Source organism: Gadus morhua, chromosome 11, assembly GCF_902167405.1.
Source record: "Gadus morhua chromosome 11, gadMor3.0, whole genome shotgun sequence".
Taxonomy (NCBI): domain Eukaryota; kingdom Metazoa; phylum Chordata; class Actinopteri; order Gadiformes; family Gadidae; genus Gadus; species Gadus morhua.
In genome coordinates, this window is record NC_044058.1 from 4,561,246 (window position 1) to 4,630,439 (window position 69,194).

The window sequence follows — 69,194 nt, forward strand, 5'->3', positions numbered from 1 at the left end:
AACTTCCTCATGTGTGGAGAGCAGCCAAGGCCAAAGAGCTGATGTCCATGGGCGACCCTGAGCCAAGCCACCTACCCAGCCTATCTACTCTGAGAAAGGCAAAGTCAGACAGGGGAAGTAAGGAGTTGCAGCACACAGATCCGGTCTTGTCACTGCAGCTTCTAAAGTACAGTGCCAGTTTGAGTGGGAGCATTTTTGACATTGGGCTGGACAAGTTCTTTTGCCACTACTGGACCCCTTCGCAGATGGAGGTGTACAAGTCCCTTTCAAAGCTCCATGGGTCCTGTGTTAGCTTTGATGCCACTGGTGGTGTGGTAAGACGACTGAGCAGACCAACAGATAAATCTGGCCACATATTCCTATATCAAGGAGTCCTGTCTGCTCACACTGGTATACACACACCGGTAGTACAGATGCTGTCTGAAAAGCACAACATTGACAGCATTGCAAACTGGCTAATTGAGTGGCATAGAGCAGGGGCACCAATTCCAAAAGAGGCTGTGTCAGATTTCTCACTGGCATTATTAGGGGCTCTTGTCAAGGCCTTCACACCTCAGCCCGACCTAAGGGCTTACATTAATACCTGCTTTGGTGTACTACTGGGTCACGCAGACTCACATCAGTTACCTCCCTGCTTCATACGAGTAGATGTTGCCCATTGCATCAAACTCATCACTCGATGGGAATGTCTACGAAAAAAGGGACGCAGAGTGAAGGACTTTTATGTGAGGGCATTTGCACAGCTTTTGCAATGCCACTCAATTGAAGATGCAAGACACCTCATCCAGTCAATTGCAGTTGTGGCCCTTAGCGAGTCAGAGGGAAATGATGAACATGGCAGACCAGTCAACTCCGAAATCTGTAAAACAGGTCTCAAAAAAAGAATTGCAGAGGGCTACAACCCTGACATATGCCTGGATGATGATATGGACCAAAGCGGAGTGACTGAAACATCCAGCCATTCAGTGACTGAATGCAACACGGATGCAAGATCCTGGGTTGCCGAAATCTGTGTTGAGAGCAGAACACTTGCATCACATGGGGGTGACCGGGATAATCTGCATTTCCTTCCTGAGATGCTTCCTCACTTAATCAGGATGTGCTCATACCTGCCAATATGGACTGGTGTGATGGTCAAATATTTTGCAGGCAGCACGGCCACCGGCAGTTCTGCTCATGTAGAGGCGGAATTCAAAAATCTGAAACGTGGCTTATTTAAACATGAAAACCTGCCCATACGCCTGGACCGTTTCATTAGAACACACCTTGGTTACATCGAAGGACAGATGCGGCTTTCCTCTGCAGCGCTCTCAGTCCATTCAAAGGACACAGAGCCAAATAAAATGGACACACCTCCAGTTGAAGGGGAGGCAGAAGACAACCCCATGGAAAACTGGAGAGGCCTTGCTGTACCACCCAAAAAAAGAAAAAGCTATCTAACCCCATGCCCAGAGTGGCTTCATGTTGACACAGCTCCTAAAAAACAAAAAATGCAAATTGGCCTTCTACCAAACGGCAATCTGACCAAACCTGTTAAGATAGGCAAGGCACAGGTCAGTCTTCAAAACACATGTGCATTTGACTCATTCTGTCAGTGTCTCTGCTCTGCATTCTGTGACAGTGAAAATTTCAGAATATACATACAAAGTCACCAGGAAAACAGTGAAATGTTCAAGTTAGTCACAAGCATTGTGACAAAGGGAATCAACAATGATGCCTACAGACAGAGGGCAGAAATCCTCCTGAACATTTTTGACCACAAAGTACTGCATTCAGGAGCAAAGCAGGTTAATTCCGTGTGTAACATTGCCCATATCATCACAAGGTTGATGAACCATGCTCCTAGTCTGGTGACAGAGACCCAGTGCTCAAATTCAGACTGCAGGAGGGGTTTGCCTGTCAGGAGGCCAGTTCCCCTAGTACCTGTTGATGGGGGCATTATAGAAAGAGAGGGCATTCAAGGTCTCCAGGCAGCACTTGTGGAGGGAGTCGAACTGCAACCCTCAATATGCCTAAGACCTCTAAACACAGAAGCAGCTAAGCCATCAATGGAAGTGGACCCTTTCATGCCAGCGCCCCTTTGCATTGGTATGGTTGACCATGGTTACTCCACAGGTGCAGCACTGTGGGTCGAAATTGCTGCAGAGTGCACCTACAGACTCCAAGACTTTCCCATGGACATCACCATTGGAAATGAGCAGTTCCTCCTTAGGGGCGTTGTTCATTTTACTCCAGGGCATGACTGGCAAGCTATGGGACACTATGTGGCATTCTGCAGGAGGACGTTCTCGGCATGGGAGCGGTATGATGACCTGACCAAGGGGGTTTCCACAGTACAGGAAACACATAGCGTGCAACCTCATGTTTTGTTCTACACAAAAGAGCAGTAAAAACATTCCATTCATGTTCTGCTTCATGTTCAGCAAGAGATGCTATTTTTATAAAATCTGATTTGTTGCTATTTTTGCACTTTGTTGATTAATAAATGGCACACGCAGTTGCATTGCCAACCTGAGAAATTGCCTCTTTACTCCTCTTATCACATTTCCGAATACCTTTAATCCTTTGGGTTCATACAAATGAGATGGGTGTGTAACATGCTTGGCTCTGGCATGAACATCAACTGGGGAGGCCACACGCAGGGTAAAGGAATAACAATGGTTTATTAAATAAGATTGAACAGAAACTAAGGTAAAGTTAATGGGATGTGGTGTAAGTCAGTAATATGTGATGTAACCAAAAGTGTGGTGTGAGATCAGTCATGGAAACAACCAAACAAAAGCCTAAAGCCAGCAGAGGAGAGGAGAGCAGAGACCCCGGATGTTGGCACGGCAGGTCCTTTCTACCCTCCCCAATCAGCAGGGTCATTGCACACACCTGAGACCTGCAGACAAGAAAGGGAGGTGACAGAACAGGCAAGCAGCACAAATGGGCGGAGTCTTGAGAGACCCACCTGGGTCGTTACAGGTGACTTAAATTTGTATTTGGTAAAGCCTTGATTGGAATAGACCTATTAAGAATTGATGCGTCGATGTCATGAGGTTGTATTTTAATTGTTCAAACACTGTCTCACAAGGTCTTACCTATACAAAAAAAAAAAAAAATCCTGTGGCGAGTGAAAAGTGGTAAAAATAGATACCTAGGCAGTTTCTTCTGCTTTGCCGGTCAAGTGGTACAGTGGTATGGTTGCCTGCTGCTCTGGCTGAGTGCACATTCTGTGCATCTATTTGTTTGTGTTTCATCTCATGACCCTGCTACTTACAGCAGATACCGTGACAAGTGGCTAATAAAGAATATTACATCTAAATCAAAACCAGACTGAAGTGAACCAAACTCAAATGTAGGCCTATTTGAAAATAACACACAAATAACAAGCAAACACCTCATATAAACAGGACACACAAATGTGATGATTGGGGAACAATCAATTATTTTGACGGCACAAACGATAGAGCCTATTTTGAGATTTCAAAGTGGACTGTGGGCTGGTGAGGTCAAGCGTGGGCATAATAAAGCTTTAACATTAACTTAAAAACTATAGTTGTTAAGAATTGAAGGTGATGTGCAGAACTTAAATGCACGACTCAGAACTCAGTAGTTGAATAAAGAACAAACGTTTACTGGCAGGATACGGTACACAGGTAAGCAAACATAATCCAAATAGGGCACACAGGTTCAGTCCGAGGTCAGAAACACGAGTAAACAATGAACATACGTAGCACGGAGAAATACAATGAACACAACCTGAAATGACGAGAACGCAACGAGTAACAAGAATACAAGACAGCACAAACCTGGCACAAACGATAGAGACCATTTTGCCGCGATTTGAAGGTTGACGGTGGGCTGTGTTGCATAACAAGAGGGCAAAATAAAGTTGTATTAATTACTTAAAAAGTAAAGTATCAAAAACATTTATTTTAACAGCACAAACCAGCACTAACGTAGCACTAAACATAGAGACAATTTTGACGCGATTTGAAGATGGAGGGGGGGCTGAGTGACGTCACGTGAGAAAAATCAAACGGGAACAACTAAGAAACCATAATAGCAAAACAATTTCTTTTGACTGCACAAACCAGCACAAACGTAGCACTAACGATTGGGACTATTTTGATGAGATTTGAGCGTTCTAGGGGTGATGGTTGCATAACAAGTGGACTGTTTACATAACAAGAAGGGAAAATAAAGTTGTATTAATTACTTAAAATGTAAAGTATCAAAAACATTTCTTTTAACAGCACAAACCAGCACTAACGTAGCACTAAACATAGAGACCATTTTGACGCGATTTGAAGATGGAGGGGGGGCTGAGTGACGTCACGTGAGAAACCTCAAACTGGAATACCTTTTTAAACTATAGTTGCACAAATATTTCTTTTGACTGCACAAACCAGCACAAACGTAGCACTAACGATAGAGACCACTTTGACGCGATTTGAAGGAGGACGGGGGGCTGAGTGACGTCATGTGTGAAAAATCAAACGGGAACAACTAAGAAACCATAATAGCAAAACAATTTCTTTTGACTGCACAAACCAGCACAAACGTAGCACTAACGATTGGGACTATTTTGATGAGATTTGGGCGTGAACGGGGGGCTGGGTGACGTCACATGCCAGAAAATGCAATTTTGAATTACTCAAAATCCTTACCAGCACAAACGATACTTTTTACGGCACAAACCAGCACAAACCTAGCACAAACGAACAGCAGTGTTATTTTAATATTTTGAATGAGACGGGGGGCCAACTTCACACAGGTCTTTCACCTCCATGCTGCAGTTCACCCCGGACTGCACTGCACTGAGTTGGCCGGTTGAACGCTGATTGGCTGTTACGTTACACATGTCACTCAGTGGCCACGCTGTTGAACGCCGATTGGCTGTCATCACGCGAATGTCGCGTCAAAGTTTAAATACTTTTAAAGATTGATAGATTGCGGGGAACATAGGACCCTTTTCCCAGAAAAGGGTCCTATGTTCCCCGCTTTTCTCAAAAAGGGTCCTATCTTCCCCTGTATGGCTACAGGGGAACATAGGACCCTTTTTGGGAAAGATGGGGAACATAGGACCCGGGGAACATAGGACCCGGGGAACATAGGACCCGGGGAACATAGGACCCGGGGAACATAGGACCCGGGGAACATAGGACCCGGGGAACATAGGGATGACCCCGCCCACAGCTAGCAATTAGCTTTAGCTCAACATGCGGTCGGGAGTACTACAATAATCCCGACCGCATGTTGAGCTAATATAATCATCGTCATTCCTGCACATAAATGTGCAGGAATTACTTACTTTCCTATTACTATTATTATTATTTACATTCAAAATACACAACACTGGTCGGTACAGAACGAGCCAAAAACCATTAAACATATTAATATGGTTGGCCACATCGCTCACGCGCACTCACCTCCAGCTTAGATATTGTGGCGAGCAGTGCGGGAACGACGAAACGGGAGCCCAGGTTAAGCGATGAAGCAACTCTCGTGCCCCATACACCGCACAACGAGAGCTGCCTTTATTTAACACGACACACAACACACAGCGCACCGCCCACTGTGGCATCCCGCCCCGTAAATCTTGGCCCGGACCAGCTTGAGGGTTAAGAGACGCCGTAAGAGACGCCGCCGCCGCCGCCGCAAGAGACGCTGCCGCAAGGGACGCCGCCGCCGACGCAAGGGACGCCGCTGCCACCGGCGCCGCAGCGCGAGACGAGGCCGCAGCGCGAGACCGGGACGTGACAGTGCCGTCGGCCTACGCGGACGTGGGGACGGGCCGGCCCTGCATGCTGGCGACCTGTTGGGCAAAGGAAGCGTCCGGGTGCCCAACCGTACCTGCGAGGGTGATGTCCAAACAGACGCAGGCCATAGTGGACACTGGCAGCATTGTCACCCTCCTCCGGCCCGACCTGGCGGGGGGAAGGGAAGGGTCACCCATGGAGGTGACATGCGTACACGGGGACACACGAACATACGAGACCTGCCACGTGGTCGTCCGGACACCACAGGGGGTGTTCACGGCTAGGGCAGGGGTCGTGTCACACGACCCTCCCGGTGCCGTTCCTAATCGGGAGGAATTGCCCGATATTTCGCCGGTTTTTGGACCTGGCAGGAGAGATGCCGCCGCCGACGCAGCCACCGCCGACGCAGCCACCGCCGGCGCAGCGGGAGACAAAGCAGCGGGAGACGAAGCAGCGGGAAACGAAGCAGCGGGAGACGAAGCAGCGGGAGACGACGCAGCCGGAGACGACGCAGCCGGAGACGACGCAGCCGGAGACGACGCAGCCGGAGACGATGCAGTCGATGCCTTGCCATGCCAACGAGACACCGGCCTGGGCGGGTCCCCTGTCTACCCGGGGCTTGGACAAAGGGTGGAGGAGTGTGGCATCCCGCCCCGTAAACCTCGGCCCGGACCAGCCCGAGGGTTGGGATGGCCGTTACCACCGTCACCCACCAGCCGGCGACGGAGAGCACCGACCGAACCCCAATCAGCGTGATTGGGGGACACCTGGCCGAAAGCCGAGGAGCCACTATAAGAGGACTGACATTTGAGCAGGCCAGAGACGGGAGCGAGGAAGGAGGAAGCGCTCGTGGCCGCGAGAGGCTAGAGGCCCAAGGAGGCCCTAGAGACCGCGTTTACTTCGTTTGATATAAGTTGTCTGCAATAAATGACTTTAATGGCTTAACCCACACTGCCAAGCGTGATTTATACCTGGAACCCGGCAACAACAAGGACCGGGTTGCCACAACACCCAACCAACAGACATGCAACTCTCGGTAACGGTTGCCGGCAACACTACACACAACAAGCAGCACTCCACAACACACAACTACATTCTAGCGAGCACACACCCCAAACCCGTTAACCCCAACACGAAAAAACAATAAAAACCCTTTTCCCAAACCAGCATCTCGGATCCCCAGAATCCCCGGCGCGACCCATGTAGGATTCGCCACACAGCTCCCAACTTAGGGGTCAGACGTCCCGACGACCCCAACACCCAATGCACAGTCCCGAGTGTTCAGGGGGCTGGCGCCGCCGCCTTGGCCCCTGCCAGTGGCGGCCCCTTTGCGGTGCAGCTGTCACGCCAAATTTGTACCGGGTGCCAAATTTGTACCGGGCACGTCATCAGTTGTCCGTTGCCTGTCAACGGACAACTGATTACGTAAGGGTTGTCCGTTGCCGGGCAGGTTTAAAAAAACATTCGCGCTCATGTTGCCAAAGACGAAATAACATAATACAGATAACGGATCGCTAGATAACACTTGTTTGTACTTTATATTTGTATTGTATTTAATTGTTTAATCAAATTTAGCAAGTAAACTGAGTGTTTAAAGCAGGTCAAGGACGAAATAGCACAATACAGATAACGGATCGCTAGATAAGGTTCGCGAATGTTCGTGAACCTTTCATGTCATTCGGCGCGATCATCTGTTGCCAGGCAGGTTTGGAATGGATTACGTATGGATGACGTGCCCGGTACAAATTTGGCACCCGGTACAAATTTGGCGTTACACAGCCTTCCTCCCTGATTGGGACAGCGTCTCCAGCTGTCCGCAGAGGACCTGGGGATGTGGTCGGGGACCACCTCTATTGGAGCCCCCACCAGTTTCTGCCGTAGGGGGGCACTGGGGGGGCGTTCGGGGATCCCATCCTCCGCCCTCCGCCGTCTGGCCCGTCGCCGGCCACGCCGGCGGTTGGGATGGACTGGACGCTGTCCAGTCCACCCGCAGTCCTTGACCTGCCGACACTGCTCCGGCACGAGGTCCGGTGGCCTGGGTTTCCGGACCCGTTCCTCATCCTGCCCGGACTGGGAAGCCACTGTCGTTTAAAAATAATACACTTGAGGTGGCATTTTGAAAAGCGAAAAACTTACTTTTTATTAGTACATGGTATAAAGATAATTATGAGCCTTTGATTGATATCCAGACATTTTTTGCGGAGACACATTCCTGTTCCCCACTTGTATTGGAGTGAACGGAGATATCTACTTCTGGGCCCCTTGAATCTCTCCCGCTTAAACAACTGCAATACCAGGCTTGGCCGCTGAGCACTGGTGGATGGCGGAAGTATGCACTTTTCATGGGGGCTTGCCCCACCCTCCACCTTGACCCGCCTCTCTCATCCTCATTTGCAGCTACAGACACCGAAACGGCGCGATTGGTGAAAGCTCAATGTGCGACTGGCTCGTATGGCTGTAATTCCGCACCACGGCTGAATTTCGTGAACGTCTTAAAATACTGTGTTATGAGCCCACTAATATTATTTATATTAAAGATTAACTGAACTGAAATAATCACATCTATAACGTGTTAGTAATGACCATTATAAAAAATTACACTAAAATAAATATTTTAAAAATCAATATATAGCTTTATTTAGCAACGAAAGAATTATTTTTTATTTTTTTTGTAAACAATTCTGCAATTTCAATAAACAAAACAATTATGCAATACAATCTCCGAGAGCAGTACAGTATTTAACATTCAATAAACATACACATACATACTAAATACATTAATTGATGTATTTAGCTAAAAAGTTATGAATTTATTAGAAGTATACATTTGACCTGTTGTCAAGGAGACTCCTGAAATAAATTTAGATTACAAACAATAAATCTAATGCTTTTTTTTATTTTTTAACAGGGAAAGGAACTTAAAAAGTGATTTAAACTCTGCAAAAAACACCTGGAAAGAGGGATGAGATTCTAAGATTTTTTGTTTGTGAATAAAGAACTTCCCAAGTAAAATAAAAAAATGAACCATATAAATAAGGGACTTATCTTTACCATCGTCAAAGTAACATATCACATCTTTAAGAATAAAGTCGTGAATGACCATGGGTGGATGGAAAATGAAAGAACTTAAATCAGACCAAAATCTCTTGGTAAATTCACATTCAAAAAAAAGATGGACAAATGTTTCATCAGCGAGTCTACAAAAGGAGCAGGAGCTATCAACATCCATATATTTTGATATTATAGAATTGAGTGGATAGATTTTATGTAAAATTTTAAAATGAATTTCTTTTACCTTGTTGGAAATACAAAATTGATGAGGTAAAAGGGGTCTAAAAGGCTGATGTAGTGGAAAAAAAGAGGGAAGTATTTTTAATAGTTATATTATTATTATTCCATAGGAAAGTTCTGCGAGGAGAAAAGTTGTGGGTGTAGCATAACTTCCAGGCAAGAAGAGACTGCTGATGAAACTTAGACAATGCAACAGGAAGTCTGTTTGGTGCGTAATTACATATCAAAACAAAAGAGAGACCACCAATTTTATCAAAAATGTGATTAGGGATGAAAAACCATAAAGAATTTGGGTTAGCTAAGCATCTTTTAAGCCAGTTAACTTTAAAAGTATTAACAGTATCGATGAAATTTAAAACTTCAAGACCTCCGTCCGCTCTACTGTTAGATAATACTGCTTTTTTAAAGTTTGTGGGGTTTATTTTTCCAAATAGAATCAAGGAATAACTTATTAATGACATTGGCTGTGGAGTCATTAACAAAAAGAGAAAGTGACGGATAAACAAAACGAGACAGCCCCTCAGCTTTAGATAATAGTACTCTACCATACAATGTTAAGTCCCTTTGAAGCCAGAGATTGAATATATTTCTAGTTTTCTTAATTCTCTCGTTAAAGTTCAAATGTTGTCTAACTAAAAGATTTCTTGTCATATGAATACCTAAATATTTCACTACATTCTTTATAGGAACGTTGTCTATTGATGTGTAATCACACTCATGCAAAGGCAATAATTCACCTTTAGATACATTAAGCTTCAAGCCTGAGGCTGAAGAAAACTGTTCAACTAGCTCAATAGCCTTTGGTAATTGATCTCTATCTCTTTGAGAAGTTGAGAAATTCTTATTTCTCTATCAAATACAGATATGCCTTTAAGGTCTGGATTTTGGGAAATATTTATGGATAACAACTAAAATAAATAAAAATGGCGAAATAGGGCAACCTTGTCTAACACCTCGCTTTATATCAAATCTTAGAGACGTGTTGAAGTCTAATATAACAGTACTATTAATTCCTTTATAAAACATATCAATTATTTCTACAAATGTTGTCCCAAAACCAAAGAGCTTGAGACATTCTATAAGAAAGCCATGTTCAATGGTGTCGAAGGCTTTATAAAAATCTAAAAATAGAATGAAAGCTTTTGAATGTACTTGGTCTGCTTAGTCAAGTAGGTCTAATACAAGTCTAATATTGTTACTAATATGTCTACCCTTCATAAAGCCTGACTGGGTTTCAGCCACAATATTATCAAGTCCTGTCTTTAATCTGTTTGCAAAGGCTAAAGACATTATTTTATAATCGATAGTTAACAAAGTAATGGGTCGCCAATTGTCTATTAATAAATTATCTTTATCTGGCTTTGGTATTAATGAGATAATACCTTGTTTCATAGTTGTACTCATTTCTTTCTGACTGATACACTCCTCATACATGCAAAATAAAGGCTTTTGAATAATTTCCCAAAAATTGATATAAAATTCAACCGAAAGACCATCAATACCTGGTGATTTTTCCTTTTTCATTGAAAAAAGAGCTGTTTTAATTTCATTTATTGTAATGCAATTTATTGTAACCTTTGAGTCACAAAGTATTTTAAGGTCCTCCTCGACAGCAGGAACAACCTCCTTTAGTTTAGAAATGTAAGTCTCACATAAGAGGTCATTGAATTTGGATGTGTAAAGGTTACTGTAGAATGAGGAGACAAAGTTGGAGTTCTCTTTTGAATCTGTACAGTGAATTCCGTTAATATTAAGAGTCTGCAGGGATTTTCTCTTGCCGTTTCTTTTTTCAAGAGCAAAGAAATAACCAGAGTTGGTTTTCCCATCCTCCAACTACTCTCTCGATCTTATAAATGCACCCTTAGCTAAATCTTTGTAATTTTGATCTATTTTGAGTTGTATCTCCTTTAATTCTATTTCTTCCTCAGAAGTTAAGTTAGTTTTAGATAAAAGGGTGTTTATTCTATCTAATAATTCAGATTCGTTTTGATTTTTAATGACCTTTAGTTCTTTACTTCTCCTTATAGCAGCACACCGAGACATATATTCAAAATCTTCCCATCTTTTTTTAGAATCACCCTTATTGTTTTCAGTATATATTTCTTCAATTATTTCTTTAATTCTATCATTAAACTGGTTATCCTGAAGAAGAGAATTATTGAATTTCCAGTAACCTCTTAAATTTGTAGTATCCTGTGAACCACATAACTTAAGGCTAATTTGTTTATGGTCCGATAAAGGAGCAGAAGAGTGAGACACATCTTTAACAAGATGTAGAGCATTTGTGGAGATCAAAAAGAGATCAATTCTTGATCTACAAGATAAGTTCCTATTTGACCAAGTAAAGTCTTGCATATCGGGATATAAGAAGCGCCATGCATCAGTCAGAGACAAATCAAAACATAGTTTTAAAATCAGATTGTTACTTTGCGAAGTTTGGCAATTTTTTGGCGGATACCTGCAATTTGCATCATCAGCACATTCATTAAAGTCACCACTTAAAATTAAAAATGAATCTGAATATTTCTGTAATAGTTCTTTTAGTTTCAAAATTATTTGGGAGAAAAGCCCTTTGTTTAGAGAGCGAGAATTGTGACCATAAACATTGCACACAATAAAAATGCATTATCCTATATGAGAATAATAGTCAACCATCTACCATCATCTGAAGAGACAACCTCTAAAATATCACCCCTAAATGTATGTAGAAAAACAGAGACCCCCGCTGAGTGATTGGTGCCATGACTACAGTAAATTCCGTTTCCCCATTGCCCTTTCCAAAACTTAATGGGCCCTATTTTAACGGTCTGAAACGCAAGTGGGAAAGCGCAAAGCGCAAGTAGCTTTGTGGGCGGTTCTACGGCGCTATCGCTATTTTACAGGCGGATAAATGACACTTCCGCCGCGGCGCAAGTGTCAAAAGGGTTGGTCTGAAGCAGCCTAATTACCCGTAGGTGTGGTTTGGGCGTAACGTGCAATGAACCAATCAGAGCGTTTTCTCGCATGCCCTTTAAAAACGATCGGCGCATGTTCCATGGCGGATTGCTATTATGATGGCGGGTTTGCCAGGTGCACGCAATGAAAGGTTCACCACAGAAGATACCGATGTGCTTGTCAGAGCAGTCAAAGAACGCGAGTTGGCTTTATATGGGGATGGGAGAAACCCACCCAAAATTGCTTCCGTGAAAGCAGCTTGGGAGGAAATCGCCGTAATTGTTTCAGCAGCTGGACAAAATAGGACATCTCTCCATTGCCGTAAGCGATACAACGACGTCAGGAGAAGAGGAAAGGCCAAGCTTGCGGCCAACTTGAAAGCACGTCAAAAGACTGGAGGAGGATCTGGCAGTTACCAGGACCTCACGCCAGCAGAGGATATCGCTGCGTCAACACTGACCGCTGAAAGTGTTGAGGGTTTTGGGGGCTTAGAGGTCGGCACCCAACCCGATGCACCAGCTGTCCAACCCCAAGGTACATAAATAAAGTTCACATAAATAGAGATGTCTTGTGAAAATCTTTTTAATCATTTTTGACATTTAATAAATGTAACACAGCCATAAAATAAATCAAAACAATGTCACGTAGCTTCTCAGGAAGAAGACCCTGGCCTCGGGACCAGCGCGCACGGGGCAGCTGAGGGAGCCGCGCGGCGCCCTCAAGCAAGACGCCGTGGCAGCAGCAGCAGCATGAGACCGCAGGACCACCCGTTCCTGCAGCTCCAGCAAACCGGGTTCGACATGCTGGAGCGGGAGCTGGCCGGGATGCGGCGAAACACCAACACCCGTCTGGACCGGGTGGCGATGTTGCTGCGGCCTCTCGGGCGCATCGCCTCAAGTTTGGACCGGATTGCGACAGCAATGGAACGTGCATGGCCCCCAAACGACCCACCTCCTCCCCCTGTTGTGCCCCTTCCTCCCCCTGTTGTAAATAGAATAGAGCGAAGATGTCATTAGTTTGCTTACCTCACTATATACGATGCAGCTCCTCTGACAGATGAGCTCTCCTCTCCCGTGCTGCTGCTGGGGAATTTGGACGTAATGGCATCGGCACATGCAGTTCAGCATCACGTCTCATTAAGTCCTCTAATCTATCCTTATTAATGTCATCGACACATCCATGATTCATGGCAATGTTGTGTATAACACAACATGCCACAAAGAATGCTGCGACTTTTTGAGGACCATACTGTAAAGTACCACCTGACCTATCCAAACACCTGAACCGCATTTTCAGAATCCCGAAAGTATGTTCAATTACACTGCGTGATTGTGTGTGTTTCCTGTTGAATGCCATTTCGCGCACTGTTGCTGGCATAAGAAATGGGGTCATGAGCCATGTCTTCAACGGATAGCCGTTGTTCCCCAACAGCCACCCATCCAAGGGAGGATTCCCCTCGAATATGGCAGGAATGGTCGAGTTTGCCAATATGAAGGAGTCATGGCTTGAGCCAGGGTAATTGGCAAAGACATGATTTATTCAACAATTAGCATCGGAAATTACTTGGATGTTAATTGAATGAGTTCCCTTCCGGTTTATGTATGTGAGTGCGTTTAGTGATGGGGCACGTAGCTGCACATGGGTGCAGTCTATAGCACCAAGGACGCCAGGGAACCCATACTTGGTCCAAAACTCCTGCTTAGTTCTTTCCTGGCTGTCAGGTGTAACGGGGAATTTGATGTATTCCCCAGCATGTTGGATTTGACCTGACGTAACTGCATGTATAGCCGAACTTACTGCCGATTGTGAAATGCGTCCAATACAACTAAGGGGATGCTGGAACGACCCAGATGCATAGAAATGCAGTGCCGCTGTAATTTTCACTGCAACGGGGAGGGCATAGGGACAGCGTGCATCAGTCCCCAGCTCATCTGCCAGGAGATGACAGATGTCGGTGACAGCCTGACGGGTCAGGCGTAGCTTACGCCTGCATTCCTCCTCACTCAGGGAGAGATAGGTGTGTCTGGGCCGGTAGACCCTCTCCCTTTGGCGTCTGATCCTCTGTCCCAAGACGTATTCCATTCCACTGTGCAATAGAAAAATTATGAGTAACCTCAACTTAACTGGTAAGTTGCAGAGTAAGGTTTTAAATGGACTTACAGAAGGTGATTTCGCAGTCTTCAGAATTGTGGTTCCTGATTCTTGACGGACAACCCACTTTGACAGGTGTCCATTCCTTATATACATGTGTCTCTTGCCACTATTGGTCAACCAGGTTAATTTGATCCGTCATTACGCCTGCTACAATTCGCGTGAATAATTTGGGTAAATGTGTACGCTAGATTTATGCCTATTTATTTTATCTTTATGGACACCACAATGATTTTCCTTGTGTGGTAATATTTTATTGTCCTTGTAATTTTGTATGGTTTGCAAAAATGGGAACTGCTGTCCGTGTAGATGAGAGAAGCAAAGTGTATGCGCGAGGTGCACAAGCAATCCGTATGCATCGCATTTGCATGTATGCATGCGCCCTTAAAATAGCATCTGAACAACGCGCCACTGACTTTAAACCAGGTATTTCCTGGTCAGTAGCGCAATGGTTTTCAGAAACGTCAAAATACCGTTTGCGCCAGAACACGCCTCCTCCTTCCGCCGAACCGCCCCTTGGGGCGCAAGATCATTCCCTAATTTACCGGCGAGTGGCGCTGGAGGCAAAAGAACGCTCTGCACCAGTTGTAAACTAGCAACGACACATGCGCCAGTGATTAAGTCACTTGCGCCGGATGCAAGATGGGGCCCAATGTCTGACTTACTGGAATGTGTCTCTTGAAGTAGAATTAAATCAGCTTCACTTCTTTTACAAAATAAAAACATAGCTTTTCTTTTAACAGCATCACGTATACCCCTGACATTCAGTGACATCAAAGTAAGAGGGTTTAGCTTAATAACATCCATCCAATAACTAAGAAACAAACAGTAGGACAAACAAACAGAAAAGCTCTCAAAAAACAGATAACAGGAACTGTGGGTGTGCTTTAGCTTTCTTTGAAAGAAGGATTGATAAACAACCAATAATAATGTGGTGGAAACATTAAGCAACTAAAATAAAAAATAAATATTTTATAGCACCATGTATTTGACTTGTCGTATTAACTAAAAATCAATATAAGATAGGCCTAATACATAAATTCCAGGCTACCTTTCACGTATCCGTGCAATCATACCCTGCACCTGAAATCAAGGTATTTTATATTAATTAAACTATATGAACACCTTATGTAATGTGAAATAACGATTTCAAAACTAACCATTAAGGACCAAAACATAGGTCACCAGCTTTAAATGTGAATAAGCATTCAAACAAAAATACTCTGCATAAAGCATTCTTATACAAACGAATTAATTAAATAAATAAATTAAATTAATATTATTATAATCTTCATTTTTTTCATACCAACTTTTGTATTACTTGAAATGGAGGAATATCCAACATGAGTCCAGCCGGACCGCAGATCAGGTGGAAGTCGGATCAACGGTCCCACATTCTGGAATCGAGAGGCCGTCAGGCAGGTCCCAGCCAACCAACTTTCAGTCCTCAATGTCTAGGTGGTCGATCTTCTTCCCGTCAATCAAAGCAAAGAGGCCCAGGAATGAAGCCTTCTTCCCCTCCTCTCTCGCTTTCTTTACCAGTGGCCAGTTTCTCCCTCGCCAATCTGTCCTCCGGAGACAGAGCCTCAGACAGTCGCAGCTTGTTGTCCCGTAGAAACCGGCACCCTTTCGCGCACTTCCATACAGCATCACAGACACGGATGCGGCGGAGTGCGAACAGGATAATGATGGATCTGTGGGGAGTCTGGGGATTGGGGACCATCGTGTTTTCTTGGGCCGACCCGGTGGACTATGTCAACCCCCTCCTCCAGATACTCACACAGCCCAGGAGCCACCTTTCCCATCACATCAATGGACAGCTTTCTTGTATCTTCATTAGTTTCCTCTTTCATCCCATGTAGCTTGAGCGCCCACCTCCAGCTGTACCGTTTGCAGTCAGCGACTCCTGCCCTCAGGATTTTGTTTTCTTTTTTTTGGTTTTCAACCTCCAGCTGTGTGGTTTTCAATATTTCTTTGTGACACGTCCACTACAAGTTGCTCAACAGTGGACGTTCATTTCTCAATTTGTTTGGCAGTAGAGTTCGTAGTCAATTCAATTGCCGAGATTTTGCGGAACGAGTCGTCCTGTTTTTTTGCTAGCACCTGAATCGCTGTCAATATGTCAGAGAAGCCGCTCTCACCATTGCCATTGTTGTGCTCTCTTCTTTTTTTTCGCCACAGGTTTCTCTGTGGAGAAGACTTCCTCGGTGTCTGTTTTCACCTCTCCTCTTTCTTCTTCCATATTGCTCTCCATTACAGTGGTACAACTGTCTTCCATTTGTTATTTTCGTTTCAGTTGATATGTTGGTCGGTGACAAAGAAAAACCGTTAGCGTAACCGTTTTTTTTATATGTCGACTGGGTTTTTTACATTTATAAAGTTATCTTTGAATTATTCTGCCCAGAAGTACCGTAAAAATTTATTCTCTAATTTACGCAGCCATATATATAGTTTTCAAGTCGAAACCATTGAGGTTGTGGTATTGTTGCATATTCTCGAAGAAAGTTGTCCAATCCCGGGTTGCTTTACTTTAACTCACTTTATTTATTATAAAGTCGTCGGCATGTTTCGGCATGGTAAGTGAAGCTATACGGAGGGAATTCTAGGAATTGGTAGAACACGTGTGAGAGATAATAACTCTGGCTACTATGGGCCACGGGCAGAGGCCCGTGACCCTTCGCGGGTGTCGCTGAAAATCTCTGTCCCCTTCTGGTAGTGTGCACAGGTAAGGGACCGTCAAGTGGGCGTGGCGGCTTCGGCTTCTTCAGGTGAGTGGAGCCGCCTTCAATAAGGTCTTGCTCCCCTAGTGGCTATGTATAGTATTTACGGCTTATATGTTTGGCCCTGCTTCATTGGGTCTATGTGTGGGTAGCTTAGATTCTTAAAATACGTAACAATCCCTCCTTGGTCATCTTAGATGACCATACAATAATATTTTAAATCATAAACACCATTTACCACACCGAAAACATAGTCAAAGTAGGATAATTCATCAACACCACCAACCGAGTGGGAAAACTCGGTTTTTACCGAGCAAAAACCATCACGGATTACCATAACACTGTAACGGCATTCACCTTGTGGGTCTCATTGGGAATACAGGTCATTATTTAACGATACAACAATGAACATAAATCTTGTTATCATACAATCACATGATCAAACAGCACACAAACAAAAGTATCCATAGAAATCCTAAGCTAATACCCTTCAGTTATTAGCTACAAGGTCATACAATTTTCAACATGTGCAAAAGTAAAGTAAAAATTGGTAGTCATAATACAATTTGAAAATTCAAGATTATTGATAGCCTAGCATGGATTCGGGTGGTGCAGGTGATCTTCGTGCATTGGTTCGCTGTTGCATGTGGGTGGTTTTGGGCGTTGTTATTATCGTAGCTATTGTTTCTTCTGTCGCCGTCGGGCCTGTAATTCATGAACCCAAGACTCGTCCCTCTTTGTCAAGGGTTCAGCTCAGAGAGGTTACTTTTACATCATGGGCGCCTCCAAACAGGTTCTCCGTCGTCGTCGTGTCAGCAACAGGTGGCCTGTAAACAACCGTCTCAAAGATCAACAGTACCATTATCAATGCAGCGATTCAGAAATAACGGGTTAACCAAGCAACACTACACAATAACAAACACAACTCGTCTTGGTGGTTGTTTTAAAATTTGTTATTCAAGTAAATCCGGGATATTGATTATCTTATATACAGGCGATTCTACTAGAATAGTATAGGTGTTGACTATTTTACATATTACAGCTGGATAGGGTCGGGCCCCTCAGGTGATGTATCGTTTACTTTCATCGGATCATATCTGATCCCCATGTAAGCCTGAATGGCACTTGGCACTTCTGTAGCGCCCACTGCTGTGGTGATCAGCAGATGCAGTAGCCCTCGTGCACAGGGAATACAACGGCAGCCGGTGACAATTAACACGGTCTCTGCATTTATTCCCGCGACGGGCACTTACTGGATCGTGCCTTTCCACCTCCCAAACATATTCTCCATCCATCCTGTGAAAGGGTCATTAATGCCGGAGTTCTCTGCCAATTCTAACCTGAGGGATTGTAATCATACCAGCGCCCTGGCCACCAACCCACCCGGAGCGATTCAAATCCTGCTGTTATTTGATCTCCTCATGTGACTGTTAGTCCTTGCTCGGCGGTGGTAGTTTGTAGGCTCCGGGTGTGTCTGCATCTGGTTCTGGAACTTTTGCTTCTATTGCAGAAATACAAACTCATGTACAGCAGTTAGTTGTTCAAAAACATATTTCCATGAATTCTAATTTTAATTGTTTTACAGTATCTACTTTGATTTAATTTCACACTACATCCCTCCTTGCGCATTGCTTCAGCCATGCGCATTGAATGACAACCAAAGCTGACAACATCGTAGTGCAACCAAGTTGCTATAACTAAAAAAATGTAAAAGGGAAATAACAATGTTAAAATTTGCATGTTCAATATCACTTCTGTGTTAACCGTATCTCATAATAACAGTTACCTTCATCATACTACCCGATTGTCCTACACTACCTATGTATATTGGATGACCTAATCTTCATTTATTCTACCTATTGCTCGCATTTGATGTTGTCCACACTTTGATTCACTCCTATGTCAAACGTGAAATGAACCGGGCCGAGAGGAATCAATCCAATTTGAACTCCCTGGCAAACGACGGCCAAGCCTCCGGTTTAATATGCAACTAAACTAGATTAACGTTAAAAACCTGACCTTTCCTCCCCCCACCGTAAGAGTTTGGAAGTTTGTGGCCGGTAATAAATATACCTTATGGTGGCCCGGCTGAACTCGAAGCTTATCACCATATAACACTTAAGTTATCGTTGGGGAGGGGGGAAGGGAGAGCGAGAGAGAGAGAGAGAGAGAGAGAGAGGGAGAGAGGTTGTAACACTTTAGCTGGGCCCCCCCCGCCCAGCGGAGGTTGGTAACAAAAGAAACCGACGTCATGAAGACGCGCCGTCTCTTTAAACCGTACACCACGTGGTTACACTCAAGACTCGCGGAAGAAGCAAACTTTTCGCCATTTGACCCAGATTATTGGTCAAACGCCTTCATGGATCTCAATAAGAATATTGAGATTGCGGCAAATTTGCTTCCACGGCGGGTTAGCGCACTCACACCAGTTGGGTTAAAACTGCGCAAGTGTACCTCTACGGCTGCGTTGTATACTAATCAAAATTGCACATTAGACTTAATTATCTAGTTTTTTGTTGGTCAACATCAAATCGATACATTAAAACTAGGCAGAACAAAGGGTCATCCAAACCTACAACAATTATGCACATCTGGGTATTAAATATATGGTGATATTCTATAAACAAAACAAAAACTGAACCTAAAAGAAAAATTCAGAAGTTATCGGATGAAACAAATGTTATTGTAATTGAACTACAGCAGTTGAGCTAACTCCCGCCTTGGGCACCGGTTAAAACCATGAATGCCGGGCATCCATCACTGCTTGGGTTGCAAAGGCCTCAGACGTGTGTGGCCTGTTGAAGTTGTTTTAGCGTCGCGCCCGCCGGGTTTTCGGGACTTTCTTCCAAACGTCGGTGGTCACCATCTGTTGCATATTCTCGAAGAAAGTTGTCCAATCCCGGGTTGCTTTACTTTAACTCACTTTATTTATTATAAAGTCGTCGGCATGTTTCGGCATGGTAAGTGAAGCTATACGGAGGGAATTCTAGGAATTGGTAGAACACGTGTGAGAGATAATAACTCTGGCTACTATGGGCCACGGGCAGAGGCCCGTGACCCTTCGCGGGTGTCGCTGAAAATCTCTGTCCCCTTCTGGTAGTGTGCACAGGTAAGGGACCGTCAAGTGGGCGTGGCGGCTTCGGCTTCTTCAGGTGATGCCTTCTGTGGTGGAGCCGCCTTCAATAAGGTCTTGCTCCCCTAGTGGCTATGCATAGTATTTACGGCTTATATGTTTGGCCCTGCTTCATTGGGTCTATGTGTGGGTAGCTTAGATTCTTAAAATACGTAACAGTATCAACACCTCCAAGTTTTTCAGAGAAAAGTTTAACGCAGCCTCCGCAGAACAGCGCCATCTTGGCTCCTTAAGGGGGCGGTATAGCCCAGCTCAGTTCCGAGGTCGCGTTTACAGTGCCGACAGTACCCTTTGTGGTAGGCCGGATGTCGATCGCCGCGGTAGCTACGTAAACATCGTAAACAATGTCTTCCTCCCCAAGAATGCAGACGAACGTCTCCACCTCCTGTTCGCCCAAGCAAGCGTTTTACGCGACATGTTAATTGTAAAGAATAATACCTCGAGGCTACTGTTTGTTTGTTTTTATCCCCGCGTCACCCGGAAGTGATGATTCTGTCGACCAATCAACGGAGGGGGTGTGTAGCTAGAATTTCCCGGGACCCTTTCAGGCGTCTCGTCTCGTTTTCAGTACCCCAACGGAGGAGTCCTGAAAACGAGGCCAAAACGGGTACGGCTAAGTCCCGGTCACGCCCACTTTTGGCGGTGGAAACGTGACCCGATCCGCACCTTTGCGATCCGATCCGTTCCGCACCCTGCAGTGGAAACGCGCCATTAGTAGAGCACCGGTGACGTCACTGACTGGTAGGACTAGGTCGTTGCTGCAGACACGCGACCGTCTTCTACACTCCGGGGTGGAAAATAGTGAATTTAATGGAGTGGCGAAGTCACGCCCCTTCCGGTAGAGCTCATGTGACCTATGAGATCGAAAAATATGAATGGGTGTCAATGGAGAGAAAATAATTATTTTCTGGTCCCAGTCTTTATATGCCCTGGATTACACATATGTTGTTTGTGGATTTAAGTGATAATTTTTCATGCAAAGAAAACTAAAAATTTTCGTGAAGAAGTTTGATAATTTTAGGTTTTATTTGAGGCCGCTTTGTGAACTACAGCTCTTCGCTGCTCTCGACGCATATGCCTGAGGGACATGCCTGTAGATTCCGACTGCCACCTGGTGGAGAGGGATCAATTTCAGGCTCCAGCTCCACCTTCGGATCGTGTGGGTGTGACTGGTGTGCGTGTGGGTGCTGCCGGAGCAAGGACACTGCCATCGGTCTGCTGCCGAGAGGTCCCGGTCAACCTTGACAATCTAATGGTGGGATTAGGTTGCATAACCATGCATAGGGCATTTCGAATGCTGTGCGGCGAGAGAGAGGTTTTGGAAGTGGCCATGCTCTCTCTAAGGGACGTCCGAACGGAGACACTGGAGTGCCCCGTAAATAGCAACCAAGTAACGAGGCGAAAACGATCATGCGTTTCAGGAATATCTCCGTAAAGACGGACTCATTGCGGAAACGCAACGAGCTGTACAAACGCTGTAGTAGGCCTACCTACATCTTCAAGGCGCTGGTTCTCCACAAAAATAAGTGGAGCGCATCAAGCCTGCGGGCATCCAGCCTGCGCGCTGTGTAAAAACATTCAAGTCGAGGAGGAGATATTAGTTGTTGAACCTTTTAGATTGAGTAGAAATACTTTTTAATTTACAGTTAGTAATTAAATTGACCAAGGGGCTGTATTTAAAGCTACAAAAATAATTTAAAAAAAACCTGTAACTTTCAATGCAACTCTTACGTCGCGTCAGGCGTCCACACGAATCCTAACACGAAACCGCATAGGTCCGGTTTTATTTGAACCACCCTGGGACCATGGACCTATTAAAGAACATGGTTTATTATCTGCCTAATAACATGGTTATTAAAGACATGGTTTCACAAAAAAATCGGCTCCGGCTGGACGGGATCTGAAAGACATGTTAGATGCACTTTGGGAGATACAACCGCGGATGAGCATAGATGCGAGGCGGATTCACGAGTGTCACATCTACTTTAGGTGGATGTTGGAGGTTTACTTTCTGGTGGATGTTGATGGATATTGCACAGATGGATATTGCACAGATACATCTTACTAGGAAACTACTTCTTCGAGTTTAACTCCCTCTGCATCAGCAGTCGGCTAGTTGGCGAACAACAGGGTGCAGGGGACATTTGTGGAACTTCTGTTTACAGACCCGCCGTGGTTTAATTGCCAATACAATAAGATGATTCTCCTGTAGCCCTGGTTGTTTGCTTTTCCGTAGCCATTTCAGCAAGCCTCAGAGCCTGACTCATTACCTGCTATGGCTGCTAGAGCCACAGAGTAGGAGTAGGTTACCATGCCAGTGACGTAGCTGATTGTTGAAATCCAAAATGGCGGCACCCTGTAACACTTTTACCCCTTTCACAATTTAATCCCTTTTAGCAAGTTCAGCCCTTTTTAGTTATTGTTCCAATCAGAAGGCAGACGACACATCTGTTATATCAACTAAACTTCAAATTTCAGTTCAGTTAATCTTTAAAGCATCCATAAAGTAGCATGCCATGGGACCTTTAAATGAAGTGACCTCTGATTGGTGTAAGCTGTCTGAAGACGTAACGTCAGGGTACGGAAGAGGCTCGCGTTTTCCATCTTCTCCTCACTGTTGTGCGCGTGCGCCATCAAGAATGAGTCGGTCTTGGTTTTATTTTATTTTTTTATTTCTTGCAATTAAAAGTCCTAGTTTGATCGTTTTTGTTTTTTTTGCGGTGTATGTGTATATTCACTACAGAACGAGGTAGATGTGGACACAAATACTCTTCTACATGGAATAGTGGTTGCTGCATGCCGGTATAGCGTGGTAGAATTAGCTGTATTCCTCCAATAGGCTTTTTTTTTACGTAATATTTATCCGACCTTTGTTTATAAATATCCATCGTATAATAACACATGACGTCGTCCAGATATCATATGTCCTTGGCAACGTTGGTCCTCTTGGCATCCTCTGGCTGCAGGACTGGGCTGTTCACTGGACCCATGATGCGATTACGGTAGGCTACAGAGCACCGATAAAAAAACAGTTGATAAACTCTCTTATAAAAGGCTGCACTGGAATTACGGTAATCCACTCATCCAGAGGAGCTACAGAACCGACTGCTTGGTAATTTTAGGATAAATAACGTCTTTAAAACTAAAAGGTAACGACAGTAGCCTAGATCGTTTTTATTGCAAACCTCTGTCTCTCACCAGGAAGTGTACATGATAATGATAGAGGATTATCGGATGTTATTATTATGATTATTATGCAGGTTCTAAGGTTCATTAATATTAATGGGTTATTAGTATAGAGTATTCATATTTTTGTCTGCTATAGTCTACTAACTGCTTTACTTGCCTCGCCTCGTATTCCCCTTTATTCTACTTCTTTTCAGTTTTATGCAAACAATATCTCAATGTCTTCCCCTAAAAGGTAGCTGTTATGTTTTTCTTATTCCACAGTTCTGAGCGTCAGGGACCATCATGTATTAAGAACTGCCTGGAACTGTCACTCATGGGTCTCCTACTATCGGTTTGGATGTCAGAGATGACAGGCGATGGCCCCGCCCCCTCTTCATCAGCCTTAGAAACACTGGCGGTCCCAACCTCCTCTCGCCTGTCAGTCATGCTGCACTCTTCTCCCATTGGTTCAGGGGACACGCGATCACACTGGAGCACCTCTCACTGCTCCCCTCACTTCCTGTTGTCTCCCTGTCGGGAGGAAGTGACCCGCACGCCTGCGGAGCAGAGCAGTGACGGGGTGAGGGCTGCGGAGGGGGTGAGCTCTGGGCTGCACGTCTGGGAGGTGCTGTGGAGTCCTGCTCACAGGGGGAGCCACGCAGTCATCGGTGTCTCCTGCGCTAACTGCCCTCTGCAGGCGTCGGGGTACAGTGCCCTGCTGGGTGGGGGCCCCCAGTCCTGGGGCTGGGAGCTGGGAACCAACCAGCTCTGGCATGGGGCTCAGTCTCTTCGGAGGTATCCAGCGGTCCACTCAACCACTCAGGGTGTGGGAGCGGGAGGGCTAGAGATTGGTTTGAAGACCCCAGGGTCAGCCGTGGAGATACCAGAGCGCGTTCTGCTGGTGCTGGATGCCGACGCAGGGACACTGGGATACATGGTGGAGGAGAGCTTCTTCGGCGTGGCGTTCGAGGACCTTCCTCACGGGGTGGAGCTGTTCCCTGCGGTTAGCAGTGTGAGGGGCGGAGCCTCCATACGACTGCGCTACCTTAACGGTGCCACTAGTGAGTTATATATTGTATATATATAGTATTGAGGCATAAGTACATGCTGCAAAGAAATGTAAAATAGACCCTTTACAAAGAGTTTATACAATGGACAAACACAGGTGTCGCTTTAGTCCACATCTCATTCCCTAATACATAAAAGAGGCAGATCCATAATTGTTGTTGTTGCCTGATCCTGCGATGATGCCTCTGTTGAAAGGGTCTAAAGAGGGAAAGAGAGCTGTTCTGTTGGTCGTAGGGGTCATAGATCAGAGCTAGGCCTATAAGTCATACATATCTCCCGCATCATGTAGACAGTGGTACATGATGTCTACTAGACACTCTAGTACACCTGCTACTGGCTAATTAAGTGCATTGTTGTTGGCTTATCTTCTGGCTTGTTCTTCCCTCTATCTAGGCGACCCCCCCGCCCTGATGGCTCTATGCAGTCTGACCATCCAACGCTCTCTGGGACCACAGAGGAAGAATCTCACAAACACACTGCCCATTCCCTTTGTTCTCCAGCAATACCTGCTTCCAAACCAATAGCCTGCACACACACACACACACACACACACACACACACACACACACACACACACACACACACACACACACACACGCACACAGGCATTCATGCACACACACACACACACACACACACACACACACACACACACACACACACACACACACACACACACACACACACACACACACACACACACACACACACACACACACAAACTTTCATAAAACAACTGAATACAATGGAACACACAAACCTAGGCCTTAGCTGAAAATGTACACTACTGAGGTATTTGAACTAGTACTATTTATATGCTAATTTTATGGGATAATGAATCAATCAATGATTAATGGTTTGATAGTGTTTTTACATGTTTATTTTTTGTATAATTCTCTTGTAAAAACGGACGTATAAAAAAATATAAAATATGTTACTTGCTGTAAATACTGTTTTTTTACAATGTGTATCCATTTATTAATTCTAAATAAAGAACCTTTCCATTGTAATGGTGTTTGGTTTGACCTATGTTGATGTTATTTTCCTTATTTAACGCAAAGACAAGAGTAGGAGGAAATAGATGAGTGGTTTTCTGCACATAAAGACTATAGAAATAAATATGTAGGCCAATTCACGCTGTGAATAACCTGAACAATGTGTAATATACTAGACATTAACCCATAGCCTGTACCATAAAAAGGTTTGAGCCATAGATTTAAACATTATAAGATTATAAATGGTTGACGTGCTCTTTTAAGACCAATGCCGTGTGTGTGTGTGTTATTTTGAACATTATGCAAAGCCTGCTACCCGACGTCACACGATATCTGGCAGAGGAGGCCAATAGAGTGGGGAAGTCACGCCCCTTTCCGGTAGAGCCAATGGGACCTATGAGATCGAAAAATATGAATGGGTTTCAATGGAGAGAAAATATTTATTTTCTGGTCCCAGTCTTTATATGCCCCGGATTGCTGATATGTTGTTTGTGGATTTAAATGATAATTTTTCATGCAAAAAAAACTAAACATTTTCGTGAAGTCTGATAATGTTAGGTTTTTTCCAAGGGGAGGATAAAAGCATCGAATGAGGTGCAAACCATTATAAGTCGGGGAATGTGTAGTGTTTCAGTTATGCCAATGGGGAGATTGTTGATCTTGTCCACGCCAGTCGCGGGGAGCGTGACGGCACACATCTCATAGGTCCCATGGGCTCTACCGGAAGGGGCGTGACTTCGCCACTCAGCCGCGGGAAACTACCGGCGTCACGAAACGGCTAAATAAATATAACCAGTCATTTACACGAAAGATCATTTCATAATTTCAACTTATTTATCATACATACTAGGTTAGAAAGCCAGCTTGCAACTTCGGCAATATACCTCAAAATACGAGCTTGGTGAGTTTAAAAGAGCTAAGCTGTACGTGCCACTGGAGCTAATTATAAAGCACACGGCTAAAACTTTGTTTAGGTTTACCAGAGATTCAGTGACTGGCCTTCCGCTGTTTCCCAAAGCTGACAATGGCACTGCAGAATGCTGTCAGAAGGGAGGTGACTAACCAGGCCAGCCTCAATGGAGATGAGGAGGAGGAAGAGTCACCTGAGGTGAGAGACTCCCACTGGTCAACAGGTTTATAACACCACCCTTGTATATTCGTTCATAATCTTTCTCCTTATGCATAGGTAATACTGAGTGTGTTGGCACAACATGGACAAGTGGGCCTGTGCTTCTATGACAGCAAAGATTATACGTTGCATTATATGGCTGACACACCAGACAGCACTGACCTTAACCTGCTGGAAAGAGGTATAATGGCAAGGAAGCGACGTGACGCAACAACAAATGCAAACATGGCCTTGCCCTGCTACCACATGTCTTTTTGTTATATATATGTGTGTGTGGGGGGGGGGGGGGGCAATAATCTAACCTTGTTTTGGTACTGATAGTATTATCTGTGTCCTTTCTCGGTTTTCTTTTTTGTTGTTTTGAAGTCATCCAAGAGATAAGTCCCCATGTCATTATCACGAGTGCCAAGCAGGAACGCAGCATGGTGCGCTTCATGCACACATTGGGTGAGCAGCCGGGATTGTTTTGTGTATCGGGACTGAAAAGTGTGACGTGGTATCTGACGTGGTTGGACTAATCAGTGTAATATATATAGTTTTCATACTATCCATTTCGAGCAGACAATAATGGAATAATTTTGTGTGGCTCTTGGGTATTGATACCACACACAAATTATCATTGTGGCTAACATACCAGTACATGATATAAAGATCAGTCATATGCAATGTTAAAATACTTTTCTGTGTTTTCCCCTCACCCTTTACTGTACCCCAGGGTCAATTCCAGACTATAAACCGGAAGTGGTCACATATCCATGTGTGGACTTCGGTAAAAATAAATAAGACTAAACCTTTAATAAACATGCAAGGGTCTGATGTACTTTGAGATGGCGTTGTTGAATGGATGAATCACAGGACTGTTCAGGCCCCTGAAAGCCTCCTATGTGGCAGGTCTGGAGGTCAGTAAGCAGAGGCTTCTGTCTGCCCACCTTCCTTTTCTTCCTGCCTCCATCACAGACAGACTCTCCTATCTCACTTCCTACATGTCCTTCGACTCCCCCCTCATGGTGAGCTCTCACTGCCCACACAATGTCCTGTCAATACGTCCATCAGTGTGTGGATAGTCACCCCCTGTGTGTGTGTGTGTGTGTATGTGTGTGTGTGTTTGTGTTTGTGTGTGTGTGTTTGTGTGTGTGTCTCTGTGTCCGTGGTGTGGTTACATGCATGTCTGCTGTGTGTGTGTATGTGTGTGGTAGTTGCGGTCATTAGGTGCTCTCTTGAAATGCCTGGACAGGAGGAGAGTGGGTGTTGAGCTGGAGGACAGCAGTGTTGGGGTTCCGATCTTACAGTTTCACACCTACACATTGTAAGACACGCAAACACACACATACACATGTTCAAGAACACAGAGTATTTACGCAACCAACCCACCATGGACACTTCATTTGGAGCTATGGATTCTGAAATGTTTCGAGTATTTGCATTGACATATGTTCCTTTGTTTATGTTCAGTACTCACAGTAATTTGCACTCGCGTGGGAAATAATCAAGTAGTGTTTTTCCGCAGTTATATTTGGATGTTTCGTATAAACGCTGTCATAGTGCTGTTACTTATAAGTGTTTTTGCTTTAAAGGTCATATCAGTGAATCAGTTCTTATTAAAACATCAAACCAACTGTTTCAACAACATTGACTGCCGTTCCTCACCAGCACATCCTTGTGTTCCCTGGTGTCTGTCCACAGGGGGATTAAGGGCCTGCTAAATGAAGTCCAACTATCTCATTAAGATCTCTGTTGTCCTCTGATGGCCTCAACTTTTGTGTGTGTTTTTCCATTCTAGAACAGGTGTGGTGTATGTGGACAGAGACACATACAGGTAGGACGGCTCTAACAGAGTCCATGCACATCACTTTTGAAAAAATATTGATGATTGATTATATCACATAACAATATTTTAAATAAGTGAATATGGATTTCTTTTTTTGAATGTACGTGTTTCAGCGTTCTGCAGATCTTCAAGTCAGAGCTCCACCCTTCAGTGTACAAGATGCAGTCTGGCGAGAAGGAGGGCTTCAGTCTGTATGGTATTGAGATGTGACCTGTGCCGTGAGGAGTGGGCCAGTGTTCTCCTCAGATGTTGTCTTTGTCATATCTTACAAAACATCCTATGTCCTAAGTTTGTGTGTCTGTTTTGGTTGCAGAGATACTAAATCGCTGCAAGTGCAAGTTTGGCTCCAGACTGCTGCGGTAGGATTGGAAGACCAAAAACATTATGTCAATATAACTATGGTGGACATACGTAATGAGTTTAAATTTAATCCAAATTAAACAATCCAGGTCTCCTGTTTGTGTTATTTGCGGTGGTTCTGGGTCTTGTTGTGAAGATGAATACCATATTTTCTGACCAGCCAAGGACACAGAACCACCCTGATATAAACACAAACCAGCTGTTTTGCATTCAGTTTCAAATGACTATAATTCTATAATTCTTAAAGCACCAGTTGGCAGAAGAAAGTTCCAAAAGCACTGAGGTCTGGCATTGTGCTGATGGCATTCATTATTAACCATAAAAGTCCACCATGCCCTCTTTTGGTATACCTCCTCTTTTGAATAGATAGAATAAATAGATGAAATGTATGCTGGGAGATAACTGGTTGAAGAATGTGTTGTGGATTCAACACTTGTGTGTCATGTGTGCCAGCCGGTGGTTCCTGCGGCCCACCAGAGACATGGAGGTGTTGCACCGCAGGCAGGAGGCCATCCGCTTCTTTGCGTCACCGCGCAACTCTGACGTAGCCGGCACCCTGCAGTCCTTGTTGCGCAACATCCGGAACATTCCGGTACACTCTGATCCCTCGTTTCCATTTCAGCAGTGCTGTGTCCACCTGCACCGCGATAGTTTTGCTATCACAGCTGCTAACGCCAGAAACTGTGTGTGTGTGTGTGTGTGTGTGTGTGTGTGTGTGTGTGTGTGTGTGTGTGTGTGTGTGTGTGTGTGTGTGTGTGTGTGTGTGTGTGTGTGTGTGTGTGTGTGTGTGTGTGTGTGTCAGACTCTCCTGCGCAGGATGTCTCTCTCACACACAAAAGTAACGGACTGGCAGAGTCTCTACAAGGTAGGAAGTGTGACGCTTTACAGAATAAAATCACAAATCCAACAAAATATAAAACTACACAAAATAAAGTTAATGTGTATGTGTATGTGTGTGCGCATTAGACGGTGTACAGTGCAGTGTGTATCAGGGACACGGTGCGTGTCTTGCCTCAGTCTGTTGGGCTCTTCCGTGAGATCAGCGAGGGTTTCTCTGATGACCTTCAACACGTCGCCTCCCTCATAAGCAAAGTGGTCAGTTCTCGTTACGCAGAGCCATCTGCTGTCACGCCATCGTCCCTCGAACTCCCCATCTCGTTCTCTCTTCTTAAATCTCTAAAGCGCTCTGTCTTATGCACACAAACCCAAGACAGACATGCATATTATATTCATGGCACCTTGGATCAACCGTCCACAATGTGTGATCTGTGTTCTGTTTTTGTCGTGTGTAGGTGGACTTTGAGAGCAGCTCCACGGAGAACCGCTTCACCATCAAGCCGAACGTGGACCCTGCTATTGATGAGAGTAAGTCTGGACCTGCTGGTTCAAGAGCTGTCTTCAGTAAGCACAAAATACGATTGGATAAATGTAAAGTGTAAGGTGAAAGAGGTCTCAGCGAAGACTGTCTCCTCAGAAAAGAAGAAGATGATGGGTCTGTCGGACTTCCTGACGGACGTGGCCAGGAGAGAGCTGGAGCACCTGGACTCCCGCATAACCTCCTGCTGTGTCATTTACATTCCTCTGGTACTGCTCATTCTACCTGTGGCCACAGTACCTAAATGAAGACGCCTTCAATCTAGTGTTTAGCTAGATTTAGATGCTCACACAGTGAGGGGATCACGTTTGCATAGCAGACTTAATATTAATGGCTAACCCAGACTGAATCAAGTGGCTTGATATTTTATGAGGAATGTTAAACGTTATCCTTCACCTCTTCAGATAGGCTTTCTGCTGTCGGTGCCCCGGCTGCCCAGCATGGTTGAGAAGGAGGATTTTGAGATAGCGGGTCTGGACTTCATGGTGTGTGCCAAAGTGGATGGATATCTGGTTATCTGTATGTGTGTGCGCGTTTGTGTGTGTGTGTAAGAGCGTGCATATTTTCATGCATGTTTATGTGTGCACGGATGTGTAATTGTGTGTGTAGTTTCTGTCGGAGGAGCGTCTCCACTATCGCAGCCAGAGAACTAAAGAGCTAGACGACCTCCTGGGAGACTTACACTGTGACATAAGAGGTATGTCGGAAGAGGCTTCTGTGGGTTCCATCATTCACAGGTAATGAGTGTAGTCCATGGACTCTGGAGTGTGTTGAGTTTGGCTGCAGATGTGTTTGGTTACCTTTTTGTCAGACATGGAAACTGCAGTCATGACACAGCTGCAGACGGCTATCCTGGAGAAAAGTCCCTCCCTGTACAAGGTAGCTGTCGCATAACCTTTGCTAATACTCTTCTACGGTGGCCCCTAATATGGAGTTGTACTGAGATGGATATGTGCTGTAAAGTGTATGTTCTGGAGGTGTAGTGAGGTGGATGTGTGTGCTGTAAAGTTTATAATCTGGAGGCTTGTGGTGGATGTGCGTGCTGTAAAGTATATGTTCTGGGGGTGAGGTGAGGTGGATGTGTGTGCTGTAAAGTTAATAATCTGGAGGTGTAGTGAGGTGGATGTGTGTGCTGTAAAGTATATGTTCTGGAGCTGTAGTGAGGTGGATAGGTGTGCTGTAAAGTTTATAATGTGGAGGTGTACTGAAGTGGATGTGTGCTGTAAAGTTTATAACCTGGAGGTGTACTGAGGTGGATGTGTGGGCTGTAAAGTTTATAATCTGGAGGTATACTGAGGTGGATGTGTGGGCTGTAAAGTTTATCATCTGGAGGTGTAGTGAGGTGGATGTGTGTGCTGTATAGGTGCTGGACTTGAGTGCAGAGCTGGACTGCCTGATGGCGATGAGCAGTGCCTCGCAGGAGTACGGCTACACCTCACCTAAACTAGCAGCCCACAGGAGGATACTTCTCACACAGGCCAGGTAGACACACACACAGAGTTGATCAGGATTAGATGGCCAAACTGACACATATACTTCCATCTTTCATTGAATGAGTGCAAGTTTAAGATCCAGGTTTGGCTTTGTATTCCAGACACCCACTGCTGGAGCTCTGCTCTCCTTTGTTTGTGGCCAACTCTTTCCAGAGCTCAGAGACCAATGGCAGAGTCAAGGTCATCACTGGGCCCAACTCGTCTGGCAAGAGTATCTACCTCAAACAAGTAGAGTAGATGCACAACAACTTCACTGCCTCTGACCTTCGGATTGTGTTTTTGCACACTGACTGCCACTGTGACCCTGGTTTTTTGTTTTCCAAATCCAAATCTATTTTTATATGCAAGCTCAGACAAGCATGTGACCCACTTGGGTATTGTGACCTCAGAAGTCAGACATTTAACCATATATACGCTAAATTACTAAATACTCTTCAATTGACTCAATAAGGTGGGCTTGGCAGTGTTCATGGCTCTCATTGGCTCAGATGTGCCAGCAAAGGAGGCAGAGATTGGTCTGGTGGATGGAATATTCACCCGCATGCAGAGCAGGGAGTCTGTGTCTGTAGGCCTCAGCACCTTCATGATAGACCTCAATCAGGTACACACACACACACACACACACACACACACACACACACACACACACACACACACACACACACACACACACACACACACACACACACACACACACACACACACACACACACACACACACACACTACATTGTTTATACAATAAAATATGCATATTACATGTCTCTAACTACCCCTTCAACCTCTCCACTGATCACAGCTCACAGTCTAACACAAACACACACATGCTTGCACACATACATGCTGAAATCCATGCAGTATTTAGTAGTAACAGCAAGGTTCACATTCTAGATGGCCCATGCTATCAACAGCAGCACTGGCAACTCTCTCATTTTGATTGATGAATTTGGAAAAGGCACCAACACAGTAAGAAACATGTATTTGTACGTGTCACATTCCTTTATTTGAACGTATTTGTTTTACTATTAGTGTAAACATAACAATAAGGGTTATAACACTTCATTATGATGCTAGGTGGATGGGCTTTCCTTGCTGGCGGCATCGATCTCACATTGGCTGAATGAAGTTCCTGGAAAGGTTCCCCACGTGCTTTTGGCAACCAACTTCCACAGTCTACTCCAGCTGGGTCTGCTGCCCTCCACCAGCCTCCTCTCCCTGCTGGTACGCACATGACCTGTCCTCTTCCTTGGCTCTGTGTAGTCAAATGCACAATAGCATTTAATAGATGCTCCTATTCCAAGAAACCGCTGAGGACAATCAAACCATACCATGGACATTTGTATTGTGTTTTGATTCGTGTTAGCGCCGAACATCAGCAGAGCTCTCCCCATGACGTCATAACTCTGAGGGGTGACCCTGCACCTTATCTGTGGTGGTAAGAGAGTAAGGGATTGTGTGTTTTAGACTCTTGAGACAGCGGTGGATGGAGATGAGCTGGTGTTCCTGTACCAGCTGAAGGAGGGCATGTGCCAGTCCAGCTACGCTGCCAACATCGCTCTACTGGCCGGCCTGCCCACCAGCCTCGTACAGCGAGGGGTGGAGGCACGCACGCACGCACAAATACACACGCACACAAGCGCACATACACACACACAACATGCACACTACCCACATGCACCATCCATCCCCTCACGCTCATCAGTCACACTTTATGTCATCGGTTGTAAATTATGTAAATTAAAGTTATTAAGAATACTTTATGGTTGCTATAAGTGCTATGTTATAGCTAGATAATTATTACACAGCAGATATTTATATATTTGAAATTATATATGACAGATGTGAAGATGAAGCCTATTGCAACCGCGAATAATGCATTTGCCTCCTTTTTATCACACACACACACACACACACACACACACACACACACACACACACACACACACACAAACGCAAACCTTTCTGCTCCCAGAGCAACGTGTGACTGATGTCGCTGATGTTTCCTGCCAAGGTTTCTGAACTCTACAGAACAGGACAGACCATCAAGAGAGTGGACAGACACTCATTGGACGAACATACCAACAGGTACGTTTATAAAAAAAATACAATAGAGGAGGTTAAAGGCACCAAAACATGTTGGGATCTGTGTGCCTTTACAATATCTGCACAGATGTCACTGGCTGGTGGACAAGTTCCTGAGTGTGGACCTGAATGATAAGGATGTGGATCTGCAGAAGTTCTTGAAGGAGGAGCTCCTGCCCTCTGCTGGAGATCCTCAGTAGTGCAGGGAGAGACAGCTGGCTGCACAAACTGCTGTCCTGCGGTTCAGTTGCATTGGTCTATTTAGATAATGAACTTTGGTGGAGTTGTACAATTTATGAAACATCAGATTCAACTTTATTGGCTTTCTAAGGAAAATGATCTATTTCTAATGACATACATACAAATATTTACCTCCTATTAAAAATAACACTGTATACCTAGTTTCAATAAATGTTTAAAACTATTTATGGTACAATGAAAGACATCTTAGAAAAACAACCAATAAAATGAATTGGATTGTGGCCTGTGAGTCTGGCACTGCATTCAATTATACTGCGTTAATAACACATTCCACCATCTGGCACTTGATCCAGCCTTTTATTCTGTTTCTGACAGCAGCAGTTGATGGTTAGGTAAACGACTCCTTCCTACTGGAAGGAATGGTGAGACTAGTGAAAATATTATAATAAATACATTAACACTCCTTCAGCTATTGAGCTTTAACATTAAACAAAGACAACTGATTTATCTTCAGTCATCATCCAGTCGATGGTGGCTGTCAGGCCGCTCATTGAACAGACAGCCGGGGTTCACCATCTGGCTGTGCAGTCCGTCGGCGGGGAAACAGAGCACAGTCTTCATGCTGGTCCATTGGACGCTCGCTGTAGAGATGAGCTAGTGCAGTCTGGGGGGCGGTCCTGTGAGGTACCAGAGGCCGAGCGCGGGGCCCGTCAGGTAGGAGCACAGGCCGACGGGCCGCGCCGGGCGCGCCGCGTTGCAGAAGGCGGTGTCGCAGCAGTGCTTGGTCATGGTGTAGAGGGTGGCGTTGGGGTACAGCTCCAGGCTGGTCTTGGCGCTGCACTCCTCTGTCTTCACACAGCCCAGCGTCTTCACGTCCAGCAGGTCCACTGAAGGAGACACCAGCCATAGCAGGAGTAATGCCCGTTTACACCTCGCTCGCAGACACTGATTATATTTGCACTTGCTCATTAGCACAAAGCTGTCCCTCCCACAGGATTATATAATGTTGTCTGTCTGCTGACCGGAAAGATGTAAAAACTAAGATGAAGAAGAACATTGATGAACATATATTCATTTAGTCAAGCATTCACGCATTGACATCTGTGTTCTTACACACAAGTATGTCATTAAACACATACTTCGTTAACCTACATTATACCTATTACCTAACTTAGAATGGACATCAGAAGAACAGAACACTCCACAGAAGCGCCGTTGTAGGTCAAACACTGCTCCCGCTCATAACACTGATGGGCCTGCTCCTTGATGTAGCAGGGCATGGGGAGAAGACTGGTGAAGATCTACGCTCTAGAAGATCATATTTGGGTTATTGTACCACTACTCCACTGATGATGAAGAATAAAGGCGAGGGAGGAGGATACATTACTGTAGTGAAGCACAGTTTCCGCATTATAGCCTCATATAAACATTATTTAACCTGACGGGAAAAAACATTGTGACTTATGCAACACATTACGTCACACTGCAAGAGTCAGGAGAACGATTCCCACTGGGGACGCCCATGCAAACAATGTCTGCACTCGTGCTTTGGATAAAACCGTCCTTCAAATAGCATGTACAGACACACGCGCACACACACACACACACACACACACACACACACACAAACAGTGGTAGGGGCCCACCTGCCTTCCCGCGGCCAGTGAAGCACCTCTCCCCAGGGCTGCAGTAGACCCTGGTGGTATAGCAGGCGTCCCAGAAGCCCAGGTCACAGCGGAAACACTCCAGCAGGTCCTCCTCCTCCAAGCCCACCTCCTCCATGGTCTCTGGCTGATCCTCCTCTTCCTCACCTGAGCAACCCACCGGGCAAGTGAAGCTTTGCATTAGGCAAGGTAAACACATAATAAAGGTTCACGGTTGGACTAAAGACAGTGGTGGGTCCTTCTGGAGGTGACCGCAAGCCGTCTGCATCACACATGCAAGTGCATGTGTTTGTTGATGGCACAATAACATGTACGTATATGTATTATGTATCATTATGTATTCAACACTGAATTATACATAAAGACTTTGAAAGTCTTTTGTAAAATCTGCCAAAGGCACATCTTGTTGAATCGATGTCACGTTGTAAATAAATGACCTAATTAAAATTAAAGTGAACGTTCATTTCTTTCCTCTACGAGAATATCTTGAAATCAGGGGGATTTGGCCTAAAAAATGTCTTCATTAATGTTTCAAGACATTTAAGGATTCAAGACAATACAAAACAATGCTTTGCTTTGCTTAGGCTAATTGGATGTGTGTCTATTTAGGCCTGGAGTTTATCCAGTTAAAAAACGCTGGCTGCTTCAGACACACACCACCAGTGGATAAAGGCCTTATCCGCTCTCCAGGCCCAGCGATGGGTTACACAGAAGGCTTGCCTGCCTTATCCCCTCTTACCTACATGGCTGCTCCTCTCTCTCAGACATCTCAGACATAGGGTGAGGGTTAGGGCTCTGCAGGAATAGAGGCCCGACTAGGGGGGGTTTGTATCCATCAGCCTCTCTAAAAGAATTACACTAATTGGGTCGTGGCAACAGAGTACATGGCCTTAAGTTCAACCTTGATGTAAACGATACTCACATTCACTCTTTCCTTTGTCCAGTAGTCACAGATTACTCTTACTGTATGTTAAAGAGAACTTTATACCAGACGAGGGAGGTAGAGTTTAACAAACAGCTATCCACCTATTACAGATGGCACCTGCTTTCACACTGAAGATAGAATTAATGGGATTCCGATAAACATCTTAATTCCTTATGGCTGCTTGGGTCATCATCATTCGTTAATGTCAGCCCAGCGTGCAGGAAGGAGTCATTCTTAGGCAGCGTTATGGCTTGTGTTGGATCTCACCAAGCATTAAAACACATCAGATAGGCCTACTTTGTTCTTGTTCTTCACAATGCTGAAATAGCAAGTGGAAAGTGTGCGTAAGGGAGCTCTAAAGGTCCTGTTGCTATGAAACCTTTATAGTGGGGAGAATTAAGTTACCTTAAACTCTTCTCTGGTACCGTTTAAATTAACAGTTGCGTTCCTTACCTTGTGCATGTGGGAGCAGCATGATGGCCAAAACAAAGAAGATGATTTGCTTCATTGCAGTGAAGCTCCGAGCTGACTCGTTCTCCTAGAAGCACTGCTGCAGAAGTACAATTGGATTAAGCCGCTAGGCACCTGTTATACACACTGGACCAATCACAGATCTAGGAAGTCTACTACGTGAACACACCAGCAGGAGTTCAGTAGGAAGTGAATGCACAGAGCATTTATTTATCTGCATTGAAATGCAAATAATTGGCATATAATGGTGGTTTGTACGTTGTGTTTTGTGATAAAATACACTTGTTCAACAGCCAGTTGAAGCAATTATTAGCTGCCATTGACATTGGCCTGACTGAAGGGCATGCCACCCGACATACCCCATGCGCTCCTGAGAGGAAACCGTACACAGAATGGTCAAACTCTCAGAGCACTTGCTTTCTAATTGCCAATTCATCAGGCATATCACCGGTTGTTTCAACTGACTACAAGAGAAATATTTACCTTCTAACTGAGATCAGGTTGGGTAATCCCCATGAAAAATGTCTCTTACAACCCTTTTCTTTCCTGAAGGAAGAGTGAGAGCCGCACATGTGTCCGGAGTCAGCACTGGTGTAAGCAGCTTATAATATAGCAGCTGCTCAGCTTGTTTATGTCAATGCAAATACATGACTAGGTCATTTAATTCGGTAATAACCGCACGGTGCACCGCCCAAAAGAAAACCATGAAACAGACCCTGCAAATGCCTGAATTGGGTAATAGCCCACACATGATGAGCTGCCTGCCTTCTGTTGCGCAATCATTCACAGTCTTTAAATATACGCAAACACACTACATCTGCAGGCAAACAGATGCTGAGTTATCTCTTCTGTTTCCTTGAAATTTCTTAAAGATAAGGAAAGAATATATGGTCGGCGTGGTGTATGTGAGATGAGTGTGTGTGTGTGTGTGTGTGTGTGTGTGTGTGTGTGTGTGTGTGTGTGTGTGTGTGTGTGTGTGTGTGTGTGTGTGTGTGTGTGTGTGTGTGTGTGTGTGTGTGTGTGTGTGTGTGTTTGTTTTGATTGTGGAGATTACACATCTGCATGTAATCTCGTGTTTCGGGATTAAATCCCACTTGGTTGTAACCAAGACACGACACCTTCGAATTAATAAGGTCTCACAGACCTACTTTATAAAAGAGGTGTGAAATGTTTGTCTTTAAGAAATAAGGGCCGTTGACCATTTAATAAATGTGTGATAAAAGCTACTGTTTAACGGACAGAAGGCTGTTTCAGTGCCAACCCGCGGCCCACCGAATGGAGCCAACCTCGCTGCGTACTGTACGTGCTCAGGCTCCCTCACCAGTGCGGGTCACGGGAGGAAGTCGTGGGAGCAGTGGGCGCAGTTTGGGCCGTGGGATAATGGACCATGGTGGAAACACAGTGGTGGAAACATTAAGGTCCTGGAGCCCTCCTCATCTCCTCCTCATCTGGACGGCAGAGGCGCGCAGCGTGAGCACTAACAGAGGAAAAGCTGTGCAGTCCGAACATACCTATAAAGCCTTTCAGACTGATCCTCGACGTAATTAGAGGTTGCAGAGGAATTCTGAGGGTAATTAAATCCCCCCCCCCCCTTCCGGTTTCCGTCTACATGTGGGGCGAACTCTCAATGTTTTTACCCATTCTTCGTGGCAGAGCGAATTTAATTGGCTGTAGTGGGCTGAGTCATAATAGAATGCATGGGTAACACACAGGCAATGTTCATTTATTTTGTTGTGGTTGGTACAATTCTGCAGAGTCTACGTATAAATGTGCTTCTAGTCCTGCTTTGAAGGCTGTTTGTGTTTGTGTGTGTGTGCATTTGAATAAAGCGTAGGAATGAGATGATGGAGAGAGGAGAGGTCACGATGGTGGGAGAGCGAGGCGTCAATAACAAAACTCCCAGGACTGTTGATACGAGCCGAGCTCTGTCAGGAATAACTCACAGCAGCACGACCGCACAACGCTGCTCCTCTCCCTCTCTGTCTCCCTCCATGTCTCCCTCTCTGTCTCCCTCTCCGTCTCCCTCTCTGTCTCTCTTCAATGCAGCCCCAACGTTTGCAATCCTTCATTCCGTAGCCTAAACACACTCCGGGGGGAATGGTGTTCTGTGGGGGCTCAGTGGCACTGCAGCATAACGTACAAACGTTACATTCAGGAGTAATGATACATAACCTGAGAGAGAGAAACACACTGTATTTATAGTTCTGGTTGCGGGTGTGTTTGATGGAGAGTTGATATATCCCCGTATGTACTCATTTTGGGTTTTAAACAAAGGAAATGGATTGAATGTATCCTGAACTAATGTTTAGCTATGGGATATATAACTTCTGGGATGAACAAGTATGTGTGTGTGTGTGTGTGTGTGTGTGTGTGTGTGTGTGTGTGTGTGTGTGTGTGTGTGTGTGTGTGTGTGTGTGTGTGTGGTTGTGTGTGTGTGTGTGTGTGTGCCTGTGTACACGCTTGTATGTGTGTGTGTGTGTGTGTGTGTGTGTGTGTGTGTGTGTGTGTGTGTGTGTACACACTTGCGTGTGTGTGTGTGGCTGGTTGTGTGTGTGTGTGTGTGTGTGTGTGTGTGTGTGTGTGTGTGTGTGTGTGTGTGTGTGTGTGTGTGTGTGTATGGCTGTGTGTTGGGGGGGTATGTGTGTGTGTGTGTGTGTGTGTGTGTGTGTGTGTGTGTGTGTGTGTGTGTGTGTGTGTGTGTGTGCGGCTGTGTATGTGTGGGTGTGTATATATGTGTGCATGTGTGTGTCTGTGTGTGTGTGTGTGTGTGTGTGTGTGTGGGGGGGGGGGGGGGTCAGACTCTCTATGTGACTAAGTCTCTATCTCCCAATGTGGCACCAGAATAGCCTTTTCATTGCTGCTCGAGTCCAAATACGGTCAGGGCAGGACACGTGTGGCTTGTGGGATTTGGGGGAGAGTACAGCTAAAGACAACAGTCTGGAAAACAGAACTAAAGAGCATGGTCTCCCTCCAACAGCAACGGATGTCTCAAACAGACCATCCCCCAACACACTTCAAACACCCTGAAATGAGGACCGGAAAGCAAGGGTCTCTGGAATAAATAGGTCCTAAACACAGTCACTTCATGGAGAGATGCATGGTACATACATACACATGTAAGCTGAGGCGTGAGGCGCTATCAGGTCAACCGTAACACCTTATGTGTTTTGGCCAGCTCACACTCCCTGGAGCAGGACGAATGAGCGCATGACAGACAAAAATAAACAGGAGAATAAATATGCTTTTTGAGAGGATTTGACATAGCGATAAGTGAAACATGTAATGGACTCTCTCTCTCTCTCTCTCGCAAGTCCGGCCAAACTCAAACAGATATGGCTCCCTCTGAAGCGTACTCAGAAGTCCCGCCCTCTCTCTCCCAAGGAATGGCCTTCCTCAGCCGCTAGAGCCGAGTCAATATAAAGGACGGGTGTGTCAGTACAGAGTGTCCTCAGACAAACGTTCACTGAGGGACCCTCAGTGTGTTTCCCCATCAAGCTCATCTCCTTCTCATCCACTGTACAGCGTGTATCGTAGCAGGACAGAGTAGAGACGTGATGGGGCCTGATTGCCATACGTCCCACTGAGAAGGTCCTCTGCTCTCCCTAGGGGAGGGGAGGGGTGAGGAGGGTTCTTATGTTGAAGTCGATCTCACTGGAGTTGCAGGAGTCCAGGGGGGAGGAGGGAAGGGTTTGGGAGGAGGGTCCGGGGGGCTCCTGATGATGCACCACACAGGTCAAGAGTCTCCCGCCCCCAACCTCCTCCACCTCCACCTCTACCACCATCACCCCCACCTGCTGGCCCTCTGCTCCTCCTCCTCCTCCTCCTCCTCCTCCTCCATGAGCCTCTCCGCTATCCGGTGACTCCCCCTGTCCGCCGCCCTGCCCCCCCGGAGCGAGGGAGACCGCGAGGACCCCATGACCTCTCCCGGGGCTGGATGATCCCGGCTCCACATCATGGTGGTCCTCATCGCTGTGGTCCCCGCAGAGGGACGGGGCGAGGGACAGCGACGAGGCCCAGGACCCCTGCTCCGGGTCCCCAGAGCAGCGGCGGTGGGGCCGGTGTCTGCGGTCCCGGCAGCTGCAGCAGGGCCGCCGCGGCGAGCAGCCCTCCTCCTCGTCCCCCAGCACCGGGGCCCCGTCGCCGGGCCCCGCCGGCCGCAGTGTGAGCAGCGCGCTGTCACGGTTCTCGTACAGCAGCGTGGCGGAGCAGATGAAGATGAACAGGCCCACGCCCATCACCACCGGCCCGGCCAGCTTCATGCGTTCGGAGTGGGACGTCCCACGGCCGCCCTGCAAGGGCTTGGGCGCAGAGGAGGCGGAGGCGTAGCCGGCCACCGCCACGCACATCCCCACCAGCACCACGCCCACGCCCACCAGGAGCCACACCCCCGGGGCCGAGCGCACCGGCAGGTCGGTCCGGCATAGCTTCTCCTTCCTCCTCTGGAGGCAGGCGAGGGGGGGCCAGGCGGAGCAGGGCGCCTGGCTGGGGGATGAGGAGGTGCTGGGCACAGGGCTGGCTGCTCTACTGGGCTCAGTGGTCGTCATTCTCTCCCCAAACACTGCAGGAAAGAGTTTGAGATTACCACATTTTGTTGTTAGTTAGTGGAAAGATTATTTGTTTGCCGTAAAGAATAAAATTGTTGGGCTGTCCGCCGCGTCGGCACATTGACGAGAGCCGTGAGTCACGGGGACAGAGTCACACACACACACACGTCGGCGCCCATTATAACCAGCCGCCGAACACACATTTAGGGGTCGAAGTCATTTAACCCTAGGAGAAAGAGACGGATAGGCTCGTCTTGGTTATGGTGTGTGGTCGATCCTGTGACTGCATGATCTTACAAAGAAATAGTCCCATACACTGCTGGGACTTTCCAGAAGCCATAATTGAATTAACCCATCGAATGGGAAAGACTGAACAATTAAAGCAGTTTGAAAACCACAACGTCTTAAATTACAATCTTAACATATTTGTTTCGTGGCGTGGACTCTGGATCTGTCGACAGCTACAGTAAATATTTATACAAACAAGCATCGTTGAACAGCTACAACGATACAGGAAGAAGCTGTCGCTCCTCTTTGGCAGAAATCGAATAAAGTTAGTAGACTTGCCTTGTTTTGATTGTCAATCCGCTGAAGATGGTTCTTATAAGAATGAAACACAACCCATGAGTTCATGATATCCCGGGATTTGTTTTTCCCAAGTTCGCCCTGTTCCCCCTCAGATCAGATCTTCTTCCTTCATGCTGCTCCTCCGAGCTCCAGATTAGAAAAGCCTTCACTAAAAGTGATGCAACAAGACTCTCACTCTCCTCTTGCCTGCTTCTTCCTTTGCGCGTAAGCAACAAAGTCATAGTAGGCTACATGTCAGCCCGATCTCTGTGTATGTGTGTGTTTGTGCGCCCGCGTGCGTGGGATTGGTGCGTGTGTTTGTGTGCGTGGGATTGTGTGCGCGTGTGTGTGTGGGGGGGGGGGGTGATTGTGTGTGTGTGTGTGTGTGCGTGCGTGTGTGCGTGTGTTTGTAGAGAGGTCGTGGGAATCAACGTCAAGTCGCAAGTCAACCGTAGTCCCTCAGCAACAACAGTTTCATGGCGACCACCTCTAGCAGGGGCTGAGCAGCCCCAACACCCCCTCTGCATGCAGCACTCATCATTTTGGATTAGGATTGAAAACATACCTACATGTCCCCTAATTTATACATTTAAGAGCGTTAGTTAATAACCCCAACAAATGAAAGGTAAGTCCAATACAATTCAGGTATTAGGGTGGACGTTGTGCCGTTATGATTCTCAGACTGATCTGGATCTGAGCGCGTGTAACAAGAACACGCTGGGTCACGTGACGCCCGAGGCGCTACTCCCAGGACGCGGGCTTTGAGTCGCGCGCCACTGGCACGCGGGTCAAGTAAGAACAGCCATAAGTGCGCGTTTCATTTATTTCTTCCACTCAAACGTCCAGAGCACAGGGTAAACTTTCAACACACAATTGCGTACCGTGACCCTTTAAATTAAAATACATAAATAAAAGCGGTCCGAATATGAACAATTACCGTTATGCGTTATCGCCAAACGTGCGTCATTTAACGCTGGATTGTGCAGTGGATTACAATGCGTTTGAAATATTTCTCAGATTTCACAAATTGGAGTTTAATTCGCCACACAGCGGGGTTAAACCGTTGCATAAAGAAGCAGGGATACCATAGCAATACAGCTTGTTATGTTACTTTACACTATTTACACTAAACGCCAGAGGTCAATACAACCGAATTCAGTAAACAATAGCAATCCAAACAACAGATATATATTTTTGTTTTTTTTACATTCAATTGAATTCCGCGGTTTATTCCAAAAAGCTAACAGACTGGAGGGAGAACAGCTGATTGGTCATACTAGTTCACCTGGCTAAGCTGAATATTAGCCCTTGGCCATCCGTAACCTATTAAAAACAATCCTTGCAGGAAATGCAACACATTGAAGCTGGTGCTAAATCGTTGTTACTCAACCACTCTCACAGGCACACATGCACCTCCCACCCCAACACACACAAACACTCACACACACTCACACGCCCCCATGCCCCCCGCTTCATCAAAGTGGAGGCCAAGAATCATCTGATAATGATCTGTTGGAGGGCTTGTGGACGAAGTAAACACCAGGAACCAAGCAGAGGAACAACCTCCTGCCCAATAAGGTCCCCCTGTCAACCCTTCGCTTACGATTGTTTGTGCAGCTGTTGTTATTTTTCAATGGACACTTTCAAGTAAATGCAAAAAAATAAAAACATTTACCTTTTTCCATTTGATCCTTTAGCTTAGAGCTAAGACGTTATACAACGACTCAGACAAATATAATTATCAACAACCCTTCCCACAAAAAATAACCACACAAAATAAAACAACATAAATAGGGAGTCCTTATTTTACAATGCAACACCTCTTTCCATTTAAGTCCTTGGCAAAGACCAGGCTGGGGGAAAAGACTGTTTCCCTGTCCTCCGTCTCCTCTCCTCGTCCTCTGCTGTGCAGTCGGAGGACTAGTGAGAGGCCATCTTGTGGAGAGAGGGGGGGGGGGGCTCATGTCAATGTCTCAGAGCAGAGACCTGCTGAGCTCAGGGAGCGGTTAAGGGCTAGGAGGGTTGAGGCCGGGCTGCTGGTCTCTTCTCACTCCTCGTCTGCGTTCTTCAGCATGAGGATGGAGTTGTAGATCTTGAGGGCGGGGCCTAGTTTAATTGACAGAATCTTGACGATGTCTGCCTGGGTGAGAAGCAGGAAGGCCTCGCCGTCTATTTGCTTGAGAGAGAGAGGAAGAGAAGAGAAAGAGAGAGAGGGTTGGGTTCCTGACGACAGCCTAGTGGCAGTACACCTCATGAGGTCCCCACAAACACAACTATACGTTCTTACCTCTGTTCTAAAAGTGGCGGCATGCTCTTTGCAACCCGGAAGTCCTTTCACGAAACTGGCCACCTAATCAACACCGAAACCAACCAACAGACAGCGGTCAGCAGAAGTGTAGGCCAGAGGACACAGAGACACATGTTCAAAAGAGCGTTCCTGTTGGACTGCGGCGGGACCACGCACCTCCTCAGAATTCCAGGCGGCGACTCTCTTGGCGGAGAGTCCCAGGACCTCGGGGAGCAGCTGGCAGTGTTTGTCCCAGCACAGAGCCACACGATGGGGGGTAGAAGCCGACATGCCGGGGGAGAACACGGACTCGTGGAGGGCCTGCTGCAGAGAGATAGAGTCTGGCGAGGCTGTTGAGAGAAGAAGAGGCAGAATAAGGAATGAAGTAATGATAAGGTGGGAAACGGAACGTCTAACATTACAGGACACCTTTCTGAACACACAATAGCACACCTTTACCATCTCCGATCTCTTCTTTGACATAATGCATCTTCAGGTATTTAGGAACGGGAGCAGACCTGTAGAACAGTGGAGTAAATCGATGGACAAATCAGTGAAATTGCATTGAAGGTTGATGATTGGAATTGATAATGATCAACAATTTTACTAATATACGGCAAGATCTAGTCTTCTAGTCAATATTGAGTCAACTTTTTATTCTCGATGCTGTGGTACCGTTTTGGTCTTGCTGTGGTTGTTGCTGCTGATGCTACGACCACTACTGCTGTTGCTGCTGCTGCTGCTTCATTGTTGCTCGGCTCGCTTGCTCCACCTTGTGGCTCGGGCTGGCTATTGCGTCCAGTTCGCTCCGCTTCAACTGCCAAAGGTTTCCTAGCAACACAGGCAAAAGCTGCTCTATTTTTCCTGTGAGATCAATTGACAGGCCAGTGTATAGCCCGATAGTTTCGATGCTTTTTCCTTAACCGGAACACACTTAGGGAGCACAAGGGTCAAAACAAATCAATGAACAGCAGTCGGGTCTCACTTGGTAGCCTGGGTGTCGTCAGGGGTTTCTGGCTGCTCCGGCGGGGGTGCGGGGAGGATCGTCGAGGGACTCGTCTGGTTGAGTTCCGGGCGCCGCGCCCGCTGGTACGGACCTCCGAGGGTCATGGGTCGCTCCCCATTCAGGCGATCAGGCACCAGACCCTCCTTGTTGAGGTTCATTTCAGAGTACGGGCAGCTGACCTGACTGCACGAGCGCACGCACACACACACACACACACACACACACACACACACACACACACATTTAACTTCACCAGAAGAGCCTCCATACTCATGTGTAGTTGTGGGGGAGGTTGTGAGTGTTCACACAGGGACTTGTACTGACGTGTAGTGTGTTCCATAGCGGGGCCCTCGGACGTGGCCCACCCCGTTGCACCCTTGGGTGGGACAGCCTTGTCCTGGGGGCAGCCCTATGTCCACAGTGCCTACAAACAGCCACAAATCAACCAGATTAACACATCTCTCTTTTGCTTCCTTCTCCTGGTGCGGCCTAATTCTCAGGGTCTCCCTGACCCTCAGACTAGAGGGTGGCGGGAGGCCATGTGACAGACAGAGTCACCTTCAAGTATGTTATGACCATGCTAGGAGACCCGTCCGTTAACACAGGACCTAACCATATGATCCAATGGGTCATGCCATTAATTTTCTTAATGCGATATCATTTGATTGATCAGATTTTTATCCAAGGTCTATAAAAGGTCTGTCTGTCTGTCTGTCTGTACCTGGCTCAGACGTGTGGTGCTGCAGTGGGTGAGCAGTCTTCTGACACCAGCCGACAGGGTGGAGGTCGGGGCTGTCCGTGTCCACCCAGTAGTCGTACTCTGCATTCCAGCCGTCAAAATGGACCTGGGGCGGAGGAAGGGGAGGGGCCAGCACATAAAGACCCACTCACCAACAAACAGCGCCATGGGCCCTTTAGTACGACCACGGACACCGGGGCTCCACTCACCTTAAGTCTGTGGTACTCCACGTCTGAGATGGTGGTGACGCGGATGAGCATGGCGTTCCTCTTGTCCACCACCTCCAGCTTCATGCCCACCTGGAAGCCGTGTGGGGGTCTCTGGGAGGGGCAGAGCACAGAGGGGGGGGTGAGCGGAGGTCAAACTCCTCTTGAGGGTCCTCTGGGTGGCTCCTCCACAGTGAGGGGGGTAGGCGTCCCTTCTAGAGGTTAAAGGGATGTGAACCACCCATCCAAAGGATATTGACACTGCCCACTAGTTTTACCCCTGCTACCAAATCCTTTATGATTGTTAAATTTATTCAAGAATATAGGGATATTCTGAAAGAGAGGGGTAGGGTTGGCATAGCAATTTGGCTATAACTGCCAAGGTCACTGCATAGGAAACAGAGTGTGTGTGTGTGTGTGTGTGTGTGTGTGTGTGTGTGTGTGTGTGTGTGTGTGTGTGTGTGTGTGTGTGTGTGTGTGTGTGTGTGTGTGTGTGTGTGTGTGTGTGTGTGTGTGTGTGTGTGTTACCGGTTTAAAGGCCCGTGCCGGGGCAGCCTGTGTCCCTGTCTCCTCCATGTACTTGTCCCAGGAGAAGCTCTTGGGGTGCTTGTACTCTGATGCAGTGGAGAGACAACACACACACCAGTCAGTCACCGAACACACACAAGTCAGTCACCGAACACACACAAGTCAGTCACCGAACACACACAAGTCAGTCACCGAACACACACATGTCAGTCGCCGAACAAACAATTCACAGACTCTATTATGAACTGAGACCAGATGAACTGACCAGTGCATTGGTATGCTGTTTAATTACATACTGACCAGAAACGGATACATTTTCAGATATACTGGCAATATTGTGTACTTTAAACGGTCTATAATGTATTGTTTACATTTACTTTTTGCATTTAAAAATTTTCACCTCAAAAGTATGCATCAGTATTTTCAACCCATTCTTTTTGTTATTTGCAGTTTTATATTATCATGACTATTTTAGGTTTTATCCACTTTTTATTCCCATTACTGTCCTGGACTGTCTGCTGTGAATCCCGTCTGATTCATTTAAAAACGTGGCAGGGAGATCACAATGGTACTTTAGTAACCAGATGTGTGCTAGTTGAAATCCTCACCGGCAGGGGTGGTCAATGTGAGCTCAGCCTCTTCACAGAATCCCACTGGATGGATATATGGACTGCTGGCATCACACCTGCACACACAGTCGCACATTTGGAAAATAAAAGCAATTGTACCATGGTGCACAGAGAGAAATATTGCCAATCAGTACAATAAAGCATATCATAATTTGAAAACAAATTTTCATGAATATATTCTTATGTCATTTGATAGAAATGTGTAAGCCAAGAAACACTTGACATGCCACTACGTGCTTCAACAAAATATATATTATATTTAAAACAAGTGATTTATAATATGTAAAATGTGTAGCTTTATTAAACCTTTAAATTTCTAAGTTTGAAGATTGGAACAGTTGAAAGGGATCGTTGGCAAACTTTATTAGACCTAGACATTGTAACACGCGCACACAAACACACACACACGCACACACACACACACACACACACACGCACGCACACGCACGCCACTCACCAGTAGTCGTACGTGTCGTCCCAGTTGTCAAAGTGAATGAGGAGGCGGTTGTCAACGACGGCGGCGATGCTAGCCACGCAGATCAACGACGGGTTCTTCCTGTCCACCGCCTCCAGTTTCATCCCCATGCGAAACCCGGAGGGAGTCACAGACTGAGTCCAATCACATCAGAATATTGATATTATATGCGAGTGTACACATTGAAGATCCAATTTGAACCCAGTGAAGGAGCCCCTGCTCACCGTGTTGAGGCTTTTGAACAGGTGCTTGGGAGCCAGCTGCCCTCTGCAGTTCTTCACATACATGCTCCAATTGAACTCCCCGTCCTTACAGCCTGGAGGATTGAACACAAGACGTCTAACCATGTCGCTGCTCCTTGGTGCTTTGTGCAGGGATGCAGGGGCTAACAGTGCTAACCTAATCACATATAACCCTGCTTATTTAAAAAATAAAAGTTGATTCGGAAAAAATGATAATTAAGTGCACATAATCTCTAGATTAACTTTATCGGCCCCAGTGCCTTATACTCTGGGAGCCTGAGCACCGCCTACGTTCTGTGAGGAGGAAGTTGGTGGGTTTCAGACTTGGTCACAGCAGAGCTTGGATGTAAAGTGGGTCTCACCAGACAAGCTCGTAGTATAAAGACAACACATGCTTCGCTTTGTTTCTTGAAAACAATGTTATACAAAAAATATTGTTTTTTGAATATGTTTTTATTGCATGCATGCATATTTGGGCACTGCAAGTAGAAGGCTGGGTTACATTTTTATATATAATACGCCGGAACCATGTCGATCTGGGACTGATAAGGGGACCCTAAACCCACTGAGGCGATATTGTTAGTTTTTTTTGTGAAACCAATTGAACCGCTTTAGAAATTAAAAGGAAAAAAAAAAGATTAGCTGGTAAAAGGTTGGGTGTCCAGCAGTGTTCTCCAGCTGTTACGTTCAGGCAGTGATAGATACGCACTATGAATCGGCTTTACCGGATATTTGATTGACATTTGTAAACGCATATTTGAAGTATGTCTTCGGGCCAGCCCTAGCAGAATGCAAGAATGTTTTACTCCTACTCAAAACACCCTCCCCATACTGCAATACCAAGACGATACATACTTCGCATGGATATGTCACTACTGTGCGTGCGTTTACCTTTTGGCAGCAGCAGCTTATGTCCCATCTTCTCACACCAGCCGGCTGGCTTGATGTCCCAGGAGTCGGCGTTGACCCAGAAGTCATAGCACTCTGTGTAGCCATCGAAGTGCAGCCTTATCCTGTAGCCCTGGATCTGAGGAGAGGGGAGGGGTTATGGGCGTGTGAATATACGGGGCATTAGCATGAACAATGACAATGTTATTAAGGGTTTAGTACGGTGCTTTGGACCGTACCTCAGCGACAGTGAGCACACAGAAGAGGGACGGGTGGCAGGGGTCCAGGCCTTCCAGCTTCATCCCCACCTTGAAGCTGTTCCTGCTCTGTGGAAATGACTGATGCTGCAACACACACACAAGCGCCGTCAGTGGGGAAGCGGCTTGGCAGAATGGGTCTGGGTGTGCGAACAGTGGGTGGGTGAACGCAGATGGGCTAGGCGGGTACCTCTTTGAAAAGTTTCACGGGGGCAGCAACAGCCTTCTCTTCTTCCAGGTATGCAGGCCAGCTCCACGCACGCTTCTTATTGGGCGGGGCTGTCACTTGTGGGTGGGACCACAAGAAGCAAACAATAAGTATAACTTGTTCGACAGGTTATCAGATATCTGTTTTGTTGTTGCCAGATTTTATCATATAAATTCATCAGTTTTGACCCATGTGACGAGGTGTCTGACAAATGACTGACAGGTGGGATGAATGTTATAACACAAAACGAGGTTCAACTCCTATTATCCCACTGTCCATTTTTGGTTGTGTTTGGTTTTTTGGCAGCAGTTTCCATGGCAACAATTTTGGAAACCATATGCATGCAGGAATAAAAAAAAGAAACATAACTGTTTACGCCGCATGTACAGAAATCGAACCACTATGTTATGCTAATAAAACCTTTATAGAAAAACACACAAACAGGTACAACATCGTACAATTTCTAACACATACAAACACATACAATACAATCTGATTGTACCTAGTCTGGCGAGCTTGGCAGCTCTCCTGCCCTTGGAAGATTTGGCTTTTTCCTGGTGGGGAAGGGAAAAAGAAAAAGAAAATGAAGACACATTTGTATGGATAAAAATGTATTATTAGTTGAAGGGTTTTCCAATCCAAGTATTGAAATATCTTAAATCACTCAATCATGTTTCTGTTTGAAGAACACCAAAGTATTTCAGTTTCACTATCGAGTACCGTATTTTCCGCAGTATAAGGCGCACCGGGGTATAAGCCGCAGCAGCTAAATTGAATGATTTGTACATATATAAGCCGCACTGGACTATAAGCCGCAGGTGTTTTAATGTTTAATTACCATTAGGGCTGGCCCGAATGCCATTTTTCAGGTTTCGAATACTCGTTGGTTTTTCCAAGCGAATATTCAAATATTCGTTCCAGAAAAACACCATCAAAAATAACATTAATAATCACTATATACTCCCTGGAACCGTTTTGACAGTATCTGCATATATTGTTGATATATTGTTAAATCAGTATTCCGAATACTGATTTAAACTACGAATACTAATTTTCTGAGTGGCCGTTAGCTGTAAAAATCCATACATTAGCCGCACCGTTATATAAGCCGCAGAATCGAAAGATGGGAAAAGAGGCGCGGCTTATAGTCCGAAAATTACGGTAATAGATCACAGAAAGAATGTAAACAATAAAAACAAATAATGAAAACAGAGCATTTAACATGATTGCCTGCCACAGTTGCTTCCGACTGAACAATGTTGTTCCAACTGACCTCTTCCTCCTCCTGGTTGTTGTCCTCTTCCTCGTCCCCAGAGTCCATATAGATCTTCCTCTTCTTGCGCACCCGTTTACCTAGCTTCTCACACTCCACTGCCTGGCTCTCCCTGGTCTCTCCTGGGGACGACCTGGACACACAGAGACACCCAGCTGACCCACCGCCAACCAGCCCCATCCCATGCACACTACGAGAGTGATAGAACAGATAGAGAGAGACCTAGACAGAGAGGGGACCTAAACGTATTTATACTGTATATTTATTTAGAGAAGAGGCATAGTGAAAGAGAGAGAGACTTACAGGTGAGTGACACAAATCAAAGAAAGAGAGACAAAGAGAGAGAGAGGGGCCTGGGGAGGCAGAGACATAGAGAGAGCAGGGCTCCAGACTTACTTTTTTCACTAGGAGCACTTTGGCCCCTAACTGAAAATTTTAGGGGCGCAACCAGAAATTGTAGGGGCACACACACCGTTAATTGAGCCTCCTCTCTGCCCGCTCACCTCTCCATTGAGAATGCATTATCAGGCCCGACAAACGCCTCCCGTGTGAAAAGCCCTTTATGGCACCCGAAGCAGAACCCTGCACTGGTTCGGGTGACCCGCACAATTTGGATGAAACGAGTTGGGTCGGACGCCTGAACAGCGCGGAATCGGACGCGGGTTTTGCGATTGCGAGTGAGACTTCACTGGTGCTGGATATGTTAATCAGGAGCGGAGGAGTCAACTAAAACAGTGGATGATGTGCTTTTTTTGCACAACAATCTAAAGCACCAAGCCAAAACCAGATAGTGTAATTCCCATCTAATGTTTCTAATTTTCCATCGGGTGCGGGTCTGGTGTCAATATTAATTTATAGGGGGTCTGGTCGGGCTAAGTATTGCGGGTACGGGCGGGTGCGGGGTTTGTAAAATAAGACCCGTGCAGGACTGACTTGCACTGGCACACTAGCCGAAGTTCGGAAGAACGAGTCAATAGTTTGCTTGCTCATTGTAAACGCACGTAGCAGGTTGTGAAATCTTTCTCTTTCGCACTGACGTTTACACGCGCTCCATAATCTCTAGGACCCTCCCCCTCGACACATTAGCCACTGACATTCCATATCCTTCTTACACTCATTGGCCTGCTAAAGATTCCGGATTCATTGACGCGCCCCATCCACGTTTAACGTGTAAAAGAAAAGGGGCAAATTTACTGGTCGCAAATGCGCGACCAGAAGGAAAATTCGGTCGCACACTCTCAAATTTTGGTCGCAAAATGCGAACATTTGGTCGCAGTCTGGAGCCCTGGAGAGAGAGGCCCAGGGCGGCAGACATAGAGAGATAGAGAGAGAGGCCAAGGGAAACAGAGACATTAAGACATAGAGAGAGGCCCAGGAAGACAGACATAGAGGGAGATAGAGAGAGAGGCACAGGGAGACAAACAAAGAGAGATAGAGAGAGGCAGACATAGAGAGAGAAGAGATAAAGAGGCCCAGGGAGGCCGACATAGAGAGACATACAGAGAGAGAGGTCCAGGGCGACAGATGTAGAGAGAGATAAGAAACACATAGAAAGGTAATTGAGAGTCAACCTCACCTGCCACTTGTCGGCTGGGCGCACGCCAAGCTGCAGAATTTGCCCTTAATGAGAGTTTCCCGGGAAACGCAGCTGCCACAGGCCCCACAGGTCACTGACATTGTGCCGGGGTCTACACTGGCACTTGGGACCACCTCCATGCTGGGACCCACCACTGTGCGGGGGGCCCTGTCCACGTTGGGGCCTACCACCGCGCTGGGGCCTACCGCCGCGCTGGGGCCTACCGCCGCGCTGGGGCCTACCACCGCACTGGGGCCCACCTCAATGCTGGAGCCTCTGACGGTGCTGGGGCCTACCGACGTGCTGGGGCCCACCTCCACGCTTGGGCCCTCTTTGCTGCAGGGCTCAAGAGACAGGTGAACAGGAGCAGTGACTGGAGGCAAGACAAGAGAGAGAGACAAGGGGCATGAATTGAATCAGAATCAGAATTGCTTTACAGTAGTACACAAGACTAAAAGTATTATGCTTGGTTCCTCAACAGCCATACAACTCAACATAGTAGCAACAATACAAGAGTAATAAGATAGTAAAAAAAAAAATATTAAAGAAATATGTATTTAAATACTCCGTTTCTGTCAAGATCTGCAAAAATGTTGTACAAATTGTGAAAATATGCATTTAAATAATCTGTTTTTGTTAAGATGTGCATAATGCTGTGCAAATTACAGTCATAGGTATTTAAATAATCTGTTTTTGAGTGTGGTTGGTTTGGGAGCATCGGATTCCTCCAAGAGTCTAACTGCTTGGGGGAACAAACGGTTGGTCATCCTCTGGGTTTTGTGTTTCCCTGACGGCAGGTGCTCAAACATTTGAAATGTTTCCCTTGACATGACGGATTTGATCCAATGTGACAGGTATTGAGGTCCCTGGTCCAGAGGAGATTTACCTTTAGATGAACCTGCTTTCGTCTGATTGGCTGGGGGGACTGGGGCTGTGTCTGATTTTCCCTCTGGTGGAGGGGTGGGACTTTGGGCTGGTGCTGGGTCAGATGTTTCAATGCCGGCCTCTACTTCCTTCTTTTTGACCTCTGGGTCCGTGACCATCTCTAGAGTTCCAAACTCTGTCATGCGAAACTGAGGGATAGAGATCAATTAGACTATGATACACACAAATGCGGATAAAATAGGAAGGTAGAAGTTCGAAACAATGTGGTGTATACCTTAATGTCACTCCCTGGAAGACTGGCAATGCCATCTTTCCAGTCCAGTCCACTTATCATGTCAAAGTCTGCTCCCTGTGAAGGGCCATCACTGGGTGGAGTGTCAGTCATCTCTTCTCCTTCCCTCCACACTCCTATTAACACCTAATGTAGTTTAAAAAACAAAAGAGTAGAATAATTAAAGTAAAAACCATTTATTTTAGCAGTAAAAAAAATCATAATTTGCATACTTTTTTTTTTATATATTAAGCTGCCCAATTGGTTAGAAGGTACTTGTTTCAAGAATCTGTGTTTGCATTTAAATTTCCAAGCACAATTTTCTAAATGATCGTTGTTCATCAATGTGTATATTTATATTACAATGCATCGGCACTAGAGGGCGGCTCCGTGCCGTTCTGCAGGATACACCATGCACTCCGATTTCAGACAAAACAGTCAATAACAATATTGTTTTGTAGACCAATTAGGGGGAAAATGCATATACAAACAGGCCCATTAGGACAAACCTTCATCAAGATCATTGACGATCAAGAGAAAATATGTGCCAACTTAAAGTTAACGACACAAGTTCATATTTTACTCGTTTTAACAATATCTTCTAAAATAGGGTGTTTGCTTGATAGTGAACAAACTATATGATAAAGTGTACATTTGTTTCAATCAGAACATTGTTTTCTGTAACGATTTGCATAACTTAAAATTGATTTTAATCAAATTAAGATTACGATATAACGTTTTAGTCTTGACGCACGTTTAGGACTGTATTGGGGTTATAGTGGCCGTTTATTTGACAGTTATAACCATGTGTAAAGTAAGCAATGGTCCATCCGACACGGTCAGGGCCAGGTTTGGGGTCGTTTTAACGACCTCGTCTTTATTCCGTGATTAATAAAGTGTGCAAGAGCGCCCATGATTAGCATTCGTCTTATACAAAATGGCGGAGCATAGGAAGAGGCCAGTAACACGCTTAAACTATGTGAATTACTTAAGTTATCCATTCAAACAATTCGCACAAAGCCACCGCGGATCAAACAAATATCCAAGTGTTGCGTATCACATCACGACAAAGTGTTTTCCCTCGACCTGGCCATTTTCTTTACTTTCCCCTTGTCACGGAATGTCAGCCCAGGTTGCTAGCTCATACTTGCAGCTAGTTTGCCAGCTAGCCTTGTAGCTAGCAACCCATTTTGTTCAATGGGGACGGCTCGTCAGCCAGCTAGCCGCTTGTAGCTAGCACCCCGTTCAGGTCAATGAGGATTGGTTGCTAGCTTGTAGCTAGCCACACGTCCAGTTCAATGGGGGCGGTTCGGTAGCCAGCTAGCCTTAGCTTGTAGCTAGCAGCAGCTTCACTCCGTTGAACTGAATTGATGATGGCTAGCGATAGCATTGTGTTGACTTGATGCAGCCAGCTAAGGACAATCTAATAAATAAGTTCCCATGTTAACAACAACAAAAAAACGCATTTCCTGTCATGACATTATTGTTCAGGAAAAAAATGCATGTTCCACATGATTACTGCGTTATTGTTCAAAAGGGGAAATATTGTTGGTTGATTAATTTCTTCAATAGAAACTTGAAAACCCGATTTATTCTCTTCGTTTCATATCAAAGTATAAATATTGATATCTAATAGGCCCCAACAAATAGACATTGGATAATCAAATTGTGATATTGTTAAAAGTAACAAGTGACTATTCATGCGTGTATTGTAAGAAGATGATGGAACTCACCTCGTTTGTGTTTTAACTCTTATTAGAGCCGGAGCAGGACGCGCATGCGTGTCGGACGCGCTGCCTGACAACTTTAGGGCTTGGAAAACTTCAGCTTCGCTATCCTTGATAAACACAGGACCATGTATGAAGTGTAACTACGTGCACAGTCCAGTTAACGGAGTTGAAGGTTAATAGTTAGTGTTGTTTGGGTCCTAGTTTCCATCCATCCCCCCAAGCCACTGCGGTGGAGAAGTGTGAGTGAGAAGAGCGCAGGGACGTTGCAGGGTCTGAATACGTAGTATTATACTATATCCTTACTATTATGATCAACAAAACACATTCACCTCATTTGTCTCACTGTACGCCATTAGCACTATAGGATAACGCCGTGGCACCCGTATGCGTACTGTTGTTAGTGTCCTAACCATGTAAGGAATCAGGTCATACCCAATTTAAATCAACGTCCATTGAACAACTTGGTATCTATTATCATATGGTCTCCTATGATTGTGCCTTTGTAGGTGCTGCACCTCTCCTGAACGTCACTGAAAGTACGCTGCAAGTAGCCTACACGTTGGTCAACTAATGCACGATAAAAGACGCCAACTTGCTACCGTTATTTTCGATATTAAGAAGTCACTAATTTGGTCCATGAATCACGCAGTGAGACGGCTAAGTAACCAAAAAGCGCCTTCAGATCGGGTCATTGTCTTTATTCTGTGCTCCGAGGCGGGGATCTGGTCAATAAGCGTGGAACAGCGCGGTGAACCATTACAGCTTTCATAGGCCAACGGAAGACGTGTAAAACGTCTAATAAAATGTTCAGAGTCTATGTTATCACATTGGATGGAATATATATGGCTCTGGGAAAGAAGTCATGTGTCGTTAGTATCAAATATCTGTGTGTTTTGGATACATTTGGGGTTTGTGAAATCTCGTCACTGAAATAAGTGCGAGTCCTAGGTGGTCCGCTAGGGGGCGATATAAGTCACAACTATAGGATTCATAGTCGCAGGTTGCTGCAGGTCCTAGATCCTTTGCACTAAACATCATATGCGAACCATGAGATGGCATTTAAAGCGAAATTGGTCGATTCAAAGGTATGGTGATAGTAATGTTGTGATCCGATCAGACCAGACTAGTGTTTTGTAAACTCCGCGGGGATAGAGTCGTCGCTCCCAAAGAGATGACATAAACAAAAGAGGCAATGTGTCATGTAGGGAGGCAAGTGCATATATTTTAAATATATAGGGCGGTATTTTATTTCCGATTATATTCAGCCGATTAAAGTAAGATTGCAGAATAGGCAACATGCCTGCTTACCTAAAGCGCCCCCACACAGCGGAGGGCTGCCTACTGTATTTGTGTATCGCTCTCAGTGCTTTGGTAATCCAATGCTAAATTATGCAGGCAATAAGCGATGTTCAACATACTCGGAGCTTCTTTAAAAATGCTGCTTTTTTCTTTTTCAGACCGTTCTTATCCATTTGCTCCTGTGTCTTGTTATATTTTACTCTCTGTACTACATGATCGGGAGTGTCTGTTTCGGTATCTTCAAGTAAGATTATTAAGCTTTTCCTGCCATACGTATTCTACACATTTACATATTACAGACCCACGAATGTGTGTTGGCTTTAGCCTACAATTGATTGCATGATGTAAGGTACCTTCTGTGGTAGAATCTGACTACAATTTTTTCAGAATGTAGAATGTGTAGTTTGGACAACAAAAATTTGAATGATTGAATTAATTCTGCTACATTATTTAAGTTTATATTCCTACACTTTTAATTTGTAAGCATCTACTAAAGTAATCGTCATGGTCCTTTCCTGTTTCATATCTCTTCCACTTATGCATCATTATTAGTTAATTTGTGGATCCACCAAGAATTTACACCTAGCAAACAGTTGCTTTAATCTCTGATACCAATTGAAACTCAATAAACACTACACTCAGGTTGGACCACTTTGATGGCCTCATCCCGTTTGACTTCAAGACCGGGCCCGCCGACTCAAACTCCAAATACTTGGGTGAGCACAGAGGAACACAATGACCAAAACAAGTCTGCCCTTCAACCCCCTGATGTCCTTATACTGTCTCTCTATCTGGTTTTCCTTTAGTCAACCTGCTGTCTATGGAGCTCACCTACTTCTCCTGTGGCCTGCTGTTTGCTGCTGTGGTGAGAAGATGGGTTTGGGACTACGCACTGACCGTCACCTTTCTGCACGTTCTTCTCACCAGCTTAGGTGAACCCAAAATAAGATGAGGTTACACTTTATTCATTCAGGAATGTAAGTTCAGGCTCTACCGCAGCAAAAGAACACTGCTTATCTAAAAGACAAGATCAAATGAGAATATAATGAAGAATATCCACAATAATATCCATCCATAATGTGTATAAATCTATTGACGAAACAAAGCTAATAAAATAATAAATGGATAATTCAATTAAATACAAACCAATAAATTAAAAACATCAAAATATTTGCATTTACAAGTACCAACACTCAAATGAATGACGGTTAAGTACATGGTGTGTGTGTGTTGTTTTTATTATTGTTTTGCAGTGATGTTGGAGTTCCCCACAGTGTGGCAGTGGTGGTTAGCGCTAGGTAAGACAAATGCAATAACCTGGAGAACTATCTGTAAACATGAGAACCGTTTGATTTATGTTTAATCAGTGATTGTCTTGACATTCAAACGTGTTTTCTCTTGCTTCTTGGTACAGGTAGTGGCTTGTTTCTCATGATCTGCAATGGACAACTGATAGCCTACTTCACCTGTCGTGGGGACCACAGCTACCCCTCCTTTGGTAGTTACTGACACTTCGGGAAAGAGATAACACTCACTGCCTGTTTCTACTTATCAGTCTGTACAGCGTTAAACCTTCTGATATCCTTTTTTGGTAAAGGTGATGCTCTATGTCTGTAAAAATATGAAATAATACAATAGTAATATCATAATTGAGTTTTATGGTCCGATGCTATTATCCAAAGCAAGTCCATTAATTCCTAGCATGGGGGGCCCAGTAGGAAATATGAGTATGAAGCAGAGAACTAACGTAGGCCAAATGTTGGACTACTTGGAAGAAGTGGATGTTGCAATAAAATTAATTTGTGTATATATATATAATTAAAATAAACCTTTATGAATATTTTTAAAAAGTCTTTATTGTCCTTTGTCGATTGAAGGATGGTAGAGGGTAAAAAACAGGCAATGTGTTCCGACCTCAACAATCTGAATATAGTCTAACTAAAAGAGTTTGCTCAAATGGTTACTAACTAGCACGTTGATTACATAACAATTTTACAGTTTTCTTTCATTATCTTATCAACGTAATACTCTCAACATATAATGAACAAATGAAGAAATACATTTGCAATGAAACAAATGAATATTCATCCTGTCTGCTGAGACCAGTGTTGAGGAGCCGTTTGATTGAAGCATCTGGAGGCCTATGGAAGCGCCTCTGCCTCCTCACACTCCATTGGGACATGTAAGTGAATCCTAGGAAGGTCTCATTAGCCCCGCCCCCCTGCCACTTATCACTCCCACCTAGAGAGGCTGGGATGGGTTGTAACGTAAACTATGAATCCACATAGCGGACATCGCAGGGTCTGGCCTGAGGAGGAAAAAGATAAAGACATAGGTTGTTATCCACATTTAATCACCTGGTTCTGTATGATGTCTTTCCCTCCTGTCTCAAAGTGACACATACCACATCAGGAATGAAAGGAGGAGGGATCCTCCGGGCGATGAGGTCCTCTCAGTTGATAGACACAAAGAATGCATGATCCTGCATTTCCTCCGGCAAGCATGGAAGCAACACGGACTCACCTCACAGTTATGGGGTATTTTTAAACCTCGCGCCCTGGCCTGCACATGTGGCCTAGTTATTTGGCTCAAAGTGTGTTTTCCCGGAGTTGGGTACATCGATACTTACAAAGTCATGAATCCACCCTAAACGTTTGGAGCAGCCTCTTTCCAGCAGTCCCGTCAGCAGAGACTGGGCTGTAGAAGACACAGCAGCGGCCAGCTTCAGAGGGGCGTTGATGATCTGTTGAACGTCTCCGCTCTGCTGCAGCTGTAGAATGGGGCTGAGAGGGATTGACATTGTTCATGTGTTTGATGTTATGACGATTAGGAATGTTTAACCACATCAAAAAGCCTATGAGGCACAGTCTGGTTCAATCCGCTGGGACGCGCGCACGGTGTTGCCAGTCTGAAGCTAACTTACCATTCCCTCTCTCCCTCCTCCGCTATTCTCTCTCTCTCTCTCTCTCTCTCTCTCTCTCTCTCTCTCTCTCTCAACCCACTGTTCTCTCTCTGCACACCGGTTCATCAAAGAAAAAAAATCTAACGACAGTGTCATTTCTTACCAGTCCATGAAGCGTCTCAAACAGCACGGTGCCCAGGCCCCACCTGTCCACCGCGGGGCTGTAGGTGTAGCCCTGCAGGATCTCCGGGGCCAGGTACTCAGGGGTCCCGCAGAAGATGTGCATCGTACCGTCCATGTCCATGCCCTCTTCGCACAGCCCTAAGTCTGTCAGCGTGACATGCCCCCCCCCGGTCCAGCAGGATGTTCTCTGGTTTCATGTCTCTGTCGGGGGGGGGGCAGATCGGGATAGACGAGTCGCCTTATCAATATTTAAAGATTAGTTATCAATTTCTTTGCATTTATGTAGTTCATAGTAGGATGACCATTATATATTCACATTTAATGCTCAATGGAATTTGACGAGATTCTTTCCCATTACTTTTTACTTTCTTACTTCCCATTTATTAGGAATTGAGCGCATGGTGTTTTGCCTGAATCTCTGTAGGTGGGCCTGTACCTGTAGACGACCTCTAGGGAGGGCAGGTTGCCCAGTGCTGTGGCAATCTCAGCTGCATAGAACGCAGCGCTGGGCTCTGGGAAGCTCCCGTCCATCTGCAGGTTGCAGAAGAGCCACACACAAGGAACTACCTAAACATGTTTCCCCCACATCAGCAGCAAGTCAAAATGGTTTTATTTTCTTTCCATCAAAAAGTGAATTTCTATCCCACAAGGTGTAGCTTTTCTAAGTACATCTCCCCCGTTTACGTACTCAAGGACAAAGTAAAGCCGGTGGGTCGTCTGGAAGGAGAACTGGAGTCCCATGAGGAAGGGATGCTGCAGGCCCTTCAGTAGCACATTTCTCTCCACCATCACATTGCTCTGCTGTAGGTCAGAGGGCAAAGGTTCCTGAATGTCTGACAGACGGACATATAGAGCGACTGACCAATATCTGTTATTTACGTCAATAGATTGATAGGTAGGCCTACCTCTTGGTAGGTTTTTACTTTTAGCCTATTTACAATCGCCATCGTATGTGGCTCCCATGCAGTCAAAACACGGCCTCAAGAAAAGCCTTTCCAAAGTTTCCTTTGCCGATAACTTTTAGATTGTCTAAATCTATATGCTTCATCCTGATGAAATCCAAACTGAAATATATGACGTCAGTTTTAAAATCATTAATATTACCATGAAACTTTATGCCAAAGCAGCAATTTTTATCAAAACAAAATGAAGGCTTTATCTCAGAGGTAGAACGGATTTTATAGGCTACTCACTGGGAAGTATCAATGGAGGAGTTTTGCAGACAGCACCTCCCGGCCTTGTCCCTGTGGTCCGGACACCCCTCTGACCGAGAGGTCTTCTGGCTCCCCTCACTAAACAACTGGTGGATAAGATCGTTTTGTATTATGTAAATTTTTTGTCTATTTCAATTTATTTATCTATAATTGTTCCAACGTTGATTAAATATCAAAATATCACAGGCCTATGTTTATAATGGTAAAACATTTGATATTGGCTTATTTCATTTCTCATAGCCGGCATAGCTGACTCAATTTCGGGAGAGATGATTCGATACCGATTTGTTCATGAAGTCGCTGAACGGATTTTCTTTCCCTTCAGCAGACCTGGACCACATGCTAAATAGTATGCCTTACATAAGCGAGCCCAATACAACGCGTTATGCCAACTGTTGCCATAAGTCGTATGTTGTAAATCGAACAATGTTAATTTTTTTCTTTTGACTTATTTCTTGTCTCTTAATGTTGGAATAACACTTTTTGGAAGATGTCTCCATCAAATACAGTACAACTTTGGAAAACACGTCTCCCCTGCGAAATAGGACGCAAGTCCTCTCATTCTGGCATTAGTCATGTGAGTCACGGTCATCTCCGGTCCAAAACACCTCACTTCCTAACCCTGTGAGGACTGAGTCGAGTGAAGTTCCAGGCATTCCCGGAGAGCGAGAGGCTAGAGACTGGCCTGCTGGCCCGCACAGGCGGCCGCTCTCTGACGTCACGGTGAAGAGAGAGGCAACCCATGAGGTCACAGGTAGGCCTACTCACTGTCACTGTAACTGGGATAACTGGAACCAGGAGAAGCGCACACGGCAACACTAATAGCAGCAGCTAAAGTAGCAGCAGCATGTTTCGACGTTTAACACTTTTGGAAAAACATTGACTCTGCTGAAGAAGGAATGAGGTTGTTTTTTCATATTTATAAAGACCTATACTGTCTTTCTTTATCATTTTTTTTCTTTCTTTCTTCTTTCTGCCTTTCTATTTGTAAATTGCCGTGAATGTTTGTATTGTCTGTTGCTTGTCACAGGTGTGAGAGGACAGCATGGACTGAGAAGTTATAGGGACACTAACGTTCTTAATTTGTTGGCCTCCGGTTGTTATCAGGCTTGAAGGGTGCTGTGTGTGGATCTATCCAAGCTCTGAATACCTCTAATACACCGAGTGGATGGTAAAAGAATAATCAATAGATGATTATTTCCATATGCAGGCCAGGATTGTATGAGGGTGCAGGAGGGTGTTGACTGTCTGACAGAGGTGCGAGAAGGGAAAGGATGGCTAGCAGTAGGTCTGCACGTAGTAGGCCTATGTGAAAAACTCATTTTGCGATTATTGTGGACAATATTGTGATCTGCGATTGCAATTGCGACATAATAAACAAATGGAGTCATGAGTCTACTTGCTTGGTTACCAAGGAGAATGCAGACAGATTGCTGATAATTTTAAAATGTTTATTTCTCAACTCAAGCATACAAACTAAACTAGTATAAAAAAAATACAACAACGAAAAAAATTGTACAGTATGTTTTCCAAATAACAATATTTTACTAAATTAAATCAATAATAAATAAATATTATAAATAATATCGGCCCTGAAGGACGGTTGTGTCATGGAACTATGGAGTGTTATTAATGTGTTGCATAAATGTCCCTCGTGGTCCGATGTGACCCCAGACCAGAACCTGTTGACACATATTTGACATTTGCTTCCGGACCAACCTCATGTTCAAATGTTATGTTCGCCTATTTGGCAGAGACTTAATGTCACTCTCATGGCTAAAGAAAGCAGAACATAATGAAACTCCAATGGGCCCTGTGCAGGGACATTTATGACTAAACACAATTACATAATTTCTTAACACACTGGCACACCATTGTAAACCCAGTTTTGTTGTGAACCAAAGGATGCAGAGGAGGGGAGGATAAGAGGGAGGGAGCGGTGGAGGAGGGAGGTAGGGGGGGTTGACGGAACAAAGATGAGTGAAAGCAGAGAGAGTTGAAGCACTCAGATTGTTCTATTGATCTATAATTATTTGTATAATAATGTGTTGTTTCAATCTTTCTATATTACTAATAGTGAGATTACTTGCAAAACATTTCTGATGTATATCTTGACAAAGTAATGAGTGTAAGACTCTTGAGGACAATCACAGACACGTGAGTGGAGAGACATAATGGACTTCAATCTCATTTTCGTTACTTCACCGATGATCCCCCTCTCTTCCCGACCCCTGGTGTCTATATGAAGAGGGCTGGGTTCAGTGAACAGTCAGCAGGCCCATCAGCCAACCCTTCATTGTTCCTGGTGCAGAAAGCCGATGCCAGGGGAGGTTCTCTCTAAAACACAGCAGCATGGAGGAATCCCGGCCTCCTGCCTTCCTCTTATTGGCTGAAGTGAGGAGACCTGTTTCTGCTGGTTTGGGCATGCCAACTCCCCCTCTTGTCCCATTACTCCACTGGCATGGGTGAGCAGGTCAGCCCCGCGTTTGACTTCCATGGCATGCAAAACATAACGCTGCAGAACACTCACACATCTCAACACCCATGATGCAACAGACCAGGGGAACCATTGGTTGGGCCCTTTTCTTTTGGATTCAACCAAGATAGTTACACAATACACTCCCTAGGAGTTGTATTTGACAGTATATTATGTAATATAAATATTTATCATTATTATTAGTAATAGTAGTAGAATCATTAGAAGTTGTATTGGTCATAATATTAGTAGTAATAATTATTATATTAACACACATTATTTAAACTTTTATTCTTAATTAATTCATCAACAGTAAAACAATATAGTCAAAACAAATCACATATGCAGTGAAGGCCAACATCAATTAACAGCTAGTCTATAGGTATTTTAATACATATAAAAGCATAAACTGTCTATTAGTCTTAGTGTTATTATTATTATTAATATTATTAGTAGTAGTAGTAATAGTAGTAGTAGCAGCTGTAGCAGAATAATGTCTACTAATACTATTACTACTAATACCACTAGTAATAATATAAGTACATAGTACTTAGTATTATGTTGATTATCATATTAATGCTGAATTAGACAGCCAAATGAATCGAGTAATAACATTGTACTTGATGTAATGCTTTATTACTGACTGATTTAACCTTAATCAGGCAATACCAATATCTCCCTGTAGGTGGAGACAATAAACCTGTCGAGTGAGTGAATGAGTAATATCTCTACCAAGACAATATTCATAAACTCTGTTGATAATATTCAGTGGGCCTGTCCATTACAGAAAACAACCAGATATTTGCCACTTATGCATGTAAAATAGAGACATATAGAGAAGGATATCTTCAATGCAAACATGCACATCTTGATCTGACAATGACAAAACCATCGAGACGATATGGTTAAAAAATTAAGCCTATAATTTAAAGAATAGGAAAATCGAACAAAAATGGATGCAAAGGTAATAGATTATTGAATTACTCATTATATTATTCGATAATTCACTGGTTCAATAACATTTTTCAACAACAGGTGTTAATAATGAAAAACTACTTTTATTTGTAGATTGTGTGTGTCCGTTGAAACCATTATTCTTTAGTTCATAGTGTGTTTGTTAATGTTATTCGTGTTATGGAGTGAATATATTGCTTTGATCAGTCGCGTGTCCCCCGGACGGTTCCTTAGGACTCGATCCCTTCCCCGTTTCAGGGACATGGGATAGCGCGTACCCGCCTCTTGCTCGCGCCTTGAAGGGGCGGGGCCGTGCGAAATCACCACCACTGGGATGACGGACTGGTCCCGGATATTTACCTATTCCTCACCTGTCAGGCGCGCGTCGTTTCCACTATTTCCCATTGGATATCTGCTCAACCGTCTGGAAATGTCACGTCTCTCAAGCAGAACCACCGAGGTAGTAACGCTTTTTAACGCTATGCGTCTTTCTCAAAACATCACCTCGCTAATGTTGTAAGATCCGATCGAAAGTTGGCGAACAGTGTTCCTCCCCTTGGGTGTAGCTGTAGATTAGTCTATATTGTAAACAGGTTGGTTTTAGGGTGTAGTCCAAAGTCCGACCAGGTCAAAACATAATTCATTATCGCCATGCTTTAATCTAAACTAGGCCTGATTACATTGAGGTTGGGCTTCGCTTCTTTCTGTTTCCGATTATTATAGAAGGCCAAGTAAGGAGTTAAGCACTCCTTAACTTCTTACTAAAACTACTCCTTCACTCCTTACTAAAGTAGTTAAGCATTCCTTATTTCGCCTTCCTTAGCATTCCTTAAAAAATTAAGCTCTAGTGTTCCTGTCCTGGTTTGAATGTAACTCCCACACCCGACTCCCAGACTTTTGTTGTTGACTGCTTTGCAATGCATGCTATTTAAATTCATATTTTACATGCAATAAAAACACAAGTAAAACATTGTATATGTCTACTTTAGTTGTATTCTGTCTTAAAATGCACAATAGATAGCGTGGTATTTAGATTATTAGGGAAAGCAGGTAGTCAAGCAGAATAGTGCTTGTTTAATATATTCTAAGTGTGTTACTGTTGTCAAACATTAACTAAAACTTTGCGTGTGTCTTTTAAAGAAAGAGTGTGAAAGAAATTGCGTCCATTCAATTGTTAACCTGAATCAAGCCAAAACACACACACACACACACACACACACACACACACACACACACACACACACACACACACACACACACACACACACACACACACACACACACACACACACACACACACACACACAGAGACACACACCCCCGATGGTCGAGTTGTGACATCAGATCGAAAGTCTGCAGCAAGTATGCAAACATAAACACAAACGCAAACACACAAACAGACACTAGCCGCTCACCCTGGTGTCTGTGCGTGTGTGTGTCTGTGTGTTTATGTGTGTATGTATGCGTGTTTGTGTTCACGCAATCATTGCTAGCCTTTTTTAGGATTGGGAAACAGATTGTACCTCTGTTAATGGGCGTGCTTAACTCTGAGAATATTTAACATTCTTATCATTCAGCTGTCTGCACAAGGCGAGGGACAGGAGGGAGAACCAGTGAGAGCAGACAGAGAGACATGGGGAGAGAATGAGAGAGAGGGGGAGGAACATGTTGAGACCCAGGCCAGATAGAACACACACACACACACACACGCACACACACACACACACACACACACACACACACACACACACACACACACACACACACACACACACAGTCACTCCTCTGCATTCACAAGACATTACTCACCAGGGAGCTGTATCTCGCCCAACACGTATATTAAAACTGTATTACTCACCGCACACAGTACCAGCCTGTGGGCTCGGTTTCAATGGGCAACAAGACAACAGCCCGGAAACATCTGAAACTGTGTGTGTGTATGTGTGTGTGTTTGTGTGTGTGTCTCTTTGTCTGTGTGTGTGTGTGTGGTGTGTGTCTGTGTGTGTCTGTCATTCCAGGTCCCCACTCAGTGATGAGCTGATGAGCTCAAGCAAGGTGTGTGTGCGTGTGTGTGTTCGTGTGTGTGTGTGTCCTTGCGAGGTGAGACCTTTTTGCCTGGGCTACAGACATGCCAAAACCTGACCTGCTCTGCCTGGTTCAGCTGTTGAACGGCACCATCCATACCTTCAGAGTCAGCGTGAGTAACACACACACACACACACACACACACACACACACACACACACACACACACACACACACACACACACACACACACACACACACACACACACACACACACCTAGGTCTTTGATCTCATTAAAATGAGTCATGACATTGAAAGTAGCAAGACATCCCAAAACTGCCCTTACCTTTTTGGATGGTTTATTATTATTATTATACGCTCCATAAAGCGCAGCTTCCAGGGGAGCCTTTGTAAGTGGTTCCATCACGAGGGGGCCAGTGGAGCATGTTAAACAGAAGCTGGTTGAAGGACACACGAGGAGCCGGCTGTACCTCGGATGCATAGACCCAATCTGATAGCACACACAGCCTTCCTGTTACTGCTTCAGATTCAACATCATCCATTTAGTGTTTGTTAAAAAACGGACAACTGCATTGTTATGGTCACCAGTAGCATTCATGTGGGCTACAAGCATACACACACACACACACACACACACACACACACACACACACACACACACACACACACACACACACACACACACACACACACACACACACACACACACACACACACACACACACACACTAGGTCTTTGATCTCATTAAAATGTTTGAGTCATGACATTGAAAGTAGCAAGACATCCCAAAACTGCCCTTACCTTTCCCTTACCTATATATATATATATATATATATATATATATATATATATTGTGGCAACCCTGACCGTCGGTGGCTGAGATTCCGGAAGGAGACGCACCAAACAGGGTGTGGGTCAACGGTTTATCACACGGTTTACCACACGTACAAAAAGGGTAACGAAAAAGTTAACTGAGGTTCTTCCTGGTATGGGGAAAAAAGGGAACCGCCCCAGGTCTGGTCCTGCTGCGGGGTCGGCGTCTCGATCCCTTGCGTCTCTGGCTCCTTAGTCCTGGGGAGAGGCGAAATGTCATTAACGTGGGTCCGGGTAATCTCCCCCTACCGCGTCTCTCCAACTCGGTCGCATTCCCCTGACTGGTGCGCGCTCGGTCCTTAAGAACCCTCCGCCGTCTCCCTCCGCCGGGTGCTCCGCATCTCCGTGATTGCGCGGATGCGCTCGATGCGCGCTCCCGCGTCGCTGCGCCGTGCGGCACATATCTCCCACGGACTACCTGCCCGCGGAGAGGGCGCTGGCGGGGCTCAAACTCCTCCATCGGATCGGGGTTGCCACACACCCCCACAAGTCGGGGACCCCCCGACATAGGCCTAGGCAGGCGTCCCTCCGGGACAGTGCGTCTGCATTGGCATGTGCGCGTCCGGGCCTGTGGACCACCTGGAAGTAGTAATCCTGCAGGGCCAGGAACCAGTGCGTCACCCGGGCGTTGGTATCCTTGGCCATGGCCATCCACTTCAGGGGGGCGTGGTCTGTGACCAGGGTGAAGGTGCTTCCGAGGAGGTAGTAGCGAAGCTCCCAGCCCCACCTCGGACGCGTCGGTGTGGACGACGAAGTGGAGGTTGAAGTCCGGGGTGATCAGGAGGGGCTCGGGGCAGAGGGCCCGTCGGAGGCACGAGAACGCCTCCTCGACCTCCTCTGTCCACTCGACCCGGTCAGGCAGAGCCCTCCACGTCAACTCGTGGAGGGGGCTGGCCAGTGTCGCGAACGCCGGGATGAAGCGTTGGTAATACCCCACGAGTCCCAGGAATGACCTGCTTCTTCGTCCTCGGCCGGGGCCAGGTCCGGATGGTCTGCACCTTCTCCTCTTGCGGTTATACGCTGCCCCTCCCCACTCGGTAGCCCAGGTAGGCCGCCCCTTCGAGGCCCAGGCGGCACTTCTTAGGGTTGGCCGTGAGGCCGGCGGCTCGGAGCGCTCCCAGGACGGCACGGAGGTGATGTAGGTGCAGGTCCCAGGTGCTGCTGTGGATGACGATGTCATCGATGTAGGCGGCAGGGTATTCCCTGTGGGCCCGTAGGACCTGGTCCATCATCCGCTGGAAGGTCGCGGGCGTGTACTGGTACAGCCCGTCGGGGGTGGCGAATGCTGTCTTCTCCCAGGCCCGCTGGGTGAGAGGGACCTGCCAGTATCCTTTTGTCAGGTCCAGGGTGGTAATGAACGGGGCCGGCCCCAGTCGCTCTATCAGTTCATCTATGCGGGGCATGGGGTAGGCGTCGAAGGCCGACACTTCATTCAATTTCCGGAAGTCATTGCAGAAGCGGTACGTTCCGTCCGGTTTGGGGACCAGGACCACCGGGCTGGACCATGCGCTGTGGGACTCCTCTATGACCCCCATCTGCAGCATGCTTATGACTTCCGCTCGGATGGCGGCCCGCTGTGCCTCCGGAATGCGGTAGGGCCGGAGTCGGACTCGGACTCCCGGTTCCGTCCTGATGTCATGGCTGACGGTCGCGGTCCTCCCGGGCCGCTCCGAGAAGAAGTCGAGGTGCTGGAGGACCACTTCCTTCATGTCCTGGGTCTGGCTTGGGCTCAGCTGCTCCCCCACTGTTACCTCGGGCAGGGGTAGTCGTGCGGACAGGGACAGGAGGGCTGGTTCTCGCGGGGCTGTTGGTGGTTGCCACTGCTTCAGCAGGTTGATGTGGTAGACCTGGATGGTCTTGCGTCACCCCGGTTGCTGCACCCGGTAGTTGACGTCGCCGACCCGGTAGATTGACGTCGTAGGGATCTTGCCATTTGGCCAGGAACTTACACTCGGCGGTCGGGACGAGGACCAGCACCTGGTCCCCCGGGTTGAAGGTGCAATGCTGGGCCCCTCGGTTGTATACCCGGGCTTGGGCTTGCTGGGCCCGTCCGAGGTGCTCCCGGACCACGGGCCAGATCTGCGCCATCCGGCCCCGCATCTGCTCCACATGCTCGATGACGGTGCGGTGGGGGGACGGTTGGCTCTCCCAGGCGTCCCGGGCGATGTCGAGCAGCCCTCTTGGTCGCCGGCCGTAGAGG

At 45.7% G+C, this 69,194-nt stretch overlaps 8 protein-coding genes across 13 annotated transcripts in view; 4 read left to right on the forward strand and 4 right to left on the reverse strand.

Annotated features, from left to right (window-relative positions):
• The first annotated feature begins 22,555 nt into the window (after positions 1-22,555).
• Positions 22,556-24,767, forward strand: LOC115554252 (SPRY domain-containing SOCS box protein 2). The gene is made up of 3 exons (XM_030370911.1): positions 22,556-22,978; positions 23,427-24,205; positions 24,606-24,767. Exons 1-3 carry the CDS (start codon positions 22,878-22,880, stop codon positions 24,734-24,736), a joined length of 1,011 nt encoding a protein of 336 aa, XP_030226771.1. The 5' UTR covers positions 22,556-22,877; the 3' UTR covers positions 24,737-24,767.
• A 1,197-nt stretch (positions 24,768-25,964) lies between these two features.
• msh5 (mutS homolog 5) lies at positions 25,965-33,811 on the forward strand. 4 transcript variants are annotated; one of them, XM_030371544.1, is made up of 26 exons: positions 25,965-26,108; positions 26,226-26,315; positions 26,394-26,517; positions 26,703-26,783; positions 27,052-27,105; positions 27,228-27,343; positions 27,533-27,642; positions 28,117-28,152; positions 28,278-28,360; positions 28,478-28,523; positions 28,978-29,116; positions 29,327-29,389; positions 29,491-29,619; positions 29,817-29,889; positions 29,999-30,108; positions 30,304-30,384; positions 30,509-30,596; positions 30,711-30,778; positions 31,263-31,381; positions 31,494-31,620; positions 31,844-31,993; positions 32,283-32,357; positions 32,466-32,612; positions 32,856-32,993; positions 33,403-33,476; positions 33,562-33,811. In XM_030371544.1, exons 2-26 carry the CDS (start codon positions 26,232-26,234, stop codon positions 33,671-33,673), a joined length of 2,427 nt encoding a protein of 808 aa, XP_030227404.1. In that variant the 5' UTR covers positions 25,965-26,108; positions 26,226-26,231; the 3' UTR covers positions 33,674-33,811. The 4 variants fall into 4 exon arrangements, with proteins under 4 accessions (XP_030227404.1, XP_030227403.1, XP_030227405.1 ...); XM_030371543.1 differs by lacking the exons at positions 33,403-33,476; positions 33,562-33,811 and having other exon boundaries at positions 32,856-33,387; XM_030371545.1 differs by lacking the exons at positions 32,283-32,357; positions 33,403-33,476; positions 33,562-33,811 and having other exon boundaries at positions 32,856-33,389.
• LOC115554721 (sperm acrosome membrane-associated protein 4-like) lies at positions 33,766-37,624 on the reverse strand. Its single transcript, XM_030371547.1, has 3 exons — positions 36,717-37,624; positions 35,321-35,485; positions 33,766-34,561 (listed from the first exon to the last, which is right to left on the reverse strand). Exons 1-3 carry the CDS (start codon positions 36,769-36,771, stop codon positions 34,329-34,331), a joined length of 453 nt encoding a protein of 150 aa, XP_030227407.1. The 5' UTR covers positions 36,772-37,624; the 3' UTR covers positions 33,766-34,328.
• Positions 37,625-39,521: 1,897 nt separating this feature from the next.
• LOC115554770 (uncharacterized) lies at positions 39,522-42,159 on the reverse strand. Its single transcript, XM_030371610.1, has 2 exons — positions 41,846-42,159; positions 39,522-41,292 (listed from the first exon to the last, which is right to left on the reverse strand). The coding sequence occupies exon 2, from the start codon at positions 41,276-41,278 to the stop codon at positions 40,337-40,339; it is 942 nt and encodes a 313-aa protein (XP_030227470.1). The 5' UTR covers positions 41,279-41,292; positions 41,846-42,159; the 3' UTR covers positions 39,522-40,336.
• Positions 42,160-42,650: 491 nt separating this feature from the next.
• On the reverse strand, positions 42,651-55,268 carry l3mbtl1b (L3MBTL histone methyl-lysine binding protein 1b). Of its 3 annotated transcripts, none has more exons than XM_030370836.1 (22): positions 55,049-55,268; positions 53,319-53,462; positions 53,046-53,232; positions 52,160-52,532; positions 50,584-50,716; positions 49,813-49,864; positions 49,293-49,387; positions 49,085-49,189; positions 48,849-48,984; positions 47,940-48,031; positions 47,698-47,849; positions 47,220-47,296; positions 46,612-46,697; positions 46,087-46,197; positions 45,860-45,983; positions 45,463-45,562; positions 45,118-45,321; positions 44,808-44,963; positions 44,592-44,650; positions 44,310-44,482; positions 44,133-44,195; positions 42,651-44,021 (listed from the first exon to the last, which is right to left on the reverse strand). In XM_030370836.1, the coding sequence occupies exons 2-22, from the start codon at positions 53,427-53,429 to the stop codon at positions 43,893-43,895; spliced, it is 2,718 nt and encodes a 905-aa protein (XP_030226696.1). In that variant the 5' UTR covers positions 53,430-53,462; positions 55,049-55,268; the 3' UTR covers positions 42,651-43,892. The 3 variants fall into 3 exon arrangements, with proteins under 3 accessions (XP_030226696.1, XP_030226694.1, XP_030226695.1); XM_030370834.1 differs by having other exon boundaries at positions 44,586-44,650; positions 55,049-55,266; XM_030370835.1 differs by lacking the exon at positions 55,049-55,268 and adding an exon at positions 54,402-54,665 and having other exon boundaries at positions 44,586-44,650.
• Positions 55,269-56,023: 755 nt separating this feature from the next.
• LOC115554194 (transmembrane protein 244) lies at positions 56,024-58,209 on the forward strand. The gene is made up of 6 exons (XM_030370837.1): positions 56,024-56,130; positions 56,503-56,588; positions 56,987-57,060; positions 57,151-57,276; positions 57,598-57,642; positions 57,759-58,209. The coding sequence occupies exons 1-6, from the start codon at positions 56,098-56,100 to the stop codon at positions 57,851-57,853; spliced, it is 459 nt and encodes a 152-aa protein (XP_030226697.1). The 5' UTR covers positions 56,024-56,097; the 3' UTR covers positions 57,854-58,209.
• Positions 58,210-58,352: 143 nt separating this feature from the next.
• On the reverse strand, positions 58,353-60,376 carry LOC115553813 (serine/threonine-protein kinase Sgk1). Its single transcript, XM_075074216.1, is given in 9 exon segments — positions 58,353-58,652; positions 58,749-58,835; positions 58,962-59,098; positions 59,101-59,129; positions 59,411-59,598; positions 59,600-59,630; positions 59,866-59,996; positions 60,099-60,230; positions 60,368-60,376. Coding segments are annotated over 9 exon segments (1,044 nt in total).
• Positions 60,377-64,374: 3,998 nt separating this feature from the next.
• ptpn3 (protein tyrosine phosphatase non-receptor type 3) overlaps positions 64,375-69,194 on the forward strand; it is a 21,221-nt gene continuing 16,401 nt past the window's right edge. The window contains exons 1-2 of the mRNA XM_030369946.1: positions 64,375-64,533; positions 66,092-66,270. Of these exons, the coding sequence (XP_030225806.1) occupies positions 66,202-66,270 (69 nt within the window). The 5' untranslated portion in view covers positions 64,375-64,533; positions 66,092-66,201. The remainder of the gene's footprint in view (positions 64,534-66,091; positions 66,271-69,194) is intronic.

Excerpts from the sequence above, each read along its gene's own strand:
- LOC115554194 (XM_030370837.1), top strand. The coding sequence starts at position 56,098 with ATGGCATTTAAAGCGAAATTGGTCGATTCAAAG. Across the intron at positions 56,589-56,986 it reads GTCTGTTTCGGTATCTTCAA|GTTGGACCACTTTGATGGCC; the intron begins GTAAGATTATTA and ends CACTACACTCAG. Across the intron at positions 57,643-57,758 it reads GCAGTGGTGGTTAGCGCTAG|GTAGTGGCTTGTTTCTCATG; the intron begins GTAAGACAAATG and ends TTCTTGGTACAG.
- msh5 (XM_030371543.1), top strand. The coding sequence starts at position 26,232 with ATGGCACTGCAGAATGCTGTCAGAAGGGAGGTGACTAACCAGGCCAGC. Across the intron at positions 26,316-26,393 it reads AGGAGGAAGAGTCACCTGAG|GTAATACTGAGTGTGTTGGC; the intron begins GTGAGAGACTCC and ends CCTTATGCATAG. Across the intron at positions 26,784-27,051 it reads GCGCTTCATGCACACATTGG|GGTCAATTCCAGACTATAAA; the intron begins GTGAGCAGCCGG and ends ACTGTACCCCAG.
- LOC115554252 (XM_030370911.1), top strand. The coding sequence starts at position 22,878 with ATGACGTCGTCCAGATATCATATGTCCTTGGCAACGTTGGTCCTCTTG. Across the intron at positions 22,979-23,426 it reads GGACCCATGATGCGATTACG|TTCTGAGCGTCAGGGACCAT; the intron begins GTAGGCTACAGA and ends CTTATTCCACAG. Across the intron at positions 24,206-24,605 it reads CTACCTTAACGGTGCCACTA|GCGACCCCCCCGCCCTGATG; the intron begins GTGAGTTATATA and ends CCCTCTATCTAG.
- LOC115554770 (XM_030371610.1), bottom strand. The coding sequence starts at position 41,278 with ATGACGACCACTGAGCCCAGTAGAGCAGCCAGCCCTGTGCCCAGCACC.
- l3mbtl1b (XM_030370834.1), bottom strand. The coding sequence starts at position 53,429 with ATGACTGACACTCCACCCAGTGATGGCCCTTCACAGGGAGCAGACTTT. Across the intron at positions 48,032-48,848 it reads TAAGCTGCTGCTGCCAAAAG|GCTGTAAGGACGGGGAGTTC; the intron begins GTAAACGCACGC and ends TCAATCCTCCAG. Across the intron at positions 44,964-45,117 it reads GACGACACCCAGGCTACCAA|GAAACCTTTGGCAGTTGAAG; the intron begins GTGAGACCCGAC and ends CTGTGTTGCTAG.
- LOC115554721 (XM_030371547.1), bottom strand. The coding sequence starts at position 36,771 with ATGAAGCAAATCATCTTCTTTGTTTTGGCCATCATGCTGCTCCCACAT. Across the intron at positions 35,486-36,716 it reads GCTGCTCCCACATGCACAAG|GTGAGGAAGAGGAGGATCAG; the intron begins GTAAGGAACGCA and ends TGGGTTGCTCAG. Across the intron at positions 34,562-35,320 it reads CACTGGCCGCGGGAAGGCAG|TGGACCTGCTGGACGTGAAG; the intron begins GTGGGCCCCTAC and ends TGTCTCCTTCAG.